The 72089-nt window shown below is 32.7% G+C and overlaps 1 protein-coding gene and 1 pseudogene across 1 annotated transcript; both read left to right on the top strand.

The window, feature by feature from the left end:
* Positions 1 to 9866: 9866 nt before the first annotated feature.
* Positions 9867 to 12259, top strand: LOC145089580 (uncharacterized; annotated as a pseudogene).
* A 4118-nt stretch (positions 12260 to 16377) lies between these two features.
* LOC145086806 (protein LEAD-SENSITIVE 1-like) lies at positions 16378 to 17551 on the top strand. The gene is made up of 3 exons (XM_079024645.1): positions 16378 to 16505; positions 16597 to 16670; positions 16872 to 17551. The coding sequence occupies exons 1-3, from the start codon at positions 16486 to 16488 to the stop codon at positions 17441 to 17443; spliced, it is 666 nt and encodes a 221-aa protein (XP_078880771.1). The 5' UTR covers positions 16378 to 16485; the 3' UTR covers positions 17444 to 17551.
* The last annotated feature ends 54538 nt before the right edge of the window (positions 17552 to 72089 follow it).

Here is a 72089-nt window from a genome sequence, read left to right on the forward strand (position 1 = left end):
TTATCAATGTACAACCAATTAACAAATAACAAACCATATATCTAGGTTTTAAGACTATATGATATTATCGTCTTGCAATCACCCATTTATATCATATTCCATAAGGTGATTCCAGCAAGCGTGGGTTTGTTCCAATGCTCAAAACCAATTCATAAGCACTCATGAACGTTGCATCAACCCTTTGCTATGTCTAATACCATTTAGACAATCTACACACCGATTCATGACAATCTTCATTCATATCTACTTCCAACATATGAACGATTGTGTACAATTTGAATAATTCGATTATTCTTAATAAACTCAATTATTCTAGAAGTCAAAACATGCAAAAATGAAACAATAGTTAAACAATTAACACAAGACAGTAACATTACTCATAAATAATACTCCTTTATTTAATCATCAAATGTTAATTACATTTATCTATTACATGTTTCTACTACTATCTAATCTATGCTAATATCATCCTTCAGCCCAATACTCCTAGCATGCTGTAAGTGCTTAACCCTACTCAGTCCCTTCGTAAGCGGATCTGCTGGGTTATCTTCAGATGATATACTCTTCACTACGAGTTGTCCTTCTTCTACACGATGTCTAATAAAGTGATATTTTCTGTCGATATGTCGAGATCTACCATGATCCCTTGGTTCCTTGGTCAAGGCAACCGCTCCTTCATTATCACATAAAATTTCCATGGGCTCCTTTATGGCAGGTACAACTCCAAGATCACCGATGAAGTTCTTCAACCATATCGCCTCATTCGACGCTTCGCTCGCTGCAATGTACTCTGATTTGCACGTTGAATCAGCTACGGTTTCCTGCTTGGAACTTTTCCAAGTTACTGCTCCTCCATTTAGGGTAAAGACCCAGCCCGACTGCGAACGGTAGTTATCCCTGTCGGTTTGAAAGCTGGCGTCACTATACCCTCGCACCTTCAAGTCATCACTCCCTCCGAGGACTAAGAACCATTCCTTTGTCCTCCGAAGGTACTTAAGGATATTCTTCACCGCAATCCAATGGGCTCTGCTAGGGTTCCATTGATATCTGCTAACCATGCTTAAAGCAAAAGCTACATCAGGGCGAGTACAAGTCATAGCATACATGATTGAGCCAACTGCGGAAGCATATGGAACTCGGCTCATTTATGCTATTTCAGCTTCGGTACTCGGACTTTGAGTCTTACTCAACTTGGCATTACTTTGTATCAGTAATTCTCCCTTCTTCGAGTTTTCCATACTAAAAAGTTTTAGTACCTTCTCTAAATAAGTGTTCTGACTAAGTCCTATTAGTCTCTTACTTCTTTCTCTCACTATCCTTATTCCCAAAATATAAGAAGCCTCTCCGAGGTCCTTCATAGCGAAGCACTTCCCGAGCCAGGACTTAACTTCCTGCAGAGTCGGGACGTCGTTTCCTATGAGTAATATGTCATCGACATATAGAACGAGGAAGCTTACTATACTCCCACTGGCTTTGACATATACACACGATTCATCTTCGCTTCGTACAAATCCAAACTCTTTGACTTTCTCATCGAAGCAAAGATTCCATCTGCGAGATGCTTTCTTAAGTCCATAAATGGACTTCTCAAGCTTACACACTCTATTCAGATGCTTCAGATCCACAAACCCCTCTGGCTGAGCCATGTAAACATCCTCAGCCAACTTTCCGTTAAGGAAAGCGGTCTTGACATCCATTTGCCAAATCTCATAATCATGAAATGCGACAATAGCTAGCATCACTCTAATAGACTTTATCTTCGCAACTGGTGAGAAGGTCTCATCATAGTCAACTCCTGGAGTTTGAGTAAAGCCCTTCGCAACCAATTGTGCCTTATACATGTGTACTTTTCCATCCACGTCAGTCTTCTTCTTGAAGATCCATTTGCACCCAACGGTCTTACGTCCGGGCACATTATCAACTAAATTCCAAACTTGGTTATCATACATGGATTGGATCTCACTATCCATTGCCTCTTTCCATTTTGCAGACTCCGGGCCTGCCATGGCTTCCTAATAGCTATTAGGTTCATCAAGGTTTACTAGTGTACTATCACTAATATACGTGTCCCCTTCGGTTGTAATATGAAAACCATATAACTGGGGTTGAACTCTAACTCTTTCGGAACATCTAAGAGGTGATGATACGTCAATCGGTTCAACCGGAGTTTCCTCCTCGGGTTGAGTGCCAACGGTAGAGGTTCCTTCATCTATCGATTCTTGAATCTCTTCAAGCTCGATTTGCCTCCCACTGTCTCCTTGGCTTATGAGTTCTCGCTCTCGGAAAACTCCTCTCCTCGCAACAAAGACAACACTGTCCTTCGGTCTATAGAAGAGATATCCAAAGGATTTCTACAGGTAGCCGATGAAAATACATCGCTCACTACGAGGTTCGAGCTTGTCATGAGTACTCGTCTTACGAAAGCCTCGCAACCCCAAACCTTGATATGTGCCAATGAGGGAGATTTCCCTGTCCACATCTCGTGAGGTGTTTTGGCAACCTTTTTAGTAGGGACTCGGTTAAGGATATGGGCGGCAGTCTCTAAGGCATACCCCCAAAAAGAGATTGATAGTGAAGCACGACTCATCATAGAGCGAACCATGTCTAACAAGGTTCGATTACGCCTTTCTGCCACACCATTCAACTGCGGTGTCCTAGGTGGCGTTAATTGTGAAACTATTCCACACTCCTTGAGATAATCGTGGAATTCAAGACTTAGGTACTCTCCTCCTCGATCGGATCGAAGCATCTTGATTTTCCTGCCCAATTGATTCTCCACTTCATTCTTGAACTCTTTGAACTTTTCAAAAGTTTTTGACTTTTGCTTGATTAAGTAGATATACCCATATCTGCTATAGTCATCGGTAAAAGTCACGTAGAAGCGGTTCCCATCCTTCGTGGTTGATCTAAACGGTCCACACACATCGGTATGTATTAGGTCCAATAGACCCTCACCCCTTTCACACGTACTTGTGAAGGGTGACTTAGTCATCTTTCCAAGTAAACAAGACTCGCATGTGTCATCTTCCCTAAGGTCGAATGACTCCAACACTCCATCCTTTTGGAGTTGGGCTATGCGCTTCTTGTTGACATGTCCAAGACGACAATGCCACAAGGATGCTCTATCCATACTACTGGAAGAATCCATGCATAAAACATCATTTCCTAAGTTGTCTACAATCATAATGGTTTCATAAATTCCATTACACGGTATTGCTTCAAAATAAAAGACACCATTTAGATAAGCCAAAATAGAACCATTATCATTATTAAAAGGAAATCTAAAACCTTGTCTAAACAAACCATGAAATGAAATGATGTTTCTAGCCATTTCTGGCGAATAGCAACAATTGTTCAAATCTAAAGATAAACCATTCCTAAGCACTAAAGAATACACTCCAATCTTGGTCACAGGCGACGATCTTCGGTTCCTCATGATTAGATTTATCCTTCCATGCTCCAAATCTCTATTTCTTCTTAGTCCCTACACATTAGAAAAAATGTGGTAACCACAACCGGTATCAAGAACCCAAGAAATAGCATGAGATGAATCGTTAGATTTAATTGTGTATATACCTGCAAAAGACGGCTTGATCTTTCCTTCCATGATGGCTTGCAGGTACTCTGGGCAGCTTCTCTTCCAATGTCCTATCTTGTAGCAGTGGTGGCACTCTGCCTCCTTTGGGTTAGGGTAGGGTTTAGCAGGATCAACTTTGGTCCCACTAGAAGAGGCACCATCTCGGGGTTTAAACTTGCAATGGTTCTTAGACGAAGCCTTCCTCTTCTTTCCCCTTCCTTGTCCAATAGCCAAAACAGGAACAGCGGGTGGATTGGGAGTTAGTGCAACATAATTGTCCTTGAAGTTGCTCTCAGCGACCCTCAAAAGACCTTGGATCTTGCTTAGGGTGACCTCTTCTTTGTTCATGTGGTAGGTCATCCTAAATTGATTGTAACTTGGAGGCAAAGAGTGAAGCACCATGTCGATCGCCAAGTCTTCCCCAAAGTCAACATTCAACTTGCGAAGACGGTCGACATACCTTTGCATCTTTTGCAGGTGCACCGTAAGAGACTCTCCATGACCCATTTTAGTGGAAATCATGTTAGTGAAAATCTCATAACGCTCTTGTCTCGCGTTTTGGTGGTATCTCTCCAACAAGTCTTGGTGCATCTCGTACGGGTACATGTCCTCATAGGACTTTTGGAATTCGGAGTTCATAGTGGCTATCATGATGCAATGTACCTTCGTTGCATCACGCTCGTGAGTTTCAAAAGCGGTCATCTCAGCCGGAGTAGCGATTTCAGGGTTGATTTTCTCGAGCTTCTCATCGAGGACATACTCCTTGTCCTCATAGCGAGCAATCGTGCGAATGTATCTTATCCATTCGCTAAAGTTCGTCCCATCGAAAGTCACCTTTTGACAAAGGCTCATCAATGTGAATGAACTAGCAACAGCGTTGTTTGTGTTCGACATCTACAAATAGAAAGGACAAAGATAGATTAGAATATGAATCCCTAATTATCACCCAATAAGAAAATTAGGGCTAGGATCCAACAACAATATTTACATATTAGAAAAGGGATGCTGTAATCTAACATGCAAACAATTTGAAGGTAAGTGAATGACGATTCACTAATTCTCCACCACAAAACACAACTTTAAGTTCTAAATGTATTGAGAATTCCTAGGTTTAGATGAGATTCATTGAAACTTTTCAATGGCATGTTTAAATATCGATATGCCCCTCTTGTTTGTGACTGGGATACCGAGGATCACAAAGCGGGTGTGAATTACCATGCAAATTCACATGGTGCGTTCATTGTAATGATCACCTATTCGATGTGCCAGTAAACCACACACACTCCATCGAACTATGATAAACAATGAATCACCCTTTGCCACCTTTGCTTGGAACCAATTAGTGTGCTGGTAAACCACACACGCTCCACTAACTTCTTAGCAAGGGTGCAAAGTGTAATTTAATGGGATTGCATCAATTCACTTTTCCTAAAGTAACTAAGATTGGGAAATTTTTGAAAAACATGTAGTTCCTTTGTATTTCATATTATACTTTTAATGAGAGGATGAGGTTGCCCTATCCTACCCGTTCGGCTAACGACCCTCCACCGATCAAGCAAGCGGTAGGTGTGAGTGTACACCCATTAAGCGCCATTTTATAGGTCACAACCTTATACCCACCTTATAGATCGGCTTCGTGAATGAGGCCTACTAACGGTAAGACTAGCATTTTAGTTATACATATATATACATATTAATCTTGTAATATTATATTAGTATAGGGTTGAATTTTTAAACTTGTAAAATTCTAGGGTTTGAAATTTAAAATTGTCTAAATTAAACTTTTAATCACAAAACATAAATTTCAAAACTTGAGGGAAAGTTTTAAACATTTAAAACATGGAGGATCAAATAAAAAATAATCTTAATTAACAATTAATTCCATAATTATCCATATTTGATTTATTTAATGATTTCTTGCTTAATAATTTACCAATTTAATCAAAATAATTAATTAATTATCACATAAGGAAATTAAATATTTTATTAATTGATAAATATCTTCAATTAGATCAAGATTACAGTCATATATATCAAAAAATCGGATTAGGGTTGATCTAATATGATAAAGGCAAGTTTCCATAAGATAAATATCAAAAAAATCCCGATTTTGGCACTTCTTGACGCTCGGACTCGCCGAGTGCCCAACTGGACTTGCCGAGTCAGGCCAACTCGCTGAGTCCACCATGGGACTCGCCGAGTCCATGACTCAGAACCACAAAATTCGAATTTTGCAAGCAAGAAACAAACAATCATGCATCAATTTAATAGAAACCAATCTAGGCTCTGATACCATTGATGGGTTTTGGCCATATGAACATTCCTATGTGCACATGCAAACCCTAATGCTTGGATATAGATTTCTCTAATTAAACATGCATTGAATCCAAGACTTCTAATGGCTAATAGAGTATAAGAACAATACAAAATCAGAGTTAGAAGCTTACCTTGAAACACTTGTTTGATCTTCTTGTTCTTGGAGCTTTAGAGTCACAAATGTCACTCCTCTAATGGCTTAAAAACACCAACTAGCAAGAGGATGATTTGAGAGAGAGGAGAGGGAAGAAATCGGCCAGGGTTTCCCTTCTTTTTCAGAGGTGTCGATTTCCCTTGCCCCAAGGGTCTATTTATACTTGTAAGGCTCCTAGGGTTTCACCCTTAAACCCTAATTGGATAACTTTTACTCAAAGCAATCCAAATCCTTTCCAAGATAAGCCCTTGGACGATTTGTGGCTTATTCTAAGCCCTAGAATTTGTCCAACCCTATCCATAAAGGATTTACAGCCCAAAGTGTAACTATCAAACAATTGACAGTTTATACCCTCTTATTTAATTAATCTCTTTAAGTCACCAAATTAATTCTAATTAATTTATGACTTATATTAATCAAATAACAATATTATTATTCTTATAATATATTAATAATATTTATTCTCTCATAATAAATCATCCTGTCAAGTTGCTATGGTGAAGGCAACCCAAAAGGACCATGCACAATCGGGTCAAATACTTGCCTAATATAGTTGCAGACTTAGACACTATTCCAACACTTTTAGCATATTTCAAGCTTCCTTATAGTAAGTACTTCACTCCTTGAGTCTTATTGAGTTAGTATTAGAAGTTAGCACCAAGAAAATATGCCAAGAAAACATGGAACAAGGTGTTCACGGTCCAAGAAGGTTCTTGGGCCGTAAACACCATATAAGGCACCAAAGTGTGCCTAAGTCACAAATCGAAGCCCTAGTTGGATGTTTAAACCTTCCTTAGCATGTTTGAACCTTCCCTTGATGAGTTTAAGCCATGAAAAACACCAAATAATGCCATGATCATGTGTTTACGGTTTGGGGATCTCCCAAAACCGTAAACACCCTTTATTGTGTTTATTTAGGCCATGTTCCTTCCTTAGGCTTAGAAACTAGCACACACCCTTACCTAATTGTGTTAGGGACTTGAAAAAATGGCAATACACTTCTCCATAAGGGTTTACGGTAGTAAACCCAAAGGAAAATTCCATTAGGTCGTAAACTCCTCAAAAGAGGTGTTTTGTTGCCCTAGTCCCTTCCAAAGGCCAAACCACTTAGTAGATTTGCTTCAAAAGGCTTGCTAAACCACAAAACAACACTTGGACCTTAAGACTAGAGTTTACGACCGTAAACTCTAGAGTTTACTGCCATAAACTCCCTAGGTCTTGACCACCAAAACCGTAAACTCCAAGGGAGTTTACCCTTGAGCCCCAAACACAATGGCAAGGTCCCTTAGCACTTAGATGCAATCCTTGTGGCTTGTAGCACTTATATAAGGTGGTTTACATGCCTTGGGATGCCTTAACTTTGTCAATGAGTGATTTAAAGTCTAATTGGGTACATATATGTGTGATTATATGTTAACTAGGATCAGTGAGTGTGAACAAGTCTTCACTTGTCACCTAGCCATCCTGCATCAGTTAGTACACCCAAACCACCACCTACAGGTGAGTTCATACCCCTTAATCAATGTTTTAAATGATTTTAAATACTTTAATGGGGGGGGGGGGGGGGGGAATACAAGTAGAAAACAATATGTTATTAAATCAATCTTATGTATTTTATAATTGTGTTTTCACCCAGTAGATTTCACATACTTCAAAATGTGACACATGAAATGGTTTTTTATCTTAAAATACCTTGATAACAAAAGTATTAGTTTTGAATGTTTATAACATTAAGTCACTCTTAATTATTGTTCAAAACTCTTAGATATCTTGCAAAACCATATTTTTACCTTCTGGAACCAAACTATACTTTTACACTTATGTTTCTTATATATATATATATATATATATATATATATATATATATATATATATATATATATATATATATATATATATATATATATATATTGATGTTATAGTTTCATCCTTCATTCGGTTTCCCACACTCTTGTGTAGCAAGGGTGTATAAACCTACATGAACAACCAATTACCTTTCAGCTAACTATCATAGGGATAGTTAGAAGATATCAAACATTATTCTTATTACAAGGAATCACACAAGAGTCAGTTCATTCATGAGTCTATACCAGTTCATTACCTGATACATGAGTACATTTACCTAGTCTTACATGATACATGAGTACGTTTACATAGATACATTTATCTGAATACGCTTACATAAATACCGTACATGAGTAATGTTACATAGATGCATTATCCTGTATTCACTTACCTGGATACTTGTACCTAGAGTTACAAGGGAGATTTATTCGTACCTCCTGTGTAAATTTTCCTGCCTATCCCTGTTCGATGGGATGTCTAGACGGGACTAACCATTCCGGAACCCAGCTGTTAGCACCAGTGAGTGATGAACATCTATGGATGTCTAAGGTTACTACTTATACTAGGAGTCAGTTACGGGACTAACCCTTCCTCCAACCTGCTGCTGCTACAGAGGACAATTTGACAATCTTTGGATGTTCATTAGGTTATTCATTTCGCTTATTGCGATGTTGTGTTAGGCCTAGTACCCAGTGATAACACTTACATTAGTGCTTTTTCCTGTTTGCTTTATTTTGTGATACTTTCACATAAATGATGAGTTAGACTAAGTACTTTAGTACTAGTCAATAGAAAGGAAAAACTATCATCTTACTTACAAAACACTCGGGTCTTGGTTGAAAACTACATTTCATAATAATAGAAAATAAGGGATTTTCTAGGGCTTTTCATACTTATACCAACATTTTCATTTAAAGGTTTACATGACATTCAAAACAGCTTTTCAAAGCAAGACAATGACACTTAAATACTTATGAATTCACCAGCTTTAAGCTGATGCTCTCTTTCAAAATAACTTGTATTCTCAGGTCACCAGTAGATAGGTACGATGGCCAGGTTTTGAGAAGACGGAGCACAGACAAGTCTCGTCTTTTATTTTGATTGTATATTTTGGTGTCTTATTACAATGAAAGAACACACATGTATTAAAACTTTACTTATAATGCAATGGATGATGTTGTTGCTTATTTACTACTTTACACTGTTGTGATACTGTACATGACGTCCTCCACCCCGGAACGTTTCCGCCGTTCTTGGTTTTGGGGTGTGACATCAACTTCAAAAATCAGAACAAGAAAGCAATTTCTGATTTTTCAAGGTAAAAACAAATGCAAATCATATTCGTTTTTTTCCTTGTTTGTTTATGTTTGTTGTTCTGAAATCTGTATACTTTGATATCATGATATGTTTCTTATAATCTCTTTGGTTATTTTTTGTTTAAAGTTGCAGTTTTTTCACAAATATCAACTTCGAAAATCACTATCAGGAACTAGAAATCAGTTTCTGATTTTTAAAGGTAAAAGTAATTAAAATTCGTTTTTTTTTTTCTTATTGTTTTTGGTTATGATTTGCAATTCTAAGTTATGATATGTTTCTTATTTCTCTTTCTTAAAAGCTTCTAGAAAAATCTGATATTTAAAGGACATACAAATCAGTTTCTGATTTTTTAAGGTACATAAAAATCTGATTTTGTTTCATTCTTTCTTATTTGTTTTCTGATTTGAATGTTTGTTAATGTAATATAGTTTGTTGATTTTATTTATGTTTTTTTTTTCTGTTGCAGCTATGTTATACTTTACTACTTGGGTTTGAGAATCAAGAACCAAGAAGAAATCTCCAAATCGAAAATAAGGCCGTTTCTTTCCTTTATCTAATTTAGGATGCCTCCTAGATTAAAAAAAATATGAATATGGATATGAAAAACGTAAAAAGAAACAGAAAATTGAGGAAGATAATAAAAAACAAAAAGGATCTATGCATAAGTTTATTATGAAACAAACACCAAACTTTCAAGAAAGTGAAAACGAAACTGTTAATGATACTAATGTTGATGTTGATGATGCTAATATTGATCATGCTAATGTTAATGAAGTTGGTAATGATAATATTGATGTTAATGATAATGTCGATGATTTTCACACATTTGATATATTTGATCCAAGAAATTGGGATGCTCTTGATTCTAATATGATAAATATTTTATCATTAAACGGTCCTAAAAAAGATTTATCTATTATAAAAGGTCCTAAAGATAAATACTTAAGGATATTTTCTGCAACATATTTTGTTAAAACTCTACCAAATGGGGAAAATGTGATAGAGATTGGCTTGTTTATTCTAAAGAAATTGATAAAATATTTTTTTTTTGTTGTAAAATATTTTGAAAAGGGTGTGGAAAGGGTCAATTAGCAAATAAGGGTTTTGGGGATTGGATACATCTTAATACTAGAATTAAAGAGCATGAAACTAGTATTGAACATGTAAAAAATATAAATACTTGGTATGAATTGCGTCTGAGATTAGAAAAAAATAAAACTATTGATAATGTGATTCAAAAACAATTAGAATAAGAAAAAGTTCGTTGGAGAAACGTTTTGTTGAGAATTATTGCTATTGTGAAATTTCTTGCTAAAGACAATCTAGCATTTCGTGGTAGTAATTAGAAATTGTATGAAAATACAATGGAAATTGTTTAGGCTTAATTGAAATGTTGGCTGAGTTTGACATGGTTTCTTATGATCATGTTCAACGTATTACAAATGAAATTTGTATGCATAAACATTATCTTGGGCATAGTATACAAAATGAAGTAATACTTTTGCTTTCATCCGAAATAAAGTCTATGATTATTAAAAAAAATAAAAAAAGCAATATATTTTTCGGTAATACTTGATTGTACTCCCGACATAAGTCACCAAGAGCAAATGACTATGATTTTAAGATATGTTGATGTCTCGTCAAGTTGTGTTTACATTGAAGAATCCTTTTTAGATTTTTTAGAAGTAAATGATTCAACCGGACAAGGAGTTTTTAATGTTTTACAAAATGAATTAAATTTGCTTGATATTGACATTAATAATGTGCGTGGACATGGTTACGGAAATGGATCAAATATGAAAGTAAAACATCAAGGAGTGCAAAAAAAGCTTTTAGATACAAATTGTAGAGCTTTTTATACTTCTTGTGGGTGTCATAGTTTAAATTTAGCTTTGTGTGATATGGCTATCACTTGTGGTAAAGCTAAAGATTTTTTTGGAACAATACAACGAATCTACACAATATTTGCCAATTCTACCAAGAGATGACAAATATTAAAAGATAATGTGAAATGGTTAACTCCTAAATCTTTGTGATCAAATCGTTGGGAGAGTCGTGTCGATAGTGTTAAAGCTATAAGATTTCAAATTTTTGATATGCAACAAGCTTTTTTACAAGTAGCTAAAAGTGATAATGATCCAAAAATAAGCAGTGAAGCTAATTCCTTAGCAAAAAATGAACTTGGTAACTTTGAGTTTATATTGACACTAGTAATTTGGTATGAAATATTAAATACTGTTAATTTAATTAGCAAACAATTGGAGTCAAAAGATATGCTTATTGATGTTGCTATGGAAAAAATAAATGGATTGATTTCTTTTTTTAAGGAATATAGAGAAATTGGTTTTTTAAATGCTTTACAAACTACAAAAGAAATTGCCTTGGAAATGGAAATTGATCCCAAATTTTGTCAAAGGCGTGAATATAAAAGAAAAAAACATTTTGATGAGATTTTAAATGATACTTCTTCTAATATTTCACAATTCGAACAAGAGTCTTTTAGGGTAAATTATTTTATATATACTGTTGATCAAGCAATTACTTCTCTAACTACAAGGTTTGAACAATATCAACAATATGATAATATATTTGGTTTTTTGTTTAATTTAGAAAAATTAGTTTCCTTAGATGATATGATCTTAAAGTCTTGTTGTAAATCTCTTGAAACTTCACTCAAGAAAGATGAACAATCAGATATCGATCGAAGGACCTATATATTGAGTTAAAATTACTTTTACATCTTTTGCCTAAGGAAAAAAATTTCATCAATTGATATTCTCAAGTTTTTAAAACGAGTTGATTGTTTTCCTAATGCAACTGTTGCATATAGAATTATGTTGACTATTCCTGTTATGGTTGCATCTGCAGAAAGAAGTTTTTCCAAATTGAAGATTTTGAAGTCCTATTTGCGAACTACAATGACTCAAGAACGGTTTAATGGATTGGCCTTGATGACGATTGAGAGAAACCTTTTGGATAAAGTTACTTATGAAGATATTATAGAAAAGTTTATTTCAACAAATATTAGAAGAATAACTGTTTTTAAGTAAACGCAATTTTTATTTGTATTATTTTGAATGATATTTTAATTTATGTATTTTGCAATTAAAAACTAAAAAATAAAATTGTTTTGCTTAACTTGTTTTTAAGTAAATTGTTTTTAAATTTTCAAGCTTTAGGGCTTTTTTTTCTTAAATTGCACAAGGCCTTCAAATTCTTCCAGCCGGCCCTGTACGACAACAATGAATGGATATGCATCAGATTCAAATAAAGAGGTAGTTTACAATGGCGGAGCTAGTACAGAGGCAAAGCGTTTGCCCCCTCTAACCTTTTTAATGGTGTTATTATGTTATACTAACACAAAGCCTTTATTTATAATTACTGTTTGACAACTATTATTTCAACTCCTTCAACTTATAAACATATTTTATATTATACACTTTAACTCCATTTCTGTTATATACCATTATAGAAACTTTGTATTATTTTCACATCTTACCCTTTATACATGATTTAAACTTTCATATGGTTATTAATGTATTAATTAGTAGGTTTGAAATTTAATATTTGCAAATCCTACTATGACATCATTTACATTCATTTATTTAATAATTAAATTTTAGTCAATATTAGAAGTGTGGATGTTTAGAATTTAGATAATTTGAGTAACTACAATTTAAAAAGTAATCATCATTAGGGTAATTCAAAATTTGTAAACTCTTGCTACCTTTTTCTGTATAGTGGTGTGACATTTTTGGTAAAAGTTAATTTGCAGGTGTAAGTAATAATATGATCTTAATGAGATGAATTGTGATATAAAAAATATAAAAAATAATTGTTCCTAGTTATATTACACATATAAAAATAGTATACATAAAATATTAGCAACTCCATATATATATATATATATATATATATATATATATATATATATATAGGGTTAGGATCAAATATGAATCGTAATTAGTGTGTGAATGTATGACCAAATTCTAACCATTAGATGAAAATAATAAAAGATTGTGATCTTAAGGTGCATGGTATTAACATGTGGAATCATTCACATTATAATTACACTTAATTAAAATAAATTAATCAAATTGATTAATAATAATTTATGGCAAGTGAGAATGGAATGAATTTTAATTAAAATTAAAAAAACAATTTATATATTATACATTTTAAATTAGTTACGTTATCATTTGATATGATTACAAAACCTGACTATTTTTTTATAAAAAGAAAATTGATTATTTGTATTCTTTAAGAATATTTTATAATAACCTTTTTGCGTATTGAAAATTATTCACATATTGAATTTTTTAAGAATACGAGAATATGGTCTAATCTATTATTGACAAATAAGTAACATTTACGTATTAAATTCTTTAAGAACATGAGAATATAATCTAGTTTATCTTTTACGAATACGTAATACTCATAAAACATGATACAAAGTTAAGAATAAATATTAAAAAAAATAAAATATGCTTGCTTATATATTATGTAAATGTTTAAGAATAAGTTTTTTTAGTTGTAAATTTATTTTTTGACGATGATAATGTTAAAAATAACATTTTCATAGTTTTGACAAATAGAACATGTTTTTACAAGAGCATAAATATTCTTGAAGAATAAACACTAAATAAATTTGAAGAATTCAAACATTCTTGTAGAATATAATGTATAAGTTTTTTGTTTTACTACCACCATCAACTACTGTCCAAATCTTTTTATACAGTTATAATAATTCTTGAAGAATAATTCGCCATCGCAAGCCACCACCATCAGCTACTGTTCATCGTTGTCGAGTAGCAAAGAATAAGATTAGAACATTAAATTTTATAATTCAACCACATAATATTAAAAAATTGAAAAATAATTTGAAGATAATTCATAATAAAATTACAACCATACAACATAATTAGTTATGTGAATTGAGAAAATCAATTCTCAAATTTGAAACTCAATTATTCGTTTAATGTACTAAATATTATTCCAAATGAATTAATAACCATGGAACTCTAATTAGTTGAAATTGAAAGCTAAATTCTCATAACAAGAAATGGATGAATAATATATATATATATATATATATATATATATATATATATATATATATATATATATATATATATATATATATATATATATATATATATATATATATTATAGTTATTGCATAAATCAAAGTATATGGACCAATGAAGTAACGATGAATTATAGAGAAAGCAATTGGAAGTGTAGAGATACATTGTGTAATTTGATTTTTCCCACTTAGATTTGATTATTTAAATGGTGTTGTTAAAGTTTTTTTTTATATCAAAAAATGTCAATGACATTGGATCGAAAGATGAAATCATATGGACAGACTAACGAGGTGATCGATGAAGATAAAATGGAGGCTGATGATCATAATATAGGGTTAGAGTGAAAAAAAGATTAATAATGACTAAGTCCTAAAATGGTGGATTCGAAATCAAATATATTAATTACGTTTCCAAATTTATATAGATTTAAATTTTATAGTAATTAATATAATTAATCAAATTACTATAATACCATTTTAAAATAATTGGACCATATTTAGTCATACATTCACATAATACTTATAGGTTATATATGATCCTAACTCTCTCTCTCTCTCTCTATATATATATATATATATATATATATATATATATATATATATATATATATATATATATATATATAATTGGTAAAATAGAAAAAGAGATAACTGTTATAGATAAAGTTATTAAATAATTATAATGTAAGCCCCTTGCATTATGAAATTCTGTTCCGTCCCCTTTTAGTTTACAAACTTTCTTCAACATACAAGTGTTATATATATATATATATATATATATATATATATATATATATATATATATATATATATATATTATCCGACCTCTAAATCTTTCACGTTAGTTTTTTTTTTTGGAAACGACAAATAAGATTAAATAAAGAATCCAGCCAGCAAGATGCTAAGTAGGGCATAAAAAAATAGAACGAAAGTTTTTAGCAAATTACAAACATAAAAAGGGAGAAACTACCCAATCTACCCATTTGATATCATTCTTTATCCCCCTATGTTTACACCAAAGAAACACCATAGCGATGACATTATCATCAACTTTAGTAGGAGATATATTGGCATTTTGGAATATCCTCATACTCCTAGCTTTCTATATCCACTAGAACATGCCATAACATATGGTCAAAAATAGTTTCCGTTTCTTGGGGCATAGCCCCCACGATGCAGCAAAATCGTGAAGTTCACATGAATGAGCAAAGTGATGATCACTAATCCCGCACCACCGTAGAATCCATTTACGTGTGATAGCAGCAATATGACACCTAACTAGAATGTGATCTGAATCTTCCACATTAGTTACTAACCAAAACTTTAAAACATCAGCCATTTAGTCTCAGTGCTTCATACCGACTTTTACTAGTTAAAATTATTTTACAATTGCAACCAAATGTTACATTATATATATAGCTAACTGTTAGTTTTTAATAATAACAAATAAAATATATTTTATGAAAATACCAAAACCGTTGCTATATATTTGTCTCTAAATTCAAAAGAACTCTTTGAAATCAGAAGCTCTGTGCGAGTGAACCACTAACAAACCGCAAGGCATGATGTATTTTTGTTGTTGAGAAAGTTGATTTGTCTGTGTTTTAGTTGCAGGTGGGGCCAATGTATATATATATATATATATATATATATATATATATATATATATATATATATATATATATATATATATATATATTTTAAATTAATTAAAAACATATAATAAAGTAGAAAAGATAGAAAAGTCATTTAACCATATAAAAGAAATTAAAAATGATAGAAAATTCATCTTAAAGAAACCAAACAAAAATAGTCTAAATAATTTAAAGACTATATGGCAAAAAAAGAAAAAGTTGAATCAGGCATGAAATTATTAAAAAAACCTGTTGTAAGAATAATAATAACAAAAATACTTAAAATATGGCACCTAAAGCTTGCAACATGCAATAAAGATTTAAAATAACAACTAAACGTTTCTTCGAAAAAATATCAATCATACATATATCTTAATTCAAAAAAGTAAATAAAAATATAAAAGTTATTTTAATACTTGCTTTCAATTAAATTAGAAACGATATAAATTATAGCAAATCAAATACAGTTCCCATACTTTTGCTCTCGTAATAGAAACCTAAACTAAATAAACTTCAAGGGGCTTCACCATCATCAATCATCACTTACAGTAGAAAGATGGGGCTACTCTCGAACAGGTAAATATTTTCTTCGATAACTTTCAGTTTTTGCTTCACATGATTATTTGTGTGAATTACTTGTTAAAGAAACTTGATTTTCGCAATGCAGATTGGATAAAAAGAATCTTAAACCAGGAGATCATATATATTCATGGCGTCATGCATATATTTATGCGCATCACGGTTTTACTCTCTTTTTTACTGCTTGTTTTTCTTTCTTCATCTATCTCTCTTTAATATGCGTTATTTTGTCTAGTTACAAACCCTACTTTCCAATATCTTTTTCTTCCTTCCGTATTTGATTCTCTTTTACACAAACATGTTTTGTTTATGTGATCTTCATTTGATTATTTACATGGTTTAACGAATCGCGTTTTTTTACAGGTGTCTATCTGGGAGACGATAAAGTTGTTCATTTCACGAGGCTAGGTCAAGAAGTAGGAACAGGGACAGGTCTCGATGTCCTCATTATTAGCTCAATGCCACCACCACGTCTAGTCACATGTCCTACATGTAATCATACCGATATTAGCAACGGAATTATCACCTCTTGTCTGAACTGCTTCCTCAATGGTGGACTCCTCTATCGTTTTGAATACTCAGTCAACCCTGTCGTGTTTCTTGCAAATCCCCGTGGTGGTACCTGTACTCTCGCCGCCTCAGACCCACCGGAAACTGTCATCCACCGAGCAAATTACCTCGTTAAGAATGGGTTTGGTTGCTATAATATTTTAAAGAACAATTGTATACACTTTGCGATATATTGCAAAACGGGGCGTCTTGTTTCTGACAAAAAGACTATGAGTCCAAGTAGACTGATGGCTTCGGTTATTGGTCAACCCTTGGAGGCTGTTTTTTCTTCAAGTCTTAAGCTTGTGAAGGCATCGGGTGTGGCTCCATATTGTGTTAATCGATATGTTGATGATATTGGTAAGAAGAGCGATGTCGTTAGCTAGTATTGGTGGTTGTTCTTTTGTTGTGTCTTGTTTTTCCTGTTTACATAAAGACCTGCTCCAGGCTAAATTGTTAGCATAATGAATAAAACTTTAAAAGCAATTGCTTGATGTGATTCTTATACAAAACAATTGTAAAAAGGGATTTTATTGAGAAATTTATAGTTTGAATTTGAGTTTGTATACAAATGAGGTACGAAATACGTAACTGATTAATGAAGTCGGACTTGATAAAGACTTCACTTGGATTTCTACAATTTGTTAGTTCTACTAGCTCCTAGATTTTTGAACGATAGAGTTATACATAGCAAGTCGTATTGACTTTCAGTGCAGGAAATATTAGCAATAATGGCCATGCATAATGCAATAACTGCGATGCATTATGCGGCGACAACCACTATTAGCGACAACACCAAAGATACTAGTATTTATTGGGCTGAAATCTCTTATTCAATGTTTTAAAATCCTGTTTGAACAGGACGGTCGAACCGTTTGGGCCGAGAACTGGATGGGGGAATGGTTCAACTACCTTCGTTTTTATACAATACAAGGAAAATGATCATTAGCGGCGACAAAAGTCGCTGATAATAAGTCAAGTTGTCGCCGGTAATAGTAATAGCTGCGACGCGTCGCCGGTAATAAGTCGCCACTACTACTTTGTCGCTATTGATGAACTTGTCGCCACTAATGATAGATGTCGCCGCTAATGACCGTGTTGCCGCTAATGACCATGTCGCCGGTAATAAATCTTTCGCCAGTAATTACAATTTTCGTTTTTAATTTTTTTAATTTTTTTAATTTTTTTTTTGTAATTAATGATTTTGGTTGCCGGTAATAATGTACTCAGTAATTACATAACAATATTCGATTAAATATCACAAAATAATAGTGTCGACGCTAATTACAAAACAAACTTCCGATTATAATTAATTAAATATCAAAAATCATAATATCCGATTAAATATAAAAAGTAATAATGTTGTCCGGTATTAGTGTCGCCGGTAATTACAAAAAACAACCAAAGTTTTACAATCTACCAAGTAGCAAAGCGTGACAACGTATGCAAATAAAACCCATCTTCACCTACATACCATCATCTTCGTTCCCATCGTTTCCTCGATTATTTTGGGATTGAAAAAACGAATACAGCCCATCCCTACATGTCTAGTCGTTCAGCATTGCACGAAGATTTTCCAACTACATAATTAATGACAACATATATAAACTTATAAGTTAAATTATCAAATATAAACAAAAACTACCAAAATACATTGTTATTTTTAAACTAAGACAAAAAACCAAAGTACGTTGTTATTTTTGCACTTGGGACAAAAACCTAATTACCAAAGTTTTTAGCAAATAATCACCACAAAACCAAAATTACCAAATCAACATGCATTTTACGATGCTAAAGTAGATTGGTATTTTTAAACTAAGACAAAAAAAAACCAAAGTACGTTGTTATTTTTTGCACTTGAGTCAAAAACCTAATTACCAAACTTTTTAGCAAATAATCACCACAAAACCAAAATTACCAAATCAACATGCATTTTACGATGCTAAAGTAGATTGCTATTTTTAAACTAAGATAAAAAACCAAAGTACATTTTTATTTTTTGCATTTGGGACAAAAACCTAATTACTAAACTTTTTAGCAAATAATTACCACAAAACCAAAATTACCAAATCAACATGCATTTTACGATGCTAAAGTATCTTGCTATTTTTAAACTAAGACAAAAAACCAAAGTACGCTGTTATTTTTTGCACTTGGGACAAAAACCTAATTACCAAACTTTTTAGCAAATAATCACCACAAAACCAAAATTACCAAATCAACATGCATTTTACTATGCTAAAGTAGATTGCAATTTTTAAACTTATACATAAAACCAAAGTACGTTGTTATTTTTTGCACTTGGGACAAAAACCTAATTACCAAACCTTTTAGCAAATAATCACCACAAAACCAAAGTAAATTGTTTTACTTGTGATGGTTGTGATGGCTGTGGTGATGGTTGCGAAGGTTGTGGAATCGGCGGGAGAGCAGAAGGTTTACGGCCAATGCCTCTAATATGGCCACGTCGCTCTCCTAATACTTTCTCAAACGCAGTTCTTTCTTGAGCAGGTGTTAACTGACTTTCACCTTGAGTTTGTTGTAACAACTCTTCAACTAAGTGATTTTGTAACTTCCAAAAGTGAGTAACAATTAAGTATAAATAAACATTTAATTATATGATAAAATTATAAATAAATAGTTAAATATTGTTGTTCCTCCTCAGCAGTAACAAATACATCATTCTTATAGGTATGAGCTTTGTGAAACGTTTCCGCTCTCTTAAGGTTCTGTTTAACTTTAAAAATTAGATTATATTTTAAATAAATAATTACATGTATCGTACGTTACCTTCTTATAACAAGTACTACTATACGAGCTCGACCCCCCACGATTCACATTTGTTTGCATTTCACGGATTTTTTTGTTCCTTTCTGAAGCAATTTTGTGTTCGTCTGTTTGGAAATACTCAACTGCTTTCTTCTAGTTATCAACTTCCATACCCTCTGGAGGGTTGGCTAATGCTCCCGGGATATCTTCATACCCTCCGACTAACATAAAATATTCTTTTGCGTTAGCTTTACATTCTCGATAACCTTTTAACAAAGCTGCTTGAAAACTCTCTGTCAACATATTAGCTTGTACATCCCGGTACATCTGATCCAAAACAAACTTTGTCTACAAAAAAAAAAGTTAACCAAGTAAAAAACAATTATAGTTAACCATATATAAATATATTTAAATAAATAATTACCGCTAAATGTTATAATACGGTGTCCTGTATTGTAGGGGAAACTTTTTTCCAAGTCCATTTATCTAATAAAGGGACCATCTGCCACATTGTTTTTCTAACTTCTCGAGAAAACATGTCTTTCGGCTCTCCTACGGGATCAAACGTGATATCCCTATCATATTTCATGCTAATCGGTTTGCCCTGGTTCCGTAAGATTGCTTTTTCAAGCTTTATATTTTTCGCTTTGCCTCGAACTTTCCTGCGTGCAGGTTGCTCAACTACAAATGTAACTAAAAATTATTAGAAACGGTATTTAATTTATAATAACTGAACAAAAATAGTAAATAAAAATTCATAATAAGACTTACCGTCTTGCTTTTGATGACCAACACCTCTACCACCTGGGAGAGGTGGGTCCTCAGCTCCATCACCCCCATGTCCATGACCCATAACAACAATCATGGTATATATAAACAAAAGCCATATTGTCATCATTTCCTAAAAAATTATAAGATATACGAATACAATTTTTATTACAAATACACATTACATAGAAATAAACATTTACATAGGAATAAACATTTCTATTTAAACAAGAAATCCAAATATAGTCATATTACATACACATATTACATAAGAACTATTCTAATCAGAATCTTCCCCATATCCTTTAGTGTCTTCTGCGGTATCATAATCAGAATCGGTCTCATCCTAATCAGTCTCGCAATCACAAACATCATTGACTATACCAGTTGGCGGAGGAACTTTAGTTGCACTTTCTACATCAATAATGACTCTAGGAATGTTTTGAAAGTACACACTGAAATCGATAAAAATTGGAGCATCGGATGAAGAGATATTTTGAAGTACATCTACATTGTCCACATTTTCGTGTGAGCCATTGTCAACATTTTGGACACGGTCATCGTTCGATGGTAGATCCCAAATACTTCGATGGTTAACATGCTCGACAACACACCGATGGTTATTGTTTGGCTCTCTGATGTAGAACACTTGTTTGGCTTGTGAAGCATATATGAGTTGATCATCTTTGTATGCTTCGCGTCGTGTGTCGATACCGGTGAAATTATTACTAGTAATAACTCATGTTCGAGTATAAAACCACTTGCAACGAAATAGTACAGTTGAATAATCATGTGTATACCTCAACTCTATAATCTTTTCTAACCGGCCATAATATTTCTCGCCTTTCTCACCCACCACTAAAACCCCAAATTTTTGTGTTGTACGTTGTGCGTCACAACTAAGTACCATAAACCTAACACCATTGACTATGCATGCGGTGTAAGAATAAGCATTCATTTGCGGACCCATTGGAAGAGCCGACAACTCTATGTGGAATTTTGGAGAGCTTTCTACTTTCATTTGATGAACCTAGCAATTATAAAGTAATATGTATTATGTATTCGTTAGATCAATGAAACAAATTTGTTTATTAATTTATATTACCTTGTCACGAAACCAATTACGAAATTCTCTCTTTTCATCACTTTGGGGATGTTCAGATTTGAATTTCCTATGTTGATGACCAAATGATATAGATTTAAAAAGATTAAAAAAAATTAAGGATGAAAGTTAGATAAGATTAGTTACTTGATATACTATGTGACTTCTTCACAGGTATTCAATACAAACCATTCCATGTTACACATTTCCGTTAAATTAAGAGTTTTGATTTGAGTTGTGCTGGTCGGTTGACATTTAGACTCAAACATCCAAAACTTTGTTTTTTCAATGACAACATCTTCATTTCTTTCTGGACGATTCTTTACATCTCGAAGGTACATCGAACAAAATGATAAAGCTTCTTCAGCAACATAACCCTCAGCTATAGAACCTTCCGGCCTCGCCTTGTTTATGACATTGTTTTTTTAGTTTTTTCATATACCTTTCGAAGGGATACATCCATCTCATACATACCGGGCCTCCGACAATCGCTTCATTTGGTAAATGCAATAGTAAATGAACCATAATGTCAAAACACTGGAGGATAAATCAATTCTAACTTGCACAAGATTGTAATAATGTCTACTTTTGCTTTCCTCATATCCTCCACCTTCAATGTTCTGGAACAAAATTGCTTGAAAAACGTACAAAGTTCTACAATAGGTGTATAAGTGTCTTTGTCTAACAACCCTCTTACTCCAATCGATATCAGACATTGCATAAGAATGTGGGGGTCATGCGATTTCAACCCAATAATGTTAGTATTGGTATCGTTCACTTTCTTACTGATGTTAGAACCAAACCCATCCGGCATTTTAACATCTTTTATAAATTGAAAAAAGAGTTGTCGACTAGATTTTGTGAAAGAGTATTTTGCATGGGGTCTATGAAACTTGTCACCATTTTTTTGCAACCATTCATTTCTTCAAATGTTTAGAATTCTCAAGTTCTCTCGTGCATTTGATGTGTCTTTGCTTTTATCGTTCATTAGAAGAGTACCTAACAAACTCACGTCCACATTTTTCTCAACATGCATGAAATCTATGTTGTGTTTCTACTGTAGAGAAGACCAATACTCGAGTTTGAAGAAAATGCTTCTTTCGACCAGTTCAACTCATAATCTTTCTGCTTTGGCTCCCGGCCTCCATGCTCAAGATGTTTACCCGGTTTACGAGTTAGTAGATGACCTACTTGCTCTTGTATGTCGTCATTAATAAAGTGTCTCGGAGCGGGTCTTGTCTCTTCCATCCCGTTAAAGTCAAACCTCTTTCTTAACGGATCATTAGCATCTAGGAAATGATGATGACCGATATATACAACTTTGTTTGTTACACGGTACGAAGGAGTGTCTTCATTGCAAGTAGCACATGCTCTATACCCTTGCCCACTCCAACCTGATAGACTACTACGAGCTGGCGAGTCATTTATTGTCCACAACAACATATCTCTCATCATGAATAATGTGTTTGTCGCCGCATCTTTAATACGTATGGCCGAGTGCCACAAATCTTTAAGCTCTTCCACCAACGGCCTAAGGAAAACATCCATATCCTTACCATGAGCTTTCGGTCCGGGAATCAACAAAGTCAACATGAATGACGACTCTTTCATACAAAGCTAGGGTGGCAGATTGTATGTGGTGAGTATGACCGACCATGTGCTATGTAGATTAAACATGTTTCCAAATGGATTGAAACCGTCAGCTAAAAGACCTAGGCGTACGTTACGGGGTTCACTCGAGAAGTCGGTGTATTTTTTTATCAAAATCTTGCCAATGTTCCCCATCAATAGGATGAAGCATCACACCATCTTTTGAACATCCAGTACTATGCCAAATAATATTTTTAGCAGTGTGCCTCGAACAATATAAACGTCGTAGTCTAGGGGTCACAAGAAAGTACCGTAACACCTTATGAGGTACTTTCTTACCCTTGGTGTTTTTATCGATCCATCAACTCTCTTTACAAACAGGAGAAACTTGCACTGAATCGTGTTCTTTCTAAAAGAGACAACAATCGTTTTTGCACACATGTATCGACTCATACCCCAGACCAACAGATTACAATTTCTTTTTGGCTAGATAATGTGAAAGGGGAACCTTGTTGCCTTTGGGAAACGCTAATTGCAACAACTCAGGGAGTTGATCAAATGAACTATCAGTCCATTTGTTGTTCACCTTGATATGCATTAACTTTGCTAGAAACTCAAGGGAAGAAAAGATGCAACCAGGATACAATTTAGTTTCCACTTCTTCCAACAACTGTGCAAAATCATCATCCATATCGCTGCCCCTTGTATTCGGGGTTCCTTCATCAAGGTTGGTATCATTTTCTCTCGACATCACATCGTCGATTAAATCGGTCATTTCGTTACTTGGAAAGACGACTAGAGGAATAAAAGATTCACCATGATAGTGTTGGGTTTTGAGCATTCTAACACTCTTAAATGTACATGCAACTCTAAATACCTTGGATCTATGTTTTCTCTATTATACATGCAAATATGAACATCTAAGGTATTATCCTAATCTAGCATACAAAAACAATGAATATAACAAGATAGAAGACATACCTCTTTGATGCAGAATGTCTTCATGAAGCTTGATTGTCTAGTGCCTCAAGTGTGACACCTCAAATGGTTCACACAAGACCAAATACACTTGGAATAACTTGAGAGAAATCCACAACTCATGAAATCGGCTAGCCCTCTCTAGAATGATACTAGTGGCCGATTTTGGTCAAGAATAAGATGCATATATAGTTAGGTTTACACCATGTAAACCCTAATTGACATGGCCTTTCATTTCCATGATCCATCGGTACAAAAACACCATGGAGCATCCATGGAGCATCATATGGGTTTTAGCCCAACTAGATAATCCATGGAGCATTAGCCCACTATATAAGTATGGATGATTTGCACAATCAACCCATATATTTAATTAGTCTTCTTTTGTTCACTTAATTAATCCTAGATTAATTCTTAATCAATACTAATTAAATAATCTTATTATTCTTATTATTAATATACTAGAACTTATAATATATTAATAACCATAAGTGTCTTATTTCTCTCATTATAGTCTATCCAAATGCATGATGCCATGCAACCAAAATGGACCATGTCGGGTCGGGTCAAGTCTTACCAATTATAGTTATGGACTTAGACATTAATCCAATAGTCTCCCACTTGGATAAGTCTAAAACTATTATTGCGTATGACTTCAAGAACCGACTGGCAATCGTAGCTCTCAAAATCTTCAGTCGAACTCTGACTTTGTCGATGAACTCTTACCTTTGTCAATGACTTGTCCATTAGATAAGGGATCATATATTCCTCCATTCTAGATATCATATGGACTGACACATGGATTATAATCATTCTCTCTTTCCATTTTTTGTTTCCCGATTTCCGATTTATGACGACTGACTAATTGAACAAATCAAATCAGTCCTGGCCCGGCCGAGCACTTCCATTTGTCATCATCAAATCATCAAGGGGCCCACAGATATCGCTTTTATCCCGAAGTTAAAAGGAATGGATAAACTTCGGCTCATATGGCTTGTTCTACTACTTGTTGAATCATACACAAGGACACGTTTTATAACATTGAGTTACCAATGCGTTTTCGTGCAATCAATGTACTATCAACTCATATCTCTAGGTTTGAAGAATATAAGATATTATCGTCTCATGATCACTCGTGATAAAATCCATGAAGTGATTCCAATGAGCGCGGGTTGAATCCAATACTCAGAACTTACGAGCACTCATGAGTGTTGTAGCCCTTTGTCCAACATCTTAGACCTCTACAAGCTAACCCATGACAGTCTTGATTCATATCTACTTCCAACATATGACCGACTGTGGATGGTTTGAATAACTTAGTCATTCCGGAAGAATAACCTAGTTTATTATGGAAGTCAAAACATGCAAAATGAAGCACAAGAATAATTGAATCCAATATGGTATCAAAACCTATGAACATAAATAAAACACCTTTTATTTATCACCATATGATTACACACTATTCATGTTGGATTAGATGTCTAAGCCCATAACTATTATTGGTATGTGCTTGACCCGAGAGTAGCATGGTCCATTTGGGTTGCATATCATCAGGACAATTTGTTAGGATGGACTTTTGAGAGAAGGTTATTTATGGTTTATTAATATAAGTCATAATATATTAATATGAAATCATATGTTTTAATTAATATCGATCAAGAATTAATTTGGAATTAATTTAGTGATCAAAAGAGACTAATTAAATCTATGGGGACTAATTATGATAATTAGTTATATTTATATGTGTTGGGCTTATGACCCATGTTGGACCAAGTTTATGTATGGATACATAAAGAGTTGGGCCACATGAACCATGGATCATAAAACCCATGGGTATGGATTATGGGTTATACCCATGACCCTTGGAATCCTACATATAAATAGGTTACCCCATAGCCAAAATCACCACTTCTTTTCTTAGAGAAATATGGAGGTGTTTTGGTGCATGGAATTCTCTCTCAAGAGCCACCTTTGTGCTAGGTGTGTTGTGATTCCATTTGAGGCATTTCATACTATTGGTGCTAAGCTCTTAAGGCAAAATACATCAAGACTTCAAGCCACATAAAAGGTTTGTTTCCCTAACTAGTATATTATATGGTTTATGTCAAATGCATGCTAGTTATAAGTTTAATGCCTTGGAAACCATTTGCATGTATAATTAGTGAAAACATAGATCCAAGGTATTTAGGGTTGTATGTGCACTTAGGAGTGTTAGAATACTCAAAACCCAACAGTGGTATCAGAGCCATGGGTTGTTTTCTACTATATTTGATGCAAATGTATTTTTTTTCAAGTTGATGGAAAAAAAAAACATGAAGTTTGTCAAATTTTATGATAATTACTTGATTTTATGAAAAACTAATTATTTGTAAAATTTGAGTCACTTTACTACAAGATTTGAATCAGGTCAATTTATTAAAAGATAGAATGATATGATTATTTTATTTGTTTTAAAAGTTTGATCTAAGTGGTTTTAAAGAGTTACAAATTTTGTCATAAAATTTTGGAACTCAAAAGTTTTTTTTAAAGTTATGATCTTAAGAGTTTTGAAACTTCCATAAGTTATGGATGTGAAATGTCTCATTTATTAACTCTTCAGGTTATGAAGTCCAAGAGTCTTCAAAGGATAATTGTCAAAGTTTCAAGATTTGTATTAGTTTATATGATTATCTAATTTCTTGAAAATTGTTGATGTGAATTATCTTTACTTATGAATTTAATCTAGATCAAAGAAAAATTATTTGATTATTGTGTTAATTGGAGTATTTGATCTTAATGGTTTTTATGAACTCCATAACTTGTCCTCAATTTATGGAAAGTGAAGAGTTTTTCTTTTTAAAGTGTCATTAAGTCTCATAGGTTATGAATATAGAAGAGTCTCTATTTTTAATGTCATCATTAAATGATTTAATGTCTTCCATAACTTGTCCTCAAGTTATGGAACTTGAATTTTTTTTCATTAAACCTTAATTAAACTCATAAGTAATGAAAAAGCCAAGAGTTTTGAAAGGTTTCAAAACTTGTCCTCCAGTTTTGGAATTTGTAAAGTTACCCCCCATGTATACTTTAATTCCAAACTAGACCTTAGAATTTTAAAAGTTAAAATTCAACCATTATACTTTATAATATTATAAGTTAATAATATATATATATATATATATATATATATATATATATATGTATGTATGTATGTATGTATAAAAGTAAAGTCAGTCTTACCGTTAGTAGGCCTCATTCACGAAGCCGGTCTATAAGGGGGGGTATAATGTTATTGCCTATAAAATGGCAGTTTAATGGGTGTCCACTCTCACCCACCGCTTCCTTGACCGGTGGAGGGTCGTTAGCCGAACTGGTAGGACAAGGACAATAACTCTCCCTTCATTAAAAGTATTAATGATAAATACTAAGTAACTAAACCTTTCATAAATACCCAATCTTAGTTACTTAGGTAAATGTGAATAAGGTGCTAATCCATGAAATTACACTTTGTACTTTGTTTAAGTCAGTTAGTGGAGCGTGTGTGGTTAACTGGCACAGTAACTCCTATTTAACAAGGTAGGCAAAGGGTAACTTAATGTTTATCATAGTATCGATGGAGCGTGTGTGGTTAACCGGCACATCGATTGAGGGGTAAACACTTAAGGGTGCCAAGTAATTTGCATGGTTACTTCACACCTTGTTTTGTGATCCTCGGCATCCCAGTCACAAAACCTGAAGGGCACACTCGAGATTGAAACATGCCATTGAAAAGTTCAATGAATCTCAAAAGATCTAGGAGTTTCAAATCCAATTAAAACCTAATAAATTATTTCATTTTTCATGGTGGAAAATGGTGAATCGTCATTCACCTACCTTCAAATATTCTATAGCTTGGACGGCATCCCTCTTCCAAGTTATAAAATAGTTTGTTGGGTCCTAGCCTTAATATTTCATATTGGGTGTTATATTAAGGACTTTAAATCAACTATCTTGAATATCTCCCAAAAAGATGTCTGGTTTAGACATTTATGATCTTCCCAAATCTCTTGAAACAAGCTTTCCTAAATGAAGATGATGTCCCATGGAAATCATACTTCTTTCACCTCCTCCAATTATTCTCCCTAACACACAAGTTCAAGGTCACTCAAGCCCCATTGGCAAGGCAAGGTCTAGGTGTGATCACATCTTGGAGATGTAGTCACATATTGACAAGCCGGGAGAGTTGGGTGTCAAAGTCTTGAGAAAGTTGGTGGCTCAATCACTTTCTAAGTCACATAGTGAGTTCCTTTGGGACCCCTATGAAATAGACTATGACAAGACCCTTAATGATCTTATCTATTTGCTAAGATCAACTTCCTAAAACTTTATGGACATTGACAATGATGACATTGGATATCCAGTAAAGCTCTCTCTTCCCAATGGAAAGGGATCGGCCATAGTCAACTCGGTTGACCAAATGGTAAAGAGGAAAGCTAATTCTGTGATAGTCTCGTATACCATTACCAAATGGTCCATATGTTTATATTGCTATTGCCAAAGGAAGGGGCATTGGTTGCGAAGCTGCCAATTTTACCTAAGGATGTTTGACTCTACTTCAGGTAAATATCCACTATCTAACTCTGCTAAGTTTCTATTCTGAGATTCTTGATACATGATGTGACTGGGTCACGTGTTGATGTTTTAAGAATCAAAGAAAAGTGAAGAAACTTAAAGAAAGAATATGTTGAATCTGATCGCGTAGATGGATTTCTATCGCATAGTTTGAAGATTGGATTCTTGAGCTACTTCTTAGGAGTTATGAGATATTGCTTAGGAATAGATAACAACAAGTTTTCATATGGATTGTAAGGATAAGGTCTTCCGCAAAGTTTTTAAAATAAAAGGAAATTTTTTTTGATTTTATTTATTTTAAAATATCCTTACAATGACATCTGTGAAAAATTTTGTTGCTTATAAGATTCCATTAATAGCAAGAGTGGAAATATGAAATTGATTCTTTCATTTGTGGTAATGTCTAAATTTACCAAATACGGAAAGATTCTCGTCACCCAAGTTTCAGTTGGATAGAAACTTGCAATCATGCAGGTTGTATAGCATGATGAACGAGAACTTTCAAGTATTGGAAAATTAAGACTAACTACTTGTTCACATGGATGTGTGAGTCATGTAAAGGAATAAGGGATCGAGTACACATTCTTATGCATTGATTAAGTCCACCACAAAAGATCGATAAGACTATTCGTCATAGTTTACTAAAGCTCAGTAAATATGATTATACTTACAAGCTTAAGTGTAACTCTGAGACATTGGAAAAGGTTCCAATGTATGGCAGAGTGAATAAGAAGAATCAAATTAAGCAGAAGGATAAAAGTTTCTCAAATCTAAAAAGATGAGTGAGTACTTTAGTATCAGTTTTTGTGATCATCTTAATAATTAAGAAACCATATCAAAATTAGTTCTCTAAGGAAATCTTAGTGCATTCTTATGACTAAGAAGAGGAACTTGAATTGTTGAAATGGTTAAATCAAGAAGATGAGTCATACTTCGTTCCAATACTAGTCTTAGAGTCATACTCCAAGATTGTAACTTGAGTGACATGTATTAGAGAAGGTTTAAAACACATGGCAAATGTAAGAGTAAAGTTTTCTACTCTTGTACATTTGAAATTGGTAAGTTGTGATGTTTTGGATAAAACAAAGACCAACTAAGGCCAATTGTGTGAAGTGTTTGTCTTGATAAGAATCCACACTATCTCTTGAATATCTGACAAGAAAGTCTTATACGTCAAGAGGACAGTGGGAGTCTTAAAATTCTTGAAAGTCTCAAGAACTAATCAAGAATAAAACCTAAAGTTCTTCACTAGCACACAACTTGAGGTTTATAACCTATCGTGTTGACATATTCTGTGTCCATTCCAGTTAAAGTTGGCTTTGCATATGAGTTCTTAGAGTTCTCAATTGGGTGCATAACAACTTGGAAGCAATGGCAGGCCCTTGAGCTGCCAGGTGGCAAGAAATTAAGATTGAGTTCAGTCCATATGAGTTTGGATTTGTCATTATCCTTGTCTTGTGACTATGGTTTTGACAACTCACATGGATAAGAACACATACACCATTAAATCTAAGTCTCATAAGGTTTCTCTCCGATTCATGAAAATGATGGTGAGGAAACACTTTCACTAAGTAGATTTTAGCTAGATAGCAATTGTGATATTTGCATTCTCAAAGTCGTTAGTGGAGCGTGTGTGGTTTACCGGCACACTAACCTGGACTTGTGAGAAGTGGCAAAAAGGTCTAACCATTATGATTACGGCATCCCTCTTCATAATTTTTTAGACACAAAAGTGTGCTATCTAAGGGAAGGTGTAAGATTTTGATAAAGTTTTATCAAAACAATCTAGTATCAGAAATTTGAACTTTGGTAAGAAAGTCAGGTGATTTCTGAGTACATGTTAAAGCTAGTGGGAGAATAAGTGTTATGCTAATAATCATCATGTTAGTCGGAGCATGATAATTATGATAAGTATTGCAAGTTAGCAATGTTAATTATAGAAAACAAAAGGTTTCAATTGGGAAAAGGTTGTTTTGCTATAATTAAGGGAGAGGAAATTATACTTCATCTCAAATCTAAAAGCTTAGATTGAGGTTTTAATCGTATTTAGTCAAGAATATATATGAATTTCATGTTGGGATGGCTCAACATAAGGAAATTCTAGATATGGGTTCATTATTTACGTTCTAAAATTCGATTATGATTACGACATCCCTTTTCATAATCTGAATTATGAGAACTTGGCAAATAGAAATGGAAATATTATAGCAAAAGACTGGTTTAGTCTTTATGTGAGACATCATGAATCGTGTCCCATATGCTTCAGATATAGGATCGATTACATGTGCTATATTCACTCTTTCTAAGTTTTTCCAAATGCCTGGGGCATGAAGAAGGGAAAAAGGTCTAGAAATTGATATGACTAAAATGATTAAGCAATTATTGAGGACAATCTAAGGTTTACCCAAGATTGGTTGCTCAAGGACAGTTGGAAGTATAGTATTAATTCTGGAAGGACCATATTGACATAATCTGTAAGGAGGCAACTCTTGTTCAGAAGTGATAGTCAAAATGGAATATGGAAATGCTTCAAAGTTAGAAAGTATTCAATCTATATGATTAGGAAACTTAATGCAAGAAGGATGTTTCCAAGGAGTTGATCTCCTGTGGAATACTCTGTAATGATTGTTGCCAAGTCTTTGTGAATTTGTGCATAATCATTACAAGAGGATCAATGCATATAAGTTTAGAATCTAACAGATTTTAGTAAATGGCATGAATTTGGAATTCTTGCATTTGTAGTAAGATTTGGGACTGTGAAATGAGAATCATTGGAGTTATGTTCAATTGATCAATTTCACGAAGTAAAGATCATAGACAAACATAGTATGCATACTTGGTGTGTGGCATGACTAGTGTTTAGAAAAACATAGTGTACATGCTTGGAGCATGGTACAACTATTGTTTTAATTCAAGAATAAAGTTGATAGCTGAAACAGTATACAATTAATAATGTGTAATCATATGGTGATAAATAAAAGGTGTTTTATTTATACTCATAAGTTCTGAGACCATATTGGATTCGATTATTATTGTGTTTCACTTTGCATGTTTTGACTTCCAGAATAACTAGGTCATTGTTCTGATTGACTAAGTTATTCAAACCATCCACAGTCGGTCATATGTTGGAAGTAGATATGAATCAAGACTGTCATGGGTTGGGTTTGTAGAGGTCTAAGATGTTGGACAAGGTGGTGCTACAACACTCATGAGTGCTCATAAGTTCTGAGTATTGGATTCAACCCGCGCTCATTGGAATCACTTCATGGATTTTATCACGAGTGATCATGAGACGATAATATCTTATATTCTTCAAACCTAGAGATATGAGTTGTTACTATGAGTTGGTTATACATTGATTGCACAAAAACGCATTGGTAACTCGATGTTATAAAATGTGCCTTTGTGTATGATTCAACAAGTAGTAGAACAAGCCATATGAGTCGAAGTTTATCCATTCCTTTTACCTTCGGGATAAAAAACGATATCTGTGGGCCCCTCGATGATTTGATGATGACAAATGGAAGTGCTCGGTCGGGCCAGGACTGATTTGATTTTTTCAATTAGTCAGTCGTGATAAATCGGAAATCGGGAAACAACAAATGGACAGAGAGAATGATTATAATCCATGTCCCAGTCCATATGATATCTAGAATGGAGGAATATATGATCCCTTATCTAATGGACGCGTCATTGATTTGTTCAGATTTCGACAGCGACTCTAAGAGCTACGATTGCTAGTCGGGTTATGAAGTCGTACTTGCAATAATAGTTTTAGACTTATCCAAGTGGGAGACTGTTGGATTAGATGTCTAAGCCCATAACTATTATTGGTATGTACTTGACCCGAGAGTAGCATGGTCCATTTGGGTTGCATATCATCAGGACAATTTGTTAGGATGGACTTTTGAGAGAAGGTTATTTATGGTTTATTAATATAAGTTACAATATATTAATATGAAATCATATGTTTTAATTAGTATCGATCAAGAATTAATTTGGAATTAATTTAGTGATCAAAAGAGACTAATTAAATCTATGGGGACTAATTATGATAATTAGTTATATTTATATGTGTTGGGCTTATTACCCATGTTGGACCAAGTTTATGTATGGATACATAAAGAGTTGGGCCACATGAACCATGGATCATAAAACCCATGGGTATGGATTATGGGTTATACCCATGACCCTTGGAATCCTACATATAAATAGGTTACTCCATAGCCACAATCACCACTTCTTTTCTTAGAGAAATATGGAGGTGTTTTGGTGCATGGAATTCTCTCTCAAGAGCCACCTTTGTCCTAAGTGTGTTGTGATTCCATTTGAGGCATTTCATACTATTGGTGCTAAGCTCTTAAGGCAAAATACATCAAGACTTCAAGCCACATAAAAGGTTTGTTTCCCTAACTAGTATATTATATGGTTTATGTCAAATGCATGCTAGTGATAGGTTTAATGCCTTGGAAACCATTTGCATGTATAATTAGTGAAAACATAGATCCAAGGTATTTAGGGTTGTATGTGCACTTAGGAGTGTTAGAATGCTCAAAACCCAATAATTCATTGTATACTGTTTCAGCTATCAACTTTATTCTTGAATTTAAAACAATAGTTGTCCCATGCTCCAAGCATGTACGCTATGTTTTCTAAACACTAGTCATGCCATACACCAAGTATGCATACTATGTCTGTCTATGATCTTGAGTTTGTGAATTAGATCAATTGAACATAACTCCAATGATCCTCTTTCACAGTCCCAAATCCTTACTACAAATGAAAGAATTCCAAATTCATGCCATTTACTGAAATCTGTTAGATTCTAAACTTATATGCATTGATCCTTTTGTAATGATTATGCACAAAATCACAAGGACTTGACAACAACCATTACAAAGTATTCCACAGGAGATCAGCTCCTTGGGAACATCATTCTTGCATTAAGTTTCCTAATCTTACACAGATTGAATAATTTCTAACTTTGAAACATTTCCAGATTCCATTTTGACTATCACTTCTGAACAAGAGTTGTCTCCTTACAGATTATGTCAATATGGTCCTTCCACAATTATCACTATACTTCCAACTGTCCTTGAGCAACCAATATTTGGTAAACCTTAGATTGTCATCGACAATTGTTTAATCCTTTTAGTCATATCCAATTCTAAACCGTTTCCCTTCTTAATGCCCCAGGCATTTGGAAAATTTTAGAAAGGATGAATATATAGCACATGTAATCGATCCTCTATCCGAAGCATATGGGACACGATTCATGATGTCTCACATAAAGACTAAACCAGTCTTTTGCTATAATATTTCCATTTCAATTTGCCAAGTTCTCATAATTCAGATTATGAAAAGGGATGTTGTAATCATAATCGAATTTTAGAATGCAAATAATGGACCTATATACAAAATTTCCTTATGTTGAGCCATTCCAACATGAAATTCATATATATATATATATATATATATATATATATATATATATATATATATATATATCCTTGACTAAATACGATTAAAACCTCAATCTAAGCTTTTAGATTTGAGATGAAGTATAATTTCCTCTCCCTTAATTATAGCAAAACAACTCTTTCCCAATTGAAACCTTTTGTTTTCTATAATTATATTTGCTAACTTGCAATACTTATCATAATTATCATGCTACCACTAACATGATGATTATTAGCATAACACTTATGCTCCCACTAGCTTTGACATGTATTCAGAAATCAGCTAAACTTCTAGAACAAACAATACTTTGTTGACTTTCTTACCAAAGCTCAGATTTCTGATACTAGATTGCTTTGATGAAACTTAATCAAAATCATACACCTTCCCTTAGATAGCACACTTGTGTATCTAAACAATTATGAAGAGGGATGCCGTAATCATAATGGTTAGACCTTTTTGCCACTTCTCACAAGTCCAGGTTAGTGTGCCGGTAAACCACACACGCTCCACTAACGACTTTGAGAATGCAAATATCACAATTTCTATCTAGTTAAAATCTACTTAGTGAAAGTGTTTCCTCACCATCATTTTCATGAATCGGAGAGAAACCTTATGACACATAGATTTAATGGTGGATGTGTTCTTATCCATGTGAATTATCAAAACCATAGTCACAGGACAAGGATAATGACGAATCCAAACTCATATGGACTGAACTCAATCTAATTTCTTGCCATCTGGCAGCTCAAGGGCCTGCCATTGCTTCCAAGTTGTGCAACCGATTGAGAACTCTAAGAACTCATATGCAAAGCCAACTTTAATTGGAATGGGCACAAAATATGTCAATACGATAGGTTATGAACCTCAAGTCGTGTGCTAGTGAAGAACTTCAGGTTTTATTCTTGATTAGTTCTTGAGACTTTCAAGACCTTTAAGACTCCCACTATCCTCTTGACCTATAAGACTCCCTTGTCAAACATCCAAGAGATAGTGCGGATTCTAATCAAGACAAACACTTCACACAATTGGCCTTAGTTGTTCTTTGTTTTATCAAAAACATCACAACTTACCAATTTCAAATGTACAAGAGTAGAAAACTTTTACTCTTACATTTGACAAGTGTTTTAAACCTTCTTTAAGACATGTCACTCAAGTTACAATCTTGGAGTATGACTCTAAGACTTATATTGGAACGAAGTATGACTCATCTTCTTGATTTAACCATTTCAACAATTCAAGATTCCTCTTCTTAGTCATAAGAATGCACTAAGATTCCCTTAGAGAAATAATTGTGCTATGGTTTCTTAATCATTAAGATGATTACAAAACTGATACTAAAGTACTCTCCCATCTTTTCAGAATTGAGAAACTTTTATCCTTCTGCCTAATTTGATTCTTCTAATTCGCTCTGTCATACATTGAAACCTTTTTCCAATGTCTCAGAATTACACTTAAGCTTGTAAGTATAACCATATTTACTGAACTTTAGTAAATTATGACGAATAATTTTATTGATCTTTTGTGGTGGACTTGACCAGTGCACAAGAATGTGTACTCGATCCCTTAGTCCTTCACTTGACTCACACATCCATGTGAACAAGTAATTAGTCTTAATTTTTCCAATACTTGAAAGTTCTCATTCATCATGCAATACAACTTGCATGATTCCAAGTTCCGGTCCAATTGAAACTTGGGTGATGAGAATCTTTCCTTATTTGGTAAATTTAGACATTACCGCAAATGAAAGAATCAATTTCATATTTCCACTCTTGCTATTAATGGAATCATATAAGCAACAATTTTTCCTCAAATGCCATTGTAAGGATATTTTAAAATAAATAAAATCATCATTTTTCATTTTAGTTTAAAAACTTTGCAGAAAAAAACTATCCTTACGATCCATATGAAAACTTGTTGTTATCTATTCCTAAGCAATATCTCATAACTCCTAAGAAGTAGCTCAAGAATCTGATCTTCAAACTATGCGATAGAAATCCATCTACGCGATCAGATTCATCATATTCTTTCTTTAAGTTTCTTCACCTTTTCTTTGATTCTTAAAACATCACCATGTGACCCAGTCACATCATGTATCAAGAATCTCAGAGTAGAAACTTAGCAGAGTTAGATAGTGGAATTTTACCTAAAGTAGAGTCAAACATCCTTAGGTAAAATTAGGCAGCTTCGCAACTAATGCCCTTTCCTTTTGCCAATAGGACCATATGGACCCTTAGGTAATAGTACATGAGACTATCTCAGACTTAGCCTTTCTCTTTACCATTTGGTCAACCGAGTTGACTGTGGTCGATCCCTGTCCACTGGGAAGAGAGAGCTTTACTAGATATCCAATGTCATCATTGTCAATGTCCATAAAGTTTTAGGAAGTTGATCTTAGCAAATAGATAAGATCATTAAGGGTCTTGTCATAGTCTGTTTCATAGGTGTTCTAAAACAACTCACTATGCGACTTAGAAAGTAGTTGAACCACCAACTTTCTCAAGACTTTGACACCCAACTCTCCCGGCTTGTCAATGTGTGACTACATCTCTAAGATATGATCACACCTAGACCTTGCCTTGCCAATAGGGCTTGAGTGACCTTGAACTTGTTAAGAACTAGTGGGTTAGGGAGAATAATTGGAGGAGGTGAAAGAAGTATGACTTCCAAAGGACATCATCTTCATTTAGGAAAGCTTGTTTCAAGAGATTTGGGACGATCATAGATGTCTAAACCTGACATCTTTTGGGAGATATTCAAGATAGTTGGTCTAAAGTCCTTAATATGACACCTAATATGAAATATTAAGGCTAGGACCCAACAAACTATTTTATAACTTAGAATAGGGATGCCGTAATCCAAGCTATAAAATATTTGAAGGTAGGTGAATGACGATTCACTAATTTCCACCAAGATAAACGAAATGTATTATTAGGTTTTAATTGGATTTGAAACTCCTAGATCTTTTGAGATTCATTGAACTGTTCAATGGCATGTTTCAATCTCGAGTGTGCCCTTTAGGTTTTGTGACTGGGATGCCGAGGATCACAAAACAAGGTGTGAAGTAACCATGCAAATTACTTGGTACCCTTAAGTGTTTACCCCTCAATCGATGTGCCGGTTAACCACACACGCTCCATCGATACTATGATAAACATTAAGTTACCCTTTTCCTACCTTGTTAAATACAAGTTAGTGTGCCGGTTAACCACACACGCTCCACTAACCGACTTAAACAAAGTGCAAAGTGTAATTTCATGGATTAGCACCTTATTCACATTTTCCTAAGTAACTAAGATTGGGTATTATTAAGAGTTTAGTTACTTAGTATTTATCATTAATACTTTTAATGAAGGGAGAATTATAGTCTTGTCAAACCCATTCGGCTAACAACCCTCCACCGGTCAAGGAAGCGGTGGGTGAGAGTGGACACCCATTAAACTGCCCTTTTATAGGCAGTAACCTTATACCCTCCTTATAGACCGGCTTCGTGAATGAGGCCTACTAACGGTAAGACTGACTTTACTCTTATACATATATATATAAATATTATTAACTTATAATATTATAAAGTATAAGGGTTGAATTTTAACTTTTAAAATTCTAAGGGCTAACTTGGAATTAAAGTATTCATAAGTGAAAACTTTTCAAATTCCAAAACTTGAGGGCAAGTTTTGAAACTATTCAAAACTAATTAATTCCATAACGTATGTGTTTAAAGTAGTTTTAATCCAAAAGCTCTTCAAGTTCCATAAAGTGAGGACAAGTTATGGAAGACTTTAAACTAATAAAAGAATTAATTTTTCTTTATTTTATAACTTATGGAATTAATTAAGGTTACACCTTATTTATTTATTTATTATTTAATGAAGAGACTCTTGGTCCTCCATAACTTGAGGACAAGTTATGGAGTCATGAAACCATTTAATTAGAACTAGACTCTTCATTTTGTAACCTTTGCCAACTTTTATGAGTTTTATGAAACTTAAATGTGACTTTTCATATAACATGAGGACAAGTTACAAAAGCACATTTTAGAATCAAATTTTAGATTAATTTAGATTGAAAACAACTATTTCACTCAACTTTTCTATTAATCTAAGCAACTCATAAGAACAAGATAATTCAAATCAAACGTTTTCATGTAATTAGTCTAAACCTTAAACTAATACAAAACATGAATCTATTGACAATTATCTTTGAAATTGGATTAGCATGAACATGACCACATCAAAAACAAGTTTATAAGTTCAAAAACATCTTAGGGTAATGTTCCTAGTCCAATTCCAGCCAAAAAAGTCGAATTTATGCTGTCTGGGGGTCCAACTCATCAAGTGCACGAACGAACTCGGCGAGTTGGATACATTTTGCCTTAGACTCGACGAGTCCATTCATGGACTCGGCGAGTCTGCTGGGCAGACAGCATCAAAACTCGATTTTTCAGCTACTTTTGCAAGTATAACAAGAAAACGAACCTAGGCTCTGATACCACTGTTGGGTTTTGAGCATTCTAACACTCCTAAGTGTACATGCAATCCTAAATACCTTGGATCTATGTTTTCTCTATTATACATGCAAATATGAACATCCAAGGTATTATCCTAATCTAGCATACAAAAACAATGAATATAACAAGATAGAATACATACTTCTTTGATGCAGAATGTCTTCATGAAGCTTGATTGTCTAGTGTCTCAAGTGTGACTCCTCAAATGGTTCACACAAGACCAAATACACTTGGAATAACTTGAGAGAAATCCACAACTCATGAAAATCGGCTAGCCCTCTCTAGAATGATACTAGTGGCCGATTTTGGTCAAGAATAAGATGCACATATAGTTAGGTTTACACCATGTAAACCCTAATTGACATGGCCTTTCATTTCCATGATCCATGGGTACAAAAACACCATGGAGCATCCATGGAGCATCATATGGGTTTTAGCCCAACTAGATAATCCATGGAGCATTAGCCCACTATATAAGTATGGATGATTTGCACAATCAACCCATATATTTAATTAGTCTTCTTTTGATCACTTAATTAATCCTAGATTAATTCTTGATCAATACTAATTAAATAATCTTATTTATCTTATTATTAATATACTAGAACTTATAATATATTAATAACTATAAGTGTCTTATTTCTCTCATTATAGTCTATCCAAATGCATGATGCCATACAACCCAAATGGACCATGCCGGGTCGGGTCAAGTCTTACCAATTATAGTTATGGACTTAGACATTAATCCAACAGATAGATCCAAATTTTGTACGACTTACTGAAATTTATAAATATATGGCGTTCAACTGCAGTCGGGTACTTGAAGTAACGGTTATCATATTTTTCACACGCACATCTGATTTTACCATTACTATCAAGGTGTGAATTGGACTTCTCGATAAAAGCTTTGAGTCCTGCTTGGAACTCGGGATGGTTTCGATATGGACTAGTAGTCCAAATTTTATTAATAGACATGATGTTGCTGAAACATAATTTTGGGTTTAGAGTTTAGTATATAGAATTAACATTGTTTTTTTTTCCAATCCACATTTTTTTTACAATTAAAAGAATAAAAAAATTAAAAATTAAAAAATAATAAAAAATAAATAAATAAATTTAACAATTAGATATCCATAAAAAACATTTCTTACTATTGTATCTTTTTATATTTTTTTATTTTTAAATTTTTTTCAATTATAACATTGTACTTTAAACAATTATATTATGTTGTTGTGTTCATTTTTACCGTCAAGATTAAAAACTATATATATATATATATATATATATATATATATATATATATATATATATATATATATATATATATATAATTATAACATTGTATAAATATGTTGCAAGATTATAAGTTAAGTTGAAGATTATAAGTTAACAATATAACTTATTGGTTAACTTGAGGTTAGTTTGAGAACAAAATAAAAACTTTCTAGTATTCGTATATAAGGTTTTAAACAATTTTATAACATTTTTTGTGTTTTATTTTTCAAACTATAACAATGATTTATTTTTATATGTTTAGCAGTTAGGTTTTAATGATTAAAATATTAAATAAAAAAAATTGATAATTTCGTATATCCATAAAAAAACATTTCTTAATATTGTATCTTTTTATATTTTTTTTTATTTATAACATTTTTTTCAATTATAGCATTGTACTTTAAACAATTATATTATCTTGTTGTGTTGTTCATTTTTACTGTCGAGATTAAAAAATAAATATTTTTTTATTTATAACATTGTATAAATATATTGCAAGATTATAAGTTAAGTTGAAGATTATTAGTTAACTATAGAACTTATTGGTTAACTTGGGGTTAGTTTGGGAACAAACTAAAAACTTTCTAGTATTCGTATATAAGTTTTTAAACAATTTTATAACATTTTTTGTTTTTTTTCCAATTATAACAATAATTTATTTATTTATTTTTTCAATTATCGCATCCTACTTATACCAAAACCACATATTTTTTCACATAATACACAAGAGCATGAAATTCATACACAAAATTCATACTTTCACATACATATACCACATATACACCAAATACAAATACATTCACATACACAAAATAACATCCTACTTAAACTAAATACACATAATTTCACATATATGGATAATAACATCCTATTTATACCAAATACAAAAATTTTACAATCATATACCACATTTACAACAAACATACATACATTCACATACACATAGTAACAACCTACTTATAAAAAATACTTATAATTTCACACACACACACACAATATATATATATATATATATATATATATATATATATATATATATATATATATATATATATATATAGGGAAATGATCAGATGAGAACATCTAAAAGGTTGAGAACGCGAGAACATGTATATTCATTTGTGATTCCATGTATTCATTTGTGGAGAAATTATAACTTTTTACGCACAATCAACATGAATATGTTTTTTCTCTTCAATTGAAATTAAAGGCGTAAAAATTTATATTTTCTCCACAAATGAATACATGGAATCACAAATGAATATACTTTGTTCTCGCGTTCTCAACCTTTTTGGTGTTCTCATTTGATCCTACTATATATATATATATATATATATATATATATATATATATACTTCTACCAAATACTCATATACCACAAATACATCAAACACACATACATTGGCATATATACACCAAATTCACATATATTCATACAAATACCAAATTCACAAAAAATGAAATAATAGAACCTGTAGTGGCAGAAATCAACAGATGGCGGAAATCAACGGATATGTAGCCAGAAAAATTGGTCTTCACCCGAAAATACCCTCACCGGTAAACCAAAAGACAACACCACCAAAAACACTGAAATTGAACAAATTATTGCAATTTAATCATCAAATTTAGTTCTTAATAATCACCAAATGTGCCTAAAGGCTAAACTACAAGTGGAACTAATACAACAATCAAATTCATTTTTTTTTCTAATCCAAAGACAACACCACCGAAAACAAGAAATTGAACAATTTATTGCCATTTAATCATCAAATGCAGCTTCAAATCGAAATTAACATACAAATTAAAAAGGAAACAACAAAATCAACTAACCATTCTTCAAGAAATGAAGCTAGAAATCGGTCCCAAAAGCCCTAACCACCCTTTGATCCTTAATCTCACACAATGTGGGGAGATATGTAGTTGGAACAACCTAATTGAAGACAAACTTAGTAGAACCTGAAAGAGGCGAAGTGTGGCAAATGAAGAAACTGCGTGCGTTTTTTTATCTGTGAGAGCCTTTAGCGGCGACACTTTTAGCGGCAACAATTAGGGCTTTACCGGCGACCAAGGTCAATAGCGGCGACAATCTGGAGGGAGGGGTATCGCGTCATTTTTTAGCTAACTATTAGCAGCGACATTTTTACCTTTTAGCGGCGACACATATGTCACCGGTATTAGGTTAGTGTGGATAAGGGACCCCAACCGTTGAATTGGATATTTGATGGAACAACTTAGATGTAACCCTTTAGCGGTGACGCTATTACCGGCGACATGTACTTTTAGCGGCGACTCTATTATTTGTCGCAACTATAAGTACATGTCGCCGGTAATAGAGTCGCCGCTAAAGGATGATATTCTTGTAGTGTTAGGTCGATTTCTAAAACGGATTGAACCGACCGTTTTTTTATAAAAACTTGGGTTAAACCGAACAAAAATATATATAAAAGAACTATTTGCATAATAAACTTTGGTAATTTTTTCAAATCTATTTAGTGTCTCTAAATAAAAACATATGATAAATGTTATAAAGTTTTTAATGTGTTCGTATTCATCTAAAACCATATTTTGTTTTATATTATACTTTATCTTCTTTTAGACGTATATGGATTGATGTAAAAACTAAAACTGATGGTTATGTGTTATTTTAATGTATTTGGATTGATCTAGAACTTATTTTATATGTATTTGTAATGTTGGAACTTGTCAATCTCAAATTCATGATTTATATATTTATGTATGTGTAGGAAAATAGGAAAAAAAAATAAACACTATAGAAACCGGTTGACCCGACGATTGAACCGGTTGAACCAGGAACCGATCACTATACCGGTTCAACTAAAAAACCAGTTTTTAAAACATTGCTCTTATGCAAAATTTGATACCGAATGGAGTTAGGGGGTTTTTGATCAAAATACTTATACAACAATTGTAAACCTTTGTACGTTTTTTCAAGCAACTTTTCTCTAGAACACTAACATTGGAGAATATGAGGAAAGCAAAAGAAAACATTAATATTAAAATCTTGTGCAAATTAGAACTGATTTATCATCCAATGTTTTTTTTGACGTTATAGTTCATTTAGTTTTGCATCTACATGATGAAGTGTTTGTTGCAGGCCCGGTATGTATGAGATGAATGTATCCGCTAAAAATCTACATGAAAAAACTAAAAACTATATCAAAACTAACACAGGCTAGAAGGTTCTATAGCTGAAGGTTATATTGTTGCAAAAACTTTATCCATTTGTTTGATGTGCCTTCGAGATGTGCAAACTCAATTTAATCGTCCTGAAATAAAGGCGGATGTCGTCGTTGAAAACACAAAGTTTTGGGTGTTTGATTCGTAGTGTTGACCAACCAGTGCATTGCAAATCAAACATCTTGATCTAAGGAAAAAAAAAAACGTAATATAGATAGGTTTATAGTGAATAGTTGTAAAGATGTCAGATATTATATCAAGTAAGTGTTCTTATCTTTAACTTTCATTATCTACTATTACTTTTTTTTTCATTCAATAATTCTATATATTTTTTTCATAAACATAGTAAATTCAAATTTGAACATCCAGAAAGTGATGAAAAAACCGAATTTCCTAACCAGTTTCTTGATAAGGTAATAACTAATTAACAAAGAAAAATGTTTGAATAAGTATAACGAATCAAGAATACATAACAAATAATAATTTAAATTTGCTAGGTTTATCATATGAAAATAGAAAACTATCCAAAATTCAAAAAAGAGTTGTCAGCCCTTTCAGTAGGTTCATAAATGAATGTTTATTACTTATATTGCGTGCATACTCAACGGTGTTAGGTATATGGTACTTAGTCGTGATGTACAACAAACTACACAAAACTTTAGGGTTCTGGGCGTGGGTGAGAATAGAGATAAATATTATGGCCAATTAATTAGAATGGATTTTAGAGTTGTAGTGTACACATGGTTATTCAAATGTACTATTTCGACACAAGTGGTTTGATACTCGAAAAAAAAAGTTATTTCTGATAATAATTTCATTAGTTACAACATAGAACACAGAGCTTGCCAAGATGATCAACTTATATATGCTTCGCAAGCCAAACAAGTATTATACATTCGAGAGACTTCTCGAAGAAACCAAAACAATAACCATCAACGTGTCGTCGAGAATGCAATCATCGAAGAATTTGGGATTTACCATTGAACGATGGTTGTGTCCAAAATGTTTACAATGACTCTGTCCAAATTGTTGATGATGGCTCAGCTAAAGAAGCTGACAATGTCGACATACTTCAAAACAACTCTTCCTTGAAATCTATACTTATAATTGACTTTGGCCAGTACATTCAAAACAATGTCAATGTAGTTCAAAACAATGTTGATTAGGATGTTGAGGATGAAAGCTAGTGAGAGTAAAGTACATCTGCGAAATGGAAGACTCGATGATGAATTTGGGGGAGAGACTAATTTTGATGAGAACGTTCATGATTATGTTACTAAAGGAGACATTGAATTATATGAGGGAGAGACTGATTAAAACAATTCTTATTTAATAGAAAACTTTATATGTATATGTTTATTTGTAATACAAACTTTATTTGGATTCCTAATTCAAATTTAAATTTTATTCATATTGTGTTTTTATATTGTATATCTTATAATTTTTGAAGCCATGAGGTTTAGTTGGATTATGTTATTTTACATCATGGCCGAAGTGATGGGTCTTTGTCATGGAGGTGATGGAAGCGAGGATTCACCACCTTAAATGGGCTTTGGTTATGGCCATCAAGAAGAGGATGGTCAATATTGTTATGATTTATTTAACTAATATATTTATTCATTTATTATATATTATCGTGACTAATATTTTTAATTATTTTTTCAACTGTTTCAGAAAAAAAAACACGAGAGGTAAGGCCAAAAACCTTAAGCTATCAAAACAGTTATTGGAAACAGGAGGAATCCCGTGGCATTGGATTTTGATAGAGATCTTACATTTAACCTTGTCATATCACCTAAAGATATGTGTGTACGTGAAACTCGGCGATATGTGTGACAAAACATCTCTTTTAACATAACCGGTTGGAAAAATGTTTCCTCTGCTTTAAGGAATATTACAATAAGGAATAATACAATCAAGTGTCTAAGGTAAATTTTTAATATAATAGTATTTGAAGTTTATTTGTGATTGATTTTTAATTAACTAAATTTTTTATATTTGTAAAGAAAGATTGATTTGGATCAGGTTTCCTGGATCCTAAAAGTGCTAAGATGTTGGAGGGAATAGAATCGGTTCTACAAAAGCGTTGTAGAGACTGGAGATATATATCAAGTAAGCGCTTTGATATAGTCAGAGGGTGGGTAGATAAAAGTGTACCGGCTAGTAATGGGTTGAAAGCAGTTGAAAATTTCGAAACACCCAAATTTATAAAAGTGTTTCACGACAGACAAAAGTATGTAAACAACAAAAATATGCAAACAAAGGAGTGTCGAGCTCGTATATTAGTGTTTGTTATAAAAAAGTAAGTTTATGTGTGTGTGTGTGTGTATATATATATATATATATATATATATATATATCTTCCTATTCTAATAAAATAATAGTTTTAATCTCATTTTGACATGTGTCATCCTATTAACCCTCTTAATTAATGTACTTTTATTCTTCTTTTACCATGTGTCATCCTATTAGGTCTCCTAATTAATGAATGCTGTTTGTCAACCTATTAATTCTCCATTTCAAATTTCAAATTTTAAATTTTCCCTAATTATATTAAATTAATAACATTAGAATAAAAATTAAAATTAAATTAATACAAATTATAAGGTGATATAATTTCACGTATTTATTTAAATTAACGATTATAATTTTATATAACTAAAAAAATATCTCAAAACTAATATTTTTTTTTTAAATAACTGATTAATAATTTTGTGTTCTCACTGTGAAACTCTAATTAATTTTGTAACCGTGGTTCCCACGGGTTATAAACTAGTGTGTGTGTGTGTGTATATATATATATATATATATATATATATATATATATATATATATATATATATATATATATATATATATATATATATATAGCTAAGATCAAATAAGAAGAAAAATTTTGGTAGGAAGGTAAGAAGTTTTTTATCTACATATTTTCTTAGCGAATAAACAAAATGAATCATCACATGATTCATTTGTAAGATGATTCACAAAAAAAAATTCTCAAAAAAACATGTTGATGATTCATTTATACAATGATTTTGTTGTTATTCACTAAAATTGTCATAAAATGAATATTTTCTTAATTTACTTAAAAAATGAATCATGAATATGTTATTTTTGAAATTTTTTTTTCTTGTAAATCATCTTACAAATGAATCATCTAGTGATTCATTTATTTTGTTCGTCAAAAAAATATGTACAAAAGAAACTTCTTACCTTCCTACAGAAAAAAATTCTCTACCGGATCTATATCCTATATATATATATATATATATATATATATATATATATATATATATAGAGAGAGAGAGAGAGAGAGAGAGAGGTAGGTAGGTTCAAATGTTTCTCACATCTATTGTGTGCTAGAATGCACCAATAGGAATTTAGTATTAATTATATGTATATTAAATGCTATCCATACTTATAACTAATTTTAATGGAAACTAATTAAATTCGTCATTAATATCAACAATAATATTCTTTCAGAATGAATTCATATCTAGAAGAATGAGAGTGTATTCCAACAGAAAGTGAGTGTATTCTAGTAGAATACACTCTCGTTCTTCATATTCCATGCAACTTCATTGTATTTTAAGTGTGTGAGTGCTGAAACAAAATACGAACTCATGTATAAAACCTACATGCGAATTCATTCTAAAAGAATGTTATTGCTGATATTAATGACGAATTTAATTAGTTTCCATAAAAAGAGAATTATAAATATGGATATCATTTAATATACATATAATTATGGAAATCATTTAATATCCATATTTATTTAATTAAATAATTATTTAATTTACTAAATTTCTATTGGTGTATTCTAGCACACAATAAATGTAAGAAACAAAATAACCTAGCCCTATATATATATATATATATATATATATATATATATATATATATATATATATATATATATATATATATATATATTCTAGCACACAATAAATGTAAGAAACAAAATAACCTAGCCCTATATATATATATATATATATATATATATATATATATATATATATATATATATATATATATATATATATACTTATTTTAAATATTAGCAATATGGGAAACCTTGTAAAAGTTGGAACACAAGTGGTAAGATTGTGTTGCATTATAATCGTTTCTTAAATATTCATAACAATTTATCACTAAGTAGTGTATGTGCTTCACATCTTTACTCCAGCAAGACAATATATTGTAGATGAATTTCTTTAACATAAGTCAACAAACAATTCTTTGAAATTCAAACAAGTAAAAAGAACATTGTATATCACATCCAATCTCATCATAACTAACGATATAAACTAGTTTTTTTTTTTTTTTAAATCTCTTTGTTTCCCTTCTATAATATCTGTGATATTAAATACATCTTGTATGACATCCATTTAGACTAATGAATAATTCCAAAGCAACATACCTGATAAATTATCTTGAAACAACTTAAAAGCTCCACTCTTGTATGCCTTGTGAAACTTATCTCAAAATAGAACTAATTTATATGATGAATTAATAGACTCAAAATCAACCTTAGTTTCTTTTCCAATCTTGCTTTTCATCATGAAGGCAATGTTATTTGCATATTTAGCCTCATAATAAGTATAGATTTTTATCATTTATTAGCTAAACTATCGCATATCATGGACAAAAGGTACTTAATAATGTTTGAATTGTGTTTTCAGTCCAAAAGTGAGGCTCGGAAGCAGAAGGAAGCAGGAGAAGCGGTTGGGAGCTCGGGAATTGAACAAAGAAGAAAACCACCAAAAACAACACCTACTCGGCGAGTAGGGTCGTCTACTCGGTGAGTCCGATCGAATATTCGAGAAGATAAAGACTCAGAGACTTATCGCATACGGGGATTAAGAGATGGACTCGGCGAGTCGGAAATGGACTCGACGAGTCATTTCGCATCTATAAATATAACTTCTCAGATCGACATTATTGATTCTGGAACCCTTCTGGAGAGATTAGCTGCGAATGAAGAACCAAAAGAACCCTAGAGAACGAAGATACAACCTAGAATCCAATTCCGAAGGAGATTTGAGGCAAATTCTCATCATTCTACTTAATCTTTTGTTTTCCATTATGGCTAGACAATTAGAATTCGGTTATTTGCTGTTTATTACCTCAATCATGAGCTAAAACTCTTAAACTTCTGTTTGGGGATACAAAATTAAGACTATGGTTTGATTATTGGTAGGATTAATTCAATGTTGGTGATTTTTGTTAGTTTTAGCTTGCTAAAGAACCTTGTGTGTGAATGATAATTAATTTTATGTTAATAGGAAGGTAATTAAATAGTATGAACATCTTTTGATTATCAACCTCATATGTTTATGTGACCACTTTATCATATGTCTAGGATTAATGCACATGAAACTTGAATTAATAAGAAAATTAGGTAAATTCATGTGTGAGCTTGTGTGATGACCATCAACAAGAAGTTAACTAAAGGACCAAATTAGTTAACTATTGCAAGTCTAAATTAACCCGAATAATTAATCTAGTGAATTTAATTAAATTAGACAACTGATCACTGTTTGAGTTAGTTTGTTCACTAAGGGTTAGTGTAGCGAACGCGAAGCTAATCACTTGAGTCGGTGGCCAACAAAAGAGTTAATCCATTGCACTATTACCATAATATCAACCATAGGATCAATTGAGTTGAACTAAACAGAAGCCCTTTCCATTATTGAATCTAGTTAATTCTTTGCTTTTCTAGCTTTTAGTTTAAGTGATAGTTAGTAAGTTTTCTAGTCTTGTAAAACTAGAGAAAACCCCTACTTATTAATTAATTTAGATAAAATTAGTCTTTAGTTTTAATTTACCATTCCCTGTGTTCGATACCCTACTTATTTAGCTTTACCACAATTGATAGGTCCACTGCCTTCGTGTGTTCATTTTATAATATAAAAGTAGGTTTAAAACTAGTTGAGTTTACACACATCAGACATATTATTCAAAAAAAATGTTGTATTGCTGTTTTATTTTAGAAATAACATACGCATCAAAAAAAGAGTTCATATTTTCACTTCTTTGCGACATCCCTTCCTAAAAGTTTACTTTTACATATACTAGCACCCAACACCTTCAACTGCTCAATAAAGAACATAACCACTAACTTTTCTCTAATGTGTACTTTTCAATCGGCTTGCACCACCCATCGTCAAATAGCTTAGTGTCCATAGACTTACATACAATGATTTCTAGAGTCTTACTTATTACTTTTTATTGTGTAAACCTTCTTAAGTTTTCAGAAACCTTTTTTATAATATGTTAAAGCCAAAGATTATGATGATATTTAGGGAATACCTATGCCACAAATCCTTGCATTGATAGATATTTATCTCTTATTATTGCTTTTGATGTACGTCCATTCATTCATTCTAACCATGATTTGAATAACTATACATATGTTTCTGTATCCTCTCATGAAAGCAAACCAATCCAAATAAGATAGACTTTCCATGATGATTTACTATAACAAAAGGTGCAAATGGAATATTCTATTTGTTAGTCTACTATGTGTTATCAAATGAAATAACATATCTAAATGACGTGTATGGTGCCCTAGACCTTGCATCTACCCAAAATACATTTCACTTATGACCTTCATCATCTATTTCAATCACGTAGAAAAAGTTGAACTTTTTTCTGCATATGGAAAAAATAATTACAAAGTGCCTCAACATCCCCTTCCCCAAGTCTTAGTTGACTTACCTTTTCAATGTAAGATCCACAATTTATCACAACAAACTACAAACAACCATACCCTATTGCTTTAACAACTAATGAATGAAAACTTTTGTTTAATGTAATTCCAACATAACCATTCAACTTAATTCTTCTCTTAGCATATGAATCCATTTTCTTATGTGATCGTTGAAATGTTGATTTTTTGGGACATAAATCATGGTTATGCTTAAGAAAAACATGAGACATAGTACATCTTCGATCACTATAATTATGCAATTTTTTTCTTTACAATTTATTTTAGAAGACTTTTGATATGCTTTTTTTTGTCATAAACACATATATACCTCCTCAAGAGTGAGTAGTATGTTGCAACAATATAATCTTTTGTTCTTATACTAGTTTTCTGTACACTGAATCCACTCTAGGATGCATATGTTTTAAAGTAATCACATAGTTCATCTTCTGACTCAAACATCATCCCAACTTTAGGAATGATTTGATCTTGAGGATTGAGAATTATATTCCCTTCACCTGTATTTGCAACCTCTATACTGATAAAAATATGTAATTTCAGGTTTCTTCCCTATATCAAAATACAAAACAAAGATTTTATAAACAATAAAGCAACAAAACTTTAATACTTATGATATCTCAACAGTCGCCAAATGAAAACCATTCAATTGCACGCTTTTAGATCTATTTTTAAACTATATATAGTAATACTTCAAAGAGAAATTACATGATGGCCTACCGGTCGGCAATTAGGCGTTGGGGATGGGTCATTAGGTATCGGTGACTGTGGGCAATAGAGTTAATAACAGAGCAAAAGTGAAGAACATAAGTGGGATTTGAAGAGACACAACGTCTGAACATATGTGCTTTTTTCGTGTTTAATTATATATCTTATTAAGAGCATCTTAGGGAAATAAAGTACAATAGAAATAGAAAAGTGGAATGATGATATGTAGCATAATTTAGTGGGTAAAAATCAGTGGCAGATCTAGAAAAAAATCAGGGGTTACAAATTTTTTTTAGGGGTTGCACTATTAGAAATAGAAAGTTTCCGTCTGAAAATCGTCACTAAATCGATGACTATACATTAAATTTACAATTATCAGACTTTTTGATGGATTGTCGATGGATTAGTGACAGGTTTCCAACAGATTTGTGACGGATTTTCGATAAACAATCACTAAATTTACATTTGACGAGAAAATTTGAGGGGTAGCCCAGACTAAATAGTAGCTCCACCCCTGGTAGAAATATTTGTAAAAAGAAAATGATAAGGTAATTTAAATTTTCATTTTTGATTATGAATACGTATAAAAAAATATCAAATACAATAAGAATTGAATATTGAAACGAGGGCTAAGTGTCATAAATTTGTGGGTAAAATTATGGGAAAACGGTAAAAAAAAAGTTCTTATATATTGACCTAATAATTAATTTAGTCTTTATATTTTTGATTCAAATAAGTCCCCAAAAATGGTAATTTTATTTGATTTAACCATTTTATCAGGTCAACAGGTTATCCAACTTTTAAAAAAATTATATTTTTGGTTTAGATTTTGAAAATTATTATAAATTTGGTCCAAAATTTACACTTTTGGCTAAGATTTTAAATTTTATTACAAATTTGGTCCAAAATTTACCTTTTTGACCCAGATTTTAGAATTTTGTTACGAATTCATCCTAACATTAGTTTTTTTTCTTACAACTTTTTGATTCTAAAAATTTTGTTTTAAATATTTTTTTTCTTTATAAATCTTATTTATACAAAAAAACATATTTTCACATAAAAAGTTATATTTTCTATATAATATTTTTTAAAAAATTATATACGAAATACCTATTTATAAAAAAATGTAATAATTAAGTACACAAATGTATACAAATCTGTTTTTTTTAAATGTATATAGACATGTATTTTATAATAAAAAAAATAGAAACACCTATTTTTATATAAATACATTTGTATACATATATATATATATATATATATATATATATATATATATATATATATATATATATATATATATATATAACAAAGTATGTACAAACATCTATTTAATAGTAAACGTATACATTTCTTTTGTAAATACATAAATATATGCTTCCAAATAAGTGTTTGTCTACATTTCTTTTGTTAAAACATATTTATATGCACCCAAATAAGTGTTTGTATACATTTTTTTTGTATAAACATATTTATGTACATATTTTCCTGTAAACCCCTATTTTATAATAAATGCATTTGTATTTAAACACATTGATATTTAAAATATATATAAACACGTATTTTATAAAAAAAATTAGTCAAACACTATTTTACAAAAAAATTGTATACAAACATGATTTTATAAAAAAATATAGATACACACCTATTTTTGTGAAAATATGTTATTTATTTATTTTATTTTTTTGTAAAAGACGTTTTTTATACATTTTTTTTTTGTAAAATACGTATTTTTATACATATTTTTGTAAAAATATATTTATATACTTTATGTCCTTAATAAATACCTATTTTTATAAATAGGTATTTTGTATACCAAAAAGTTAAAAAAAAAAGTTTTCATATAGAAAATATAAGTTTTTATGTTAAAATATGTTTTTTTTTGTAAAATACGTATTTGTATACATTTTTTGTAAAATACGTATTCGTATACTCTTTTTTTATAAAATATATATATATATATATATATATATATATATATATATATATATATATATATATATATATATATATATCGATTTGTATATACTTATACACTTAATAAATACACAATAGGTATTTCGTATATGAAATCAATATATAAATATATTTTTTGACAATTTTTCTTAAAATTATTTGTTTCTAGAGGCAAATTAACATACCATTTGGATTATGAGTTTTGGTTGCAAGGGTTAAGATTGCCTTGTCGGTGGTCCAAAAGAAGAAAAGGTTGTTATTTAAAATTAGATAGCTTCCAAAACAGACGACTAAAGTGGTCATGATGTGGTCTACATTTGACAAAACCCAATTATAATTGGGTCAACATTTTTCCAAACCGACACTTTTCCACTAAATCCATGTACCCTTCGATATTACATGACGTGTTCCATTAGATCTTAACGGACCATATCAATTTTGTTGTATATCATGTCGGTTGTTGTATAATTTTTTTAATTAGATCATGGTAATTAATCGAAAAAACTCTTAATATATTTATCACATTTTGTTTGATGCATTCTACTTTTGACACGTATGAACCAAGACGCATGCATGCATATTGTGTAATCTGCACTATCTGTTCATAATGTTATAGACCCTAAGCTTATCGATGTTATTGTTGTCAAAATTTTGTTGAATAGTATTAACGTTGGATAGATGTTTAAACGAAATTAAGATGGCAAAGAGGATATTTAAAGAACCATACAAAGAGTTTACAATTGATCCTTAACATAAAATTCCAACAAGATGAAGTACAAATTTGCTTTCAATAATGCTTTGTATATAGGGGACTACACGAATTCAATTACACCATGCATTTCTTACAAGTCAGTCTTCACTTGATCAAGATACATATCATTGCATTGCATGGCACTTGGTAATAATACCGATAGTTCATAGCAAAAGCCATATACACACTTCAATAGAAAACCATTAGTAATTAAGAAACCAAAAAATCAATTCAAAACATTAGAATTTAAAATATCAACCACCAAAAGAAGGGTTATCGATTGGTATATCAGACACGCATGTACCACATTACATCAAAAACTCACTTCATTTTGTGCTATGTTTTTTGTCGAAAAAAAGCCGATTACATCGTTGTTCATGGTTTTTCTTCATATTTAAATAAAGATCCATATTGATATGTAAAAAAAAAATTAAAAACTCATTTAATTTTTATGTTTTTTGAAATGTTAAGGTTTATTTTTTATCTACAAATATTAATTAACAAATATATCCAAATTCATATTTTTTGTACATTTTAAATATAGATTCATATTGATGTAAAAAATAATTTTATTTTTAAAAATTTAGCTCATATTCATATTGTGAGTCTATTAAAACTATTGAATTATTTTATTTCAGATTCAGAGTATGAATAATTATAAGTTAGATTCATATTATGAATCAATAAAATTGAATCATATATAGTTCAAATTCACAACAATCTAAATAAACTCACTTGCGAATTTCAAAAAATTAATTTCCAAAAAAAAAACTTATTTTGTTTTACTATTTTTTTTTTTCATATTTAGGTTTAGTTTTTATTGAAAAATAAAATAAATATATCAAAATTCATAATTTTGTTATTTTATTTAAATAGAAAATTCATATTGATCTATAAAAACAATTCAAAATTTTAGCTCAAATTTATATTGTGAGTCGATTAAAAACTAAATTACATTCAGTTCAGATTTATAATGTAAATAATAGTAAGTTAGAATCACAATGTGAATTCTAAAAACTAAATTATATATAGTTTATATTCACAATGTGAATAAATTCACTTGTGAATTTTACAAACTAATTTATAAATATTCAAATAGTTAAAATTTTATAAAATTACAAGGAAAAATAATTCGATTCACATATAATTCCACTAAATTGATTTATGAATGATCATAAAGGTGAAATAGTAAGTTCAATTTTACAGTGTGAATGCTAACACTGAATTATTTACAATTTAGATTCACTATGTGAATCAGCTCAGATTCACAATGTGAATCAGTTCAGATTCACCGTACAAATCAGTTCATATTTATATTGTGAATTTGATCATATGAAGGTGCGAAAAAAGTTATATCGATGTTGATGACTATTTATAGAGGACAAAAAACTGCTAAGTTTGGTATATTTAGTTTTTTTTTTTAAAAAAAACAAATTTTTGGAAAAAAAAAAACAGTAAACCAAGTGTTTTTTTAAAAACAAATTATTTTTTATATATCAATATCGATGTCTATAGAAAAAAGATACAATTATATATATATATATATATATATATATATATATATATATATATATATATATATATATATATAAATTTTTGTATATTCGGATTTTGTTTTCGATAAAAAAAAATGGTCTAAAAAAATTTAAAGAAAAAAAAGGTGTTTTTTTATGTATAATCCGATGCATGCACGTTTAATGTAAAAATCTACAACTATTTTCTTTGGCTTTTGATTGTTTTAATTTTCGACGCTTACGATTGGTTCTTTTGGTTCTTTGATTCTTTGTTAATAATGATTTATTTCTTTGTATCTCTCTCTCTCTCTCTCTCTCTCTCTCTCTCTCTCTATATATATATATATATATATATATATATATATATATATATATATATATATATAATTTTTTTTAAGAATGGGTTTTTATTAAAAAAAAAAAAATAGCAAGCGACAAAATTACAATAAAGAAATAGTTTTGATTGGGGTTTTAAGCCAATCAATCCATTTCATATTGACCTTATGACACCTATTTCGTGAAATACCCTTGTGTTGATTTAATGTTTAAATTATTTAAAAATCCTTTTATCATTTTCGAATCGTCATTTGCAGAAATAAGATCTTATGGTCATTGATCACAAAAGTTTTCTAGTTTTAAAAGGACTTTAGAGGAGGATGAATCGATTATAATATCAAAACAACAGTTAAAGTTACCATACAGTAAAGTGGGATGTTAAATATATAAGCTTCATTTGCCTCGGAATACATACATGTCAAAATATAAGCTAGACATTGAATAATACCACAATTTCACACATTTGAAGTAAATTGATTTGGCACATTTCTTTGATTAACGAGAAATCCCAAAAATCATTTGTAAAAGTCTTTGATAAAAGAATTTAGTATCAATTTATTTGGTATATATTTTTAAAATGTCGGAGACTGTTTTGAAAATTCTTGAAAGATTAAGGGCGATGTTTTTCTAGGGTGGCGATAAGGAAAATTAAAAGATGACATGTATTAAATGGAAGAGATATTTTCAACGTTATCTTATTATTTTATGTTATATTTTTATATTAATTTGAACAAAATATGCTTATAAAGTTTTAAATTGTTATTTACAAATATAATATGTTGCGTGAGCAAAATGGAAGAAAAAACGATGAAAACTAGAGCTAGATTAGAAAAACTGAAAAAACGTTGAATTTATCTGAGAGGCACACCTCGTCTTTTCGACAAATAAAAAAAATTCATTTTTTCCAAGCCGATGAGTTTGGGGCTTTGGGCACGTTATGAATTCTGGTTACCACACCATGAAAAAGCCATTACCGCATAGTGGTGTCGCTGAAAACTATAAATAGATGCAAAAACTAACCCTAATGAGAGATCTGATAATCCACTTCGACTCGGGCAATAAGAAACCTCTAAGCTGCCGTTTTGAAGGTCTAGAAGGCGGCCGTTAAGCTGATTTGGAACAAAGATCTAAAGCATTTGAGAGTTGATTTATGACGGGAATCATTCGATTTGATGTTCTTATCATGATTAGTATTCCAATTGCTTTCCTAATGTTTTTACTTTTTGAGTTGGGCTGTTCAAACATTTTGCTGAATTAAATAAATTATTAAGATTTCAGATTAAATTGCTATTTGGATAATTTAATCTTATTTAATTTATTATGTCAAGTTTGATTAAAGATCCATATGTGTTAAATATCGTTACTTTATTACCTATTGGTAAGTTTGTGGGATTAGAAGACCAATCTAATTATATTTTCTTGAATCATACTTGTTTTATTACCATAAAATAATTGTGAATATTGTTCGATCAAAACCTAGGGTTGCATTAATAAAGTTATGAACTTTAAGGTGTGTGCATGTTTTAGATGACCATTCTTAGCATAATATAATTCTAAAAACCTTTAGGATTAATAAAAGTCGAATATTGCATGATACAAACTGAACAATGAATTTAGGATAATTAATGCCATGATGATGAAATTAAAAGTTTCTAGAGTCACTAATATTCGTGTATGGACCGAATACACGAATCAATTTAGGAATCGATGAATAATGAATAAATAATCATTGCACTAAAGTAATTATCCATGATTTTGAAATGTAATCCAATCTAAACCAAAGTACCTGAAGCGATTCGTTTTCAATTAGTTTAACGTGTTAGTTTAGTTGTTGATTCAATTGAGTCTCTATATTCACCCCCCCCCCCCTTATTGATTTCGTTTATTTCATGTAACCTATAATCATAAATTCTAATGTTAATTTACTCCCGTTTTCCTTGAGTTCGACATCACTTTCTTATAAAACTATACTATACATGATCAGGTTAATTGTTTGTAAGGTGTTGGTTTAGATGCAGACTAGGATTTATAAATGTAACACTAGTGCATAAAATACACATCACCAATAGAGAATGGTGATTTAGGAAATGGTAGCCTTAAAGCATTTAATCAAGCCATGCTTCAATATAGAGGTGGCAGTTGATACAAAATGATTTTGTTATGTGGGTTCGGCTAATTAACTCCATTCACGTTATTGATGTAGGTCTTGGTGATCACACATGAGGTTACATAATAAGTGGAGTATGGTCTAGAAATGTTGGTTCGATTAACCCACTTCTTGACAGTGACTTCATTCCAAAATCTACCTTGCATTATAAAATAGGAATAAAAGACAAGGATCGGTTTTGGGAAGATGTGTGGGTGGGGATCAACTTTTACAAGTTCGGTTTAAAAAGATTATTCGGTATTGAAATAGAACCAAGTTGTAAAACAATGGAGAAATATCAAAATGGGGTGTGTAGTTGGAGATGGTCTCGACATATAAGTAGAGAAGCCTTAAAGGCACAACTTGATGCTCTAACTATTTTTCAGCATCAATTTACGCCTACTAATCAACCTGATGTTTGGTGGTGGAATTGAAGTAATGATGGTGAGTTTTCGGTAGACATTACATAGGCTCACATAGATTACTTAATGTTGATAGGTGTAGATGATCAAACCAGATGGTGTCGTGGAGTATAATAAAAGTTAAACATCTTCATGAGTAGGGCCATGCATTATAGATTACCTACATGTCTAATCTGTCGAAAAAAAGGCTGTGATCTATGGCCGATTAGGTTTCCAGTGTGTTTTTAGAGTCGATTGAGCATATTTTATTTCGTTGTGATGTAGCAACTAATATTCAGAGTTTGGTATGGAAATGGTGTGATATGACGTTTCCTAAGATATTGTCTATCTGTTAATGGTTATCTTGGATTGATGATATTAGGAAACCGATTTAGAGCAATATAAGGTTGGAAGTGGTTGTGTTGAGTACCTGGTGGATGATATGAAGATTTAGAAATAATATTGTGTTTGATTCTAGAAAAATACAAAAACACTCAATTTTTGAAAGTATTGTTTTATTTTCTTTCTCTTGGTTAAAGTATAGACATTCTAATCAAGCATCACTCGTGATTACGATCCATGAAGTGATCTTCATGTGGTTCACATCTTATACTTCTCCAACAAGTACCTATGAACTTGGTTGCAACCCTTTTTCTATTTTCATCTCAATGAAAATCAATCGATCCAATTCGTATTAGTCTTATCTTATAGTTGTTCCATAACTAAGAATGACTATAGACACATAGAATAACTAGATTATTCAAGGAATAAACAAGCTAATACAGAACAAAAAAAGTATTTAATGAAAAGATCATATTCGATAAATCAAATCATTACAATAGTTTTTGCTTAAGTTGTTCTGATATCCAAATACTAAATTGTAACAAAATCCAAATCCAATATGACGAACTCTCATAGCTCAAGCATGACTTTCATGCTTAGCTAGTGAAGGCGTTCGTTAAATTAATTTGTATAAACTTTGCGTTTCATATATATCTCAATATAGTGAAAAATCTCGAGAATGTTATAGGTGCTCATATATGACTTGGGTACCAATACTTGTGTAATGGGTCTCACATAGTCATAAGAGATCTTTATGAGGTCCTAAATGGTAAGAGCAACCTTTGGATCATAAATGAACCTTTTTATTTAAGCAGCTTCTCATGCAGCTTCCTAAACAATGTATTTTAACACTAATGTATTATACAACTATATTATGCATGGAACTTTTTCCATGCATTCGTTCCTCCATTCATAATGAGGATATGCCTAATTTTGATCAAGGATCATCTCAATCTATTTAGAAGTTAGCACTTGTGTAACTGTTTACACTTAGCTTTCTTTCAAATACTTCGCTGATCTAGAATGTTTCTTTAGTTCTTCATAAGTTCTTTAGAATGTTCTTGTCATTCATCCTATGATTCACTCCCCGACTATATTAATATTTTTTTCATCATGCTCCAAGCATACGACATTTATGGCCTTTATGCATGACATGACATATCTGATGAATCAAATTGTAATAGTATCTCGAATACAATAATACTTTCTAGCTCAACCTTTGTGCCAGGATTTTGAGGCATTCTCATAATCATGTCATGTGGTTTTAGCAAGAAAAGCTCCTCATAGTCGTACATCTTGTACCTTTTCAAGAACTTGACAACCAATTCACGTTTATTTAATCCTATAAGCTTTTGTTATATATATATATATATATATATATATATATATATATGTGTGTGTGTGTGTGTGTGTGTGTGTGTGTGTATGTGTGTGTGTGTGTGTGTGTATATATATATATATATATATATATATATATATATATATATATATATAAATATGTCTAGATCTTTATTCATAGAATTAGTATGTCATTTAAATACAAGACTGAGAATGTAACTATAATCCCACTAGATTTCTTGAAAAACACAATTTCCATCCATGTCGTTTTCACATTGAAAACCTGATTACTCCTTGTACTCTTAATATATGGAGAAAAGTCAATCAATCCCATACTTTATTATCATATATGGATTGCATCTATGTTTGTTCATCGAATTAAGCCATTTTTGAAATTCAAAATATAATATAGCAGTTTGGTAGTCTTAAGTGTTTACCATAAAACATTCAACATGATTATTCATTATAGTCTTACTATAGGTAGAAAAGTCAATCAAGCCCATGCTTTGTTATCACATATGGATTGCATCTTTGTGTGTTCATGGCTTTAAGCCGTTTTTCAGATTCAGAATATGATATAGCGGTTTGGTAGTCTGAAATGTTCACCAGAAAACTTTCAACATCAGACACGATAAATCCAAATTTCTCTAGCTTCTGATGATCTGTGAACAATTTGTGTTTTAATTTTTTGACCAACTATTTGAACAGGCTCAACAAACTATTTATGATTGTGGGTGCCAAAACTATTGCATTTAGCTTATGGTTCTTGAACTTTGATATATGCATATCTACATATATATTTTGCATCACATCTTAATACTTTTAGCTATATTTATGCTTATTATAGAACAGAAGGTACTTATTATGTTTAATATCTGTTATTAGCATAAAAGACATGCTCGGAAGCAATATGGAAGTTGGATGCAGGAAAATGCGAGCTTAGGCAAAAAGAAGACACAAGAAGGATGTTGTTGGACAGCTTGACTCCTTGTCGTTATTTTGACCGTATCTCATGACTCGTAACTCTGATTAAGGTGATTCAAAATGATCTGAAAACTAGACACAATTTTGGACGACTTTTGTGTTTTGATAAAACTCGGATTTCCAACAACCATGACATGGTGATCCCACCACAAAGTGGTGAATGGAATCTTTGCGATTCTTAACGCTCAATTGGAGAATACGGGATAAACACGAGGACCACAACGTGGTGGCTAGATTTTAGGCAAGTATATATATCCGGACATACGGTTAAATTGAGAGATTTGGAGGTGACTTTCTGGAGAAGTATTACGACAAAAACCCTCTGGAAAAAACCCTTAGAAGAGGAGGAAATGATTGGACCCAAGAGTTGAAGAGATTTAGAAGAAAAATCATCAATTCATTCAGTTTGATCATGTTTAGATTTAGTCCTATTGTGTTTTTGTGTTTGGTTACTGTCATGAGTAGCTAATTTAGTAGACTTTCGTTTAGTTATATGAAACCATAATAACTATGGCTTAGTTTATTAGTTTCTAGATTTATAAAAGTTGGTTTGGAGCTTGTGTTTGATTAACTTACCTATCATGTTAAAGTGTTTCTCTTTGTTGCTTTAATTCAAGTTAAGTGTAGCTTAATGACCATTAAATTACATGAACTTGTTTACCTAGTGATTGAGAGACCATTAAATTGCTAGAGCTAGGATTGAACACATCTTATTTAAGTGATAAAAGTAACAATTTAGTTGTGTTGGAGGACATAATTGTTACCATAATTGTGTTTAACAAATCCTACATAGCCCAACTATAATTAATAACTAATTTTGTGTTTGCTTGTTTAGGACCTTACAAAGTAGTACATAAATTGGTTAAATTATTAGTCGATTGGACCAGATCGCTAATTACATAATAATTGGTAACCAACTTAATTAATCCATAAATAATAACTAACCATAGGAAAAAGGTGGATTCGAAACTGAACGAAAGTGTTTTAGATATTTTGATAACAACCATATTAGTTGAGTGATTAAGTTTTTCTAAACTTGAAAAATCAGATAAAAACCCTTTTAAATTATTGTTTGTTTTTCTTAGTTTAATTTTTAGTAGTTATTTTATTCATTAAATACCGTTTCCTGTGATGGACACCCGAATTACCTAAACTATTCTATAATTCGACTAGGTATACTGCGTAGGTGCATTCACCATTCCCTGTGATTGACACCCAACTTACCTAAACTATTCGATAATTCGACTAGGTGCACTACCTAGCTGCATTCTAGCTAGTTAACTTTGTTAGGTTATAAATTTAAAACTAGATAGGTAATATAATTTGCACAAATCAAATTTTGTTAAGTTCCATATTGCTCCAACTAGAAACTAGATTTCTAAGAACTTGTCTTATGGAATGATGATTAGCAGGATTGTAGAAACTTTATCCTAAACAATCTTTCAGGATATTCTAAATAAATATTTTTAGTAAATGTTAGGTCGAGTTAGGCTTCTTATCATACATAAGCTTCATAACTTTATACCTTTTAGATAAAAAAACATTCCATCCTTAGTCTTATAAAGGTATTCAATCTACTGTTTTTGATGGAAAAACATATTCAAAATATGTGTGTTGCAGTGAGCATAAATCCTAAAATCATAAAGGAAAAATTATTCTTGTAATCATTATAACCCCCTGTTTCGTTGATAACAAAAAAGATAACAGATTTGTTTTCTCACAATTAAAAACTAATAATAAAACACCATTCATAAAAATCATTCCTTTAAGTGTTACATAAAACATTATCATTAAGAATAAATAATGGAAGACTTTATATTTTCAAACATAGTTTTCAGAATGTAATACGAATGTTGTTGCATTCAGGATGGGTTCTCCAATGACAATCTTGGAAAATATTAATAAACAATGGATAAATGAAAATTCTTAGTGAGCCTACACAACAGGCACCCATTATATTAATCATGTACCTCCAAATAGCACATAGGTTCACACAATGACATAACATATGAATCCGAACATGTATTGTTGGTACCAACCCTATACTGTTACACTCCCTTGTCAGGTCACTAATGATAAACATCATGTAACGCCTGTAGATCCGGGCTAGTCAATTTAGAGATAATAGGGGTCGAAAATGAGTTTTCGACAAAAGATTATTTAGAATAAATAATCTTAACCAAGTTTTAGAATATGTCTCAAGGGTTCCGTACATATAAAGAATGCCGAAATCCGAGTTATAACGAAGAAGTTATGGTCTGTCGAAGTTTTTCGGCGAAACCGACACGGCACCGGGAGACGTAAATAGTAAATTTACAATAGAGGACTTTTTAGCCTTAATGATGTAAACAAAAGTTGTAGTATACATTAAATCGAGAACATATGTTAGTTCGAGCGGTTTGTGGCCTACGCAACCTAAATAAGAGTTGAAGATCTGATTAATAGGAACTCAACGATAAAAAGACAGACGAAAATGGAGCCCGTATGAAGGAGTTACAAATTCTTCGTGGTCATTTATCAGTCTAATCTCCCTCTACTATTAAATTTAAGATCGGTCTAGAATTAGCCAAAAGAGTCTAAATGAAAGTTTTAGATCTTCTTTTTACCTACACGTGGATATAAAGAACGTCGAAAATAGAGCTTGTATGAAAAAGTTACGGGGTTTAGAAGTCGGCAGGGTACTGTGTGAAATCGGGTGACATGGTTGAATATGGGCCAAGGCTTTCTCCCCAAGGCAAGCCACCAGATGGTGACACCTGGCCATGGACTCGACGAGTAGGACCTCCTACTCGACAAGTAGAGCAGGATTTCAGCCTATAAACAGTGGTGTCGGGTTCCTTCATTCTTCACACATTCCCGACGTCACTTTCTCTCTCTAAGCCCCCAAAACCCCCCCAAGCCTAGGTAAACCCCCTATCACCTGAAGGAAGCCCTGAGGCTCTCGAAGCCCCTAGAAAAGAGCCCTTCGGCTTAGAAACTCTACTCCGGCAGAGCTCGGTTTTCAAGAAAACTCGCTGTAAGTGAGCTATGCCTACCCTATCTTTAGTATAGCTTATGTTATAATATAGTAATGTTATTAGGAACTTATAATGAGTATTTAGGCTATTATTATGATTTATATAAGTGTATTTATAATGTATTTTTAACCAAGTGCGGTACGGGGAATCTGATTTGGAGGGCCGCTTGGGTTGCTGGATTTAGAAGTGCTATATGCCAAAATGATCCTACCCTCCGGTGTTTCATGTCTGGCTCCTGTCTATATATAGTGGTTGAGAAATATTGTTTCATGCTTATATAATAGTAATCATAGCAAGACTATTAATTAGTCTTGGTGAATATTAGACAAAACTCTAGTGGTAATGATACTAGGTTTTGTCAAAGGAAAATTGTGTTAAGAGTAACGCAGTGCTGTCCGAGTGCCGAGTCACCACCTTTTCAAGTGAGTGCACGGTCCCTTTGATCTTACACATAGATATGAAGTATTTTATATAAACTACATGCTATGTGTGCATATTATCTGTATACTTGCTATCTATGTTGGATGAACGATTTTTATACATGTTTTAAATGATTTAAACTGTATATGTATTTTATATCTACAAAATGTTTTGGGTAAAACATGGGTAGATGAAATAGTTGCTATGTTGCAAAAACAAAATGATGAGAGGTGATATAGACCATTATATCAGGGTGAGAGGTGAACCATGAGAGAAGCCTTTTACCCAAGTGTTGGCCCCGTCATCTAGCAGAGTATGGATGACAACCACAGACTATTCTAGACATTCCAATGGAACACTAGCAGGCTCGCAACCTGTAGGTGTTATTTGAACTGTGTATTCACCAGGTGTACTCTAAAAACCCATTGACATGTATTGCGAGTGGATTCTCGGAAATGATACTGTCGATAAACGAGATAAAAACCCATTGACATGTATTTCAAGTGGATTCTCGGAAATGATACTGTCGATAAACGAGATAACTCTGGTAGCTATGGATTTAGTGCCTGTTGAGCAAACCCTGGCAACGATGGATTACATACCTATTCCTTAGGATAATCCTTAGGAAAGAATGAACGAGGAATAGCTAATTCTTAGGGTAAATCCTTAAGAGTAAAGAAGATAATGAGGATGGGTAATTGGGTTAATTGTTTGATGATTAAACATAATAATTATATTATTGTGGGTTGAAAACCCTAGGTACTCACCAGTTTTCCTAACCTGACCCACTCAGTTTATTTATATCACAGGTGTTGATATGAAGTCTCATTACACTGATAGATTAAGGAGATATAAATTACTAGTGATAATGAATGTAAGTTTTGTTTATGCTTATGTTTCTGTATTGACGATGACATCCCAATGTTCTTAAAATGAATAAAAATACATTTCTTCGGAAATGCTTTGATAACGTATTTATCATGTTTACTGGGAACAAATTCTACAAAATTCTTATTAAAAGAAGTACTCTGATTTTTATAAAGCATAAACAAAAATCGGTCTTTTCTGGCTGTGAAAATGGGGATGTCACAGTTGGTATCTTAGCATTAGTTTAAGCGAACTAGGAATTTGTAGGATTTCTAGACTTAAACTTAAAATGATAAGTGATGATCGTGAGGAGTGTGTCTAATAAATTTAGGTAATACACCTGAATAGACACAAGCACTAGCTTATTTAGGAAAATGCCTAACATGCTTTTATGTGCTAAATGATATGCATTATATGATCGGGTGTATGGTATTTTACCGACCGGATCTGGAAACTTTATGTGTTCAGACTTCTAAACGTTTAATTATAGTATTAGAACTGGCATGTATCTTTTCGGAGTAATAAGAGAGAATTACACGTCGATCGTAAATAAAATCTTATCTATCTAAATTCTCGTCACTGCACGCCAAACGTCCGGCTTGGTGTATAGATCGACATGGTGATCAGTCGAAGCGGATTTGGAAGCGGTAACCCACAGCCCGAACCACAAGTGATTGAGCGTGTGCCAGAAGTAGCAGCTGCACCCAAGACGATCACGATAGCAGGGGTACAAGCAATGGTGCAGATGATGTTGGATCGTCAGATGGAAGAGACAAGATGATTACTTCAACAAAGTAAGGACAACCAAGGAAGAAGTTTGCTTTACGTGTAGTGAAGAGGGACACTTCAAGCAAGATTGCCCAACGAAAGCTACAAAGCCAAGTGTACCGCCGAAACACTATGGAAGGTACTACAAAGAAGTGACTTGTTTCAAGTGTGGAAAGAATGGGCATTATGGTAATGTCTGTACATCCAGCAAGAGGTCCTGTTACGGATCAACGGACAAGGGGCATATATTGAAGGATTTCACGAAGAAAAATGAAGCAGGAAGAGAGAATGCACCTCCAAATTCAAGAAGCATCCCTGAAAAAGCAGCTGACAATGCAATCAAAAGTGAGGATTGGTATCCGAAGATCGAAGTAGCCATAGTATCATAGGTGGTAGCCGATTAGAGGCATAGTCTAGGGTGAACTTGAACGCCTATGTAATCTTTTCAAGGAATAATATATAAAACCTTCGTTTTGATATATGGTGTGTTAAGTTGCTATGTGATTTTTTTGTATGGTGACATGGAAAAAAAACTACGAGACAATACTTGGGACGAGTATGAGTAGGTTTGAATGGTAGAGAGGCCTATACTACCGAAAGCACAGGACTCACACTTGGATCATGGAAAGTCACAAGTTTACCAAGAAGCTAGTAATTGATACCATTTTATTCAAGTATGTCGTTACCATTGTTACGATAATTACTAAGAAGATTGTTGTTATTTCGACCCTAGTTGTCATATCGAATTGAGTCCGACTACGAGGAGTATGTTACGTGGTTCGGAGAACCAAGTTTGATGTAACATCTGACTTAAGCCGGGAGATTGAAATAAAAGATAATCAAAGCGATCGATAGAGGTATCACGACAGTTGCTTGTAGCTAGAAATGCTAACATTTAAGATATGATTAGAACATGAAGGAAGGTATAGTCTGTTCTGGAATTTGATTCTAAAAGACCTGAGTCTAAGCAATGCATCATATGATAAGAGGTCATTAGAACATGACCCATCAGTCTATTATGATAATCGAAAGAAGAAACTTATCTTAAGTTTGTTAAAGAAGGAGTCTCCAATATAGATTGAGATCGTGATATGAAGATCATGATTGGAAGTCTAACATGAGATAGAGAGCGGGTCCAAGATCGGGCACCGCCTGCAGTCAGAAACTAGTAGTTTCCTCATTGGATTTACTTTCATCGTAAAAAATTAGTAGTTTCCTCATTGGGTTCACTTTCATCGTCAAGTGGTGAAAGAGCCGAATCAGGTTGAACAATTGCTTCAAAAGAGGTATTATTATCCCTAACGACAACATCATCAACCAAAGTGCCATCAACAACTAAGCAATGGGATTTGAAGTAAGGATGGTAGATGTAGTGTTTGAAGTTGTGGTAGATGGAGTAAAAATTGTAATTTGTTGTGGTAAAGAAGCGATGATTGGTTGTGTTATTGGAATTGGTGGAGTTATAATGAATTAAGTTGTGGTAGTAGGATAGGGTGAATGAGATAAATTGACAATAGTTTCTGAAGGATTTTTTTTGAATATATCATCCGTAGGTGGAGAAGTAGTCTTTGGAATAGAAGATACCTTAGGAATCAATGAAGCTATCTGAGTCATAGTAGAAGTTGGCTCTATGAATTTGGATTATTCCATACAATTTGCAGTATCTTCATCATTATGAACATCCGATTCAAAAATATTGTCACTTAATGTCGTTACATTATCCTCATCCTTCATATTCTCATCAATAAGTTGAGACTCGGTTTTCTTCTTCCCCTGTCGTTGTTTCTTTTGCTTCTGAGGCTTCGCAACGACAACCTCCTCAACCACTGTAGCCTTTCGCTTTCCACCTTCATTTCTTCTTGCAGGAACATTCGAATTAAACATTGGTTGCAACTCATCTCGAACAACCCTTGGAGCAAACTTTGGGATTTGCATATAAGTTGAAATTACTTCATTTCCTATAACCACTTTCACATAAGAAATTTCAGAATCCTTTGAAGTTGAAGAAGGACTCATACAAATCTGAGCCCACAAGAATTAAACAAGATCAATCCTGTCATCAATATAAATACCATACATTAACAAATGGAATAATTTCTTGCATTATCTGGTCTAGAAGTGCGTTCAGAAAGGCACTTGAAAAATATCGTGAACATAGTGTTCCAAACAGCTGGCAAACATGGCTTTTTGAATTTTGATAACTTACACAACACATGAGAATAACCCAATTGATTATACAACTTCAAATTTTTAGTAGGTGATAAACGATTAGGGTGATAATAAGCTTCACCAATAGGTAACCTTAACAACTTGCAGAAATTGGCTCGTGAAATCATTGTTTTGAGCAACTGAATCTCAACACTCATCGTAACTTGTGATTTGTTGTATTTTGCTGTTGAATAGGCCAAAATTTGAGCATACAGAGGAATATTCTCATTGTGAATCAAACATTTTCTGATAATTAAGGCATTGAGCCACTCAACTAAGGGTTAAACTGACTTTAGATAGTTTGATGAATCAAGATCAACAATCATGTTTTGATACTACTTCATTAACAGCATGACAGAAGAAGCTGATTGATCCAAAAAATAAATGTTTTCTCCAGCAACAACCGTTGATGTAGATGAAGAAGAACATGAAGAATATATTTGAGTTTCCAAATAAATCTGGGTATTTTCCTTAGAGATTTTGTTAGCGTATAGAGGTAAATAGTTTTGGGAATGGGTATTTGTATTAATAGGAATTCTAAACGGTTGAATTTTGAATTTCAAATGAGTCGATATAGGGAAATCCACAATCTATTGAACTTTATAGAGTTCAAGGGATTGCCACTTCATCCATTAAACATCTATACATGTCACACCCCGAAAAACGAAGGCGGAAACATTTCCGGGGTTGACTCCACGTTGAGTATCAAATCCAATGTACATAGTAAGTAAAGTAAATCAACCATTACATTACATATATGAAAGTTTTGCATTTGTTTCAAAAGAAAAAGTTATACATGTGATACATAGTATATATAAGCAACATGAAACGAGTCTTCTACGCATTTCTTCTTCACCAAAAGAGATCGTCGGGGTACCTGTCTAATGTGAACCTGAGAATACAAGCGGTTTAAAAATCAGCATAAAGCTGGTGAGTTCATAAACGGTTTTGTTTTCTGAAAATGTATGAGTTCCCTTAGTTTTCTGAAAACGTGGTTATCCAAGAAAATCCCATATTTTCTTATGTAAAGTTAGTTTCCAAACACGAAAAGTAAGGTAAACGATGTATAATGATAAACATGATTATTCTTGTGAATTGTAGATCAATTATTTAACTTGTTATACTTTTCTAGTTACGTACTACTGTCACTCAGGAAGAACCCCATGTTCTCCTAACTGTGTGTGTGTGAACTACTACCAATTCTAATTATATCAGTGTCCTCCCCAGGAAAGCCCCATGTTTTCCTGACTGCTTTGCTTATCTACATGACCAAGAAAATGGTTCGACCGAAGGGCGCCACTACTACCTCGTAGTGATCGTATCATGCCCTGATTGCTGACTTGCACACATCGTGCTTACTGAGGTTTGGCTACGAGGAAATTCCCGGGATTAGGTCGATGCGAGTCTGGACTACGCGTTCAGAAAGAATTCTCAAGAATTCTTTGGAAACAGCATCGGGAAAGGTTTGTAGACTTCTCGTTTCTTGGTGATCACTCGGACGAGAGATACATGGGAAAACTTTTTAAGCTTTGATGCACTAAGATCATGAGAGTCGGGTCGGAGGGAAGTTAGAATGAATGGCTTTCTCGAAACTAGGAAAGACAACATGGATGAGGCTAATGACATGCTAAGGGTGACATCAAAGCATCTCATAAAAAGTTTGCCAATAGGTCGAATGGAAAAAGAATAATCGTTCGGATTGAGAATACAATATACGGATACGACAGAAGCGTTCTCGTTCTCACGTGATAACCATCTCGAAGATATACATTTTCGGTTACTCGCAAATGACGAGGTTAGAAAATTTTCAAATGGATGGTTAACAAATTTCTTTCGGTGCTAGAATCGAAAAGAATCACAGACATATCAATTTAACGAGGGGAAATATACCTGTGGCAACGGTGGGATCGGTGGCTGTCTCCTCTTGTCTTATCGCTAGAATTCTTCCAGTGTTGCCAGGTGTTACAGCCTTAGGACAGTTTCACTTGAGATGCCCCACTTCTCCACAACCATAGCAGGCCCGACCAATGCCCGCTCCGGAAGTTTGACTTGTTGATTGAATTGGTGTCTTACAGTTTTTCGCCATGTGACCCTTTATGCCACATTTGTTGCAAATTACCTCGATACATGGACCGGAAGGAAGATGATGATAGTTGCACTTGTTACAACTAGGAAGGGTTCCAGTATACCTACTGGTAGGTTTCCGAGTTGAGGATCCAACAACATAAACAGTCGCAGGGGAAGTGGCAGCGTGAACTGCCACCGATTGCTGTCTCTTTGAAGACTCGTGCGATGTTTGACTTTTCTCTTTCTTTCCAAGCTTTCTTTTCTCCCCACTCCTCACTGTCGGCTCATGAGTGGTAGTTGCCTCCTCAAGGTCTTCACTATGATCGATTAGGATTTGAGCTAGGCGTTTGGCGCTGTCGTATGTATCCCGCCTTGCGGCTATGACGTTTCCTTTAGTTGGCTGAGTCAGCCCCCAAATGAATCTCTTTATCTTCTTACTCTCCGGGGTAACCATTCCCGGGCAGAGTAATGCCAAGTCGTCGAACCTGGAAGTATAAGTAGTGATGTCGGAACCTTTCATCTTCAAGTTCCAAAGTTCATGTTCTAACTTCTGCATTTCGCCCCGACGGCAGTACTTAGCCAGCAGAAGTTCCTTCATGGCCTCCCAACCCATGGCGTTGGCTACAGGTAAGGTTAGGGATTTGACTCGGCCGTTCCACCAAGTCAAGGCTTTGTCGATAAAGGTGCAGGCGGCAAACTTCACCTTGTCTGAATCTGAACAGGCGCAAATTTCAAAGATGGATTCGATGTTCTCGAACCATCGGGTGAGTGAAATGACACCTCCAGTTCCATCAAAGGACGAGGGTTTTGCGTTCATGAAATCCTTATAGGAACCCTCTTTCCGGCGTCCCTGACTGTTTCCGTGGTTTTGGGTTTGGGTATCATCTCCCGAACCACTGGAACCATCGGAGTTCCGTTGAGACATGGCAGCTGCCACCGCAGCTGTAACAGCTGCCTGGAATACTACAGGGTCGATTTGAGGAGGAGGTGGTGGCGGAGGGTTGTTGGTCTTGGAGTTGGGTCTCTTTCTTGGAGGCATCTTGATCTAATAAGATCAAGGAAGAGAGGATGATAAGTCCTCTGAATTGAATCAAGAGATATGACAGATATATGCTGAATAAGCGATAAAGCAGGATAGAGTTATCAAGACAAGAAAATTATCGCTAAGAGAATGATCAAAGAACAATGCATGAACGAGGATGTCTACCAAGGATTGGCTCGAGAAATACTCCCATAGCATTTCATGATTCGTTACGACGCTGGTTCGATGTTTGTGGTATTAGGGTAAATTTTAGGCATGCTGCATACCACAGTCACTCCCAAGCACATGTTGGCCGTGTCTCGAATGAATATAGTTGGCCAGGCTATATTGATCCTAGACACGACTACATAACTGCCCAGGTTTAACCGCAACGTACAACACCCATTTACTTATGTTTTGTTCTACTTGTAGTTACGGATCTCGACGGGTTGGTATACTTATATACTTTTGAAAATACTTATATTTTGAAGGATACTTTTAGTTCAGAGCACTTAGGCCCCTTAATGTTTATAGTTTTATACCATGTAAGGTTTGGTATACTTCATTCACTATAAACAAGGGCTCTGATACCAATCTGTCACACCCCGAAAACCGAAGGCGGAAACATTTCCGGGGTTGACTACACGTTGAGTATCAAATCCAATGTACATAGTAAGTAAAGTAAATCAACCATTACATTACATATATGAAAGTTTTACATTTGTTTCAAAAGAAAAAGTTATACATGTGATACATAGTATATATAAGCAACACGAAACGAGTCTTCTACGCATTTCTTCTTCACCAAAAGAGATCGTCGGGTACCTGTCTAATGTGAACCTGAGAATACAAGCAGTTTAAAAATCAGCATAAAGCTGGTGAGTTCATAAGCAGTTTTGTTTTTTGAAAATGTACGAGTTCCCTTAGTTTTCTTAAAACGTGGTTATCCAAGAAAATCCCATATTTTCTTATGTAAAGTTAGTTTCCAAACTCGAAAAGTAAGGTAAACGATGTATAATGATAAACATGATTATTCTTGTGAATTGTAGATCAATATTTAACTTGTTATACTTTTCTAGTTACGTACTACTGTCACTCAGGAAGAACCCCATGTTCTCCTAACTGTGTGTGTGTGAACTACTACCAATTCTAATTATGTCAGTGTCCTCCCCAGGAAAGCCCCATGTTTTCCTGACTGTGTGTGTGTTTATCTTTACCGATTCT

The sequence above is a fragment of the Lactuca serriola genome, chromosome 2, assembly GCF_051521515.1.
Source record: "Lactuca serriola cultivar US96UC23 chromosome 2, Lser_US96UC23_V15, whole genome shotgun sequence".
NCBI classification, from domain to species: domain Eukaryota; kingdom Viridiplantae; phylum Streptophyta; class Magnoliopsida; order Asterales; family Asteraceae; genus Lactuca; species Lactuca serriola.

Bases quoted from the DNA above. Each gene is read 5' to 3' on its own strand.
- LOC145086806 (XM_079024645.1), top strand. From the start codon at position 16,486: ATGGGGCTACTCTCGAACAG. The intron at 16,506-16,596 runs GTAAATATTTTC...TTCGCAATGCAG, and splicing joins ATGGGGCTACTCTCGAACAG to ATTGGATAAAAAGAATCTTA. The intron at 16,671-16,871 runs GTTTTACTCTCT...GTTTTTTTACAG, and splicing joins ATATATTTATGCGCATCACG to GTGTCTATCTGGGAGACGAT.